A 62,420-nucleotide genomic window follows, 5' to 3' on the forward strand; every position below is an offset into this window, starting at 1 on the left:
GTGTCTTCTAATGGCCCCCAGCCCTGGTCAGAGCATGATTAAGAGTTTAAAGGAGGTCAGAGAGCGTGGGAAATCTGAGGGGCGGAATCTTCCCCTTGCAGGAGAGCATTCTGGACAGGATCATTCTGCATTGTGAGAGACCGTGTTGTGCCTTGTACGATGTTTAGCAGCGTCCTGTGGCCTCTACCGTCTAGATGTTAGGAGGTCCCCCCACCAAGCCGTGATGACCCCAGATATCTCCAGATGTTACCGAATATCTCCCGGGGAGGAAAACTGCCCCTGTTAAGAATCACTGAGATTATCAGGCAGGGTGGTCTGAGGTGCTTTAACACACCAGGTGGGTTAACGTGGGATCCTATTGTTTGCCTCATGGGATGGTGGGGAGGCTGGGGTCCAGGGCCACACAGCAGGTAGAGATGGGCCCGGACTCCAGGGCTCTTGTGCCTGTCGCCTCTCCACAGGTCCCTCAGAACAGGTGGGCAGAGCCCAGGGGACAACCAAGCTGGGGCTCAGGATGCCTGGAGTGTCCCCGCTTCCCCCATCGGGGTCTACTTCCCCGACCACTGCCACACTCCTGGCAGTGCCCGTCAGAGTCTGGGCTCACCTTTCCAGAAGCTCCAGGGTGGCCAAACCAAGCAGGCACCTGGTGCCAGGTGCCACTGACGTGGGCATCTAAGAATGCAGCCAGGGCTGGGGTTGTCAGTGTGGAGCTCGCCATGGCCCTGTGGGGGAGGGGGGCATCAGCGGAGTGGACTGTCAGCCCGCCCGCCGGGGCCATAAAGCTGCCACCAGAGGTGAAAGATGGGTCCCCCTGCCACTGGGATGCAGAGAGCCGTGGAGACGTGGTGACAGGGCTGATTTAGCGGGGGAGGAGGGAGGATGAGAGACAGTCAGAGATAAAGAGCCAGAAACAGAGGCAGAGAGACAGGGTGAAGAGAAGCAGAGAACAAGATGAGACAAAGACGGGAGAGAAGGACGTAAAGATGCAAAAAATGCAAGAAAACAGATCAGAGACGCACAGAGAGATGCAGTTAGAGACGCAGATCCAAAAATAGAGGGAAAGAGGAGAGTCAGAAACAGACACAAAGATGAGAGGGAGCTGCAGAGGAGGCCGGAGTCACAGAGAGGGAGGAAAGAGAGCTAGAGACTTGGACGCAGAGAAAGAGGCCGTGAGGGAGACACGTTCAGTCAGAGGAGACAGGACGGAGACATCCAGAGACGCTCAAGGGGCTGACCTCTGCCTCTTCTCTGTGACTCATGTCCTCTGGGCATGTGTGTGTATCTCTGCCCACGTGCACATTCACGTCTGTGCTCATGTGTCACACCTCCCGTGGGAGCCATCTGTGTCTGAGAGCCCGGCAGTGCTTGGGTGCGTTCATCTGCTAATTCACCACTGGCTGCCTGTGGGGTGCAGGGCAGTGGGTATCAGTGAACAAGGCCCCTCATGGAGATGCTTGCTTATTCATAGAAAAAGTATACACACAAATACCAGAGCTGTGCAGAGATGTGAAACGGAGTCATGTATTAGAGGACGACTCAGGGCTCCTCTGTATGTGGTGGTCAGGGAAGGTCACTGAGGAGGTGACTGGTGAGGTGAGACCTGGATGTCAAAGAGCCAGCCTGGCAAAGACCAGGGGCAAATCCTTCCAGAAGGATGACTTGGTACAAAACTCCGAGGAGAAAACCAACTTGGTGAATGCAAGACTGAGAAAGGAGGCTGGTGGGGCCACAGCTTCAGGGGGTGAGGTGGCTGGACAGGAAAGCAGAGGGCAGATCATGAAGGATTTGGTAAGGCCAGGGGAAAGATGTCGGGGCTCTTCTAGGTGAAATAAAAGCTGGAAGATTGAAGCCGGAGAGTGATGCCAACAGATACAGGTTTGGAAAGCTCTCTCTGGCTGCTGGGTGGGAAGTAGGGGGTTGCGAGGCTCCTGCAGTAGTCTAGGCGAAAGAGGTGGGTGGCTTGGGTGAGACTGGGGAGAAGTGGGTAGATGCGGGCTGTGTTTTGGGTGTAGAATCAACAAGATAGTGGGATCGCAGGGAGAAAGGAAGGAGCCAAGGATGACTCCTGGGTGGTTTGCCTGAGCATCTGAATGAATTATGGTGGTGTTTACCAGCATGAGGAAGACACGGAGAGGCGGCTCTGGGGGACCAGTGCAGGAGTCTGTTTCGGATGAGTGATGTGCCTGTGTGTGTGTGCGCCTGTGTGCACATCTGCTAGGGCCCAGGTGTGCACGTGTGCCTGTGTGGGTTCAGACTACCTCTTGCTTGGCCATGTGGGGGCTCCTGGGCCTGACCTGGGACCAGGCCCTGTCTTGATTCTTTGCTTCCCCCAGCCCCAGGTGCTGCCCCTGCCAGATGGGGATTCCCCAAGGGCCAGCAGGAACAATGGGGTGGGCAGGCCCTTGGCGCTGCTGACATCTGGGCACACAACCCCAGGCCCAGGAGGCCCGGGAGCCCCGCCCGGCAGCAGCAGGCAGGCTCCGGGGCAGCTGGTGGCGATTAGCAGCGTTGATTACCTCGTGGCGATGCCATCTGGGGTGAGGGCACTGAGCCCAGCCCCACGGGATACCCTGCTTGCTGGCATGCAGGGCTTTCTGGGGCTGAATGCATGTAAATGTGTCAGTGTCGCGGCCTGTGTGTGTGTGGATGCCCGCTGGTGAGTACATATCTGAGCAGGGGTTTCCGTGGGAGCCGAGTCTGTGTGGCTCCCTGCGTCTGTGTCTGCATGTGTCTGTGCTGCAGGTCTGCAGGTTTCCCTGTGTGCGTATATGAAGAATGATACCTGTGGGCACGGGTGTGTGTTTCTACATGTATGTATGTGCACACACATCTGCATGTGTTTCTTTGTGCATATCCAAGTACATGAAGTACTGTATGTGTGCATTCTGAAAATGATGCACCTGTGTTTGAGTACACCCAGGGATGTATTTCTGTGGCTTCATCTGTGCTCACACGTGTGTCTCTGTGTATCTGCTTATGTGGAGGAGTATTGTGTGTATGCACGTGTCTGTGTAAACCTGTCTACATTTGCACATAGAGTCTATACACACGGGCTGTGAGAGAACATATCTAACTCTCTGCTTCTGCATGGGTGCATATATGTGTCCGGAGCAGGGAGGGGCACAGGCTCATTTCTAGACTGTGTCTGTGATAGTGTATCCAGGCATAGGGTGTGCCCCAGGCTTGGCTATTCTTATGAGCACCCTTATGGAGCAATGGAAAGGGATCTGGACTCCCCCTTCTCAGGTCCCTTCTGCTCTGGGTCCAGCCATCCCCTCCTGCCTAGGAGGGTCTGGGGTATGAGTGGGGGAAGGATTGGGGGTGCCCAGAGTGGCACAGTGGTTAAGAGCATGTGCAATGGGTCCAGGCTAGCTGACGTGGGCCCCTGCCCCACCACCCACTAACTATGTGACCTTGGGCAAGTTGAGTCACTCCTATGCTCCGGGTTTCTCCATCTGTAAAATGGGGTTAAGCATAGAATTCTCTTTCTGGGGCTGTTGTGAGGGTGAAAGGAGCTAGCCGGTGTGAAATGCTAAGCACAGAGCCTGGCCTCTGTCTGGGTGTTGTCTATTCATTCCCAAGTGCCTGCCGCTGGGGCAGCACCCTGTGGAGACGGAGCCTGTACCTACCTACTCCTCAGGCCAAAGCTCCCAGAAAGCCCCACCCCCTCCACTTCCCGCCTGCTGAGCTCAGCGCTTCCCAGGCCCTGCCACTGTCATCTGGGCCGGCTCTGCACAGGGACCACAGTGGTGCGCCTCTGTGGCCACGGCTTGGGTTTCCGCTGACTCAGCGCCTCAGGCTCTGGAGGCGGGAAATCCCAGTCCTGCCCACCTCCCCCTCCCACCTCAGGTTACATGGGGCCACAGGGCTATGGCTCTACAATGTTGCTTTTCCAGGAAGCCCCCCAGCCCCAAATCAGGAGACTCCAGTTGCTCCCCCCACGGGCATTTTTATGCTCAAGGACTTCTTGAACCTACTTCTCAATAGGTCGTTATCCTTGGGGCCCAGAAATTTGCTACCTCCCTCAGGAGGGTCACCTTGATCATCCCCCTGCCTCTGCACAGAACTAGACACTTTACCTGCTTCCTCCTCCTCGGAAGTCCAACCTTCTCCTCATCCAACCTCAATTCCCCTTGCTTCCTTGCATTCTGAGCATAAAGCAAAACCCTCTCCATTGCTGGGCTGGCCCAGTGTCACCCCCTCACCCCATCCTCCATCCTCAGATCCTGCCAGCATTCACCATAATAATGATAAAATAGCGAATATTTATTGAGCTCCTCTTTTGTGCCCTTGGTAAGCACTTTTACAGACTAATTTGTTTTCTGCTCACAAAGTATATGCAGTCATTATCCCATTTTACAGATGAGAAAGTAAAGTCATCATTAAATAGTAAGTTCACAACTCGAGGATAGGGATTTGAGCCCTTCTAACCTCAAGGAGTTAGGAGGAATAAGGGGACCCGCTGGGTTCCACTTGTCTGGAATTGAGTCCTGAGAAGAAGGGGTTAATTTAGCACCCTCCCCAACTCCTGGAGGGAGCCCCCCTTCCCCCAGTTCAGACGGTCAGAGAACAGAGTCACAGGGAATGTCAAGCTCAGAAACTGGAAAAAGCTGACCAAGGAGTCTTGGGCAGCAGCCACGTCACGGGTGCCGCGGAACTGGGGAGGAGGGTCTTCATTCCCCCTCCCCCAGCCCCACCCCCACCCCCGTTTCTGGAGGCCCAGCCGGGGAAGGGGAAGGTGATGGCAAAAGGGAGGCCTTTCAAGCTCCAGGCCTGGCTCTTAAAGGGCCGGACTCCTCCCCACCCCACCCGCCTGCAGCCAGAGCCCCCTTGCAGGGCAGCTCCGGGCACGCAGGGTCCCGCCTAGCTCGCTCGCTCACCTGGCGGGCAAATGGGAGGGGCGGGCCTGGGACCGCAGCCAGGCCAGCGGGGCCGCGCGTCCCGCCGCCTCTGCCACCGCTGGAGCCCCTTCCCGGTCCTCCCTCCCTCCTCCAGCCTGGCGGGCGGGTCCAGCTGTGTTCCATTAGCAGCCCTGGCAAGTCCCCAGCCCCCTGGAGCCGCCCCCTATTCCCCCACCCGGAGTAGCCGGCAGTCCCTGGCAGTCGCGCGCGCGGGCGCGCGAGCGGGACAGTCTTCAGCCCCCAAAGCTCGGGACCCGGGAACTTGGGCTCCCCGAAGCCGGCCAGAAGTGATCCAGGACCTTCCAGCGGGCTGAGGAACCCAGGCCCTGATTTCTGGGGTTGGCTGCATTGGGCTGCCTGGATTACTCAGTGAGGTGGGGGCGAACCCCAGCCAAGGTAAGTGAGGGTGGAGGGGATTGCCTCCCGGCGCTGGGCTTGCTATGTGATCTGGGGCAAAAGGCGTTCCCCCTCTGGACTTCAGTCCTCTTCTTTCCAGCGGGATAAGCTCTACCTCCACGGCAGTTCTGACTCTCCCTGACCCCAAGTCTGTGCCTTCCTGTTGGGATGGGATCGTTTCCTCGCGGAAGCATCTCTCCTATCTCTGTAGTGCCCTGCTCTGGCTGGGGCTAGGTGAGTGGAGGCCAGAGGTCAGGAGCGGGAAGGGGACAGGGAGCACATGGACGTTCACGCCTCCACACGCACGCAGACGCCTCTCGCAGCTGGCAGTCCTTCCACTGACTGGCAGGAGGGGGAGGTCAGGAGAGGGTTGGAGGGATACCGGCAGAATGGGGGATGAGTAGGGTGGGGGAAACAGTGTCAGACTTTATTTTGGGGCTCCAAAATCACTGCAGATGGTGATTGCAGCCATGAAATTAAAAGACTCCTTGGAAGAAAAGTTATGACCAACCTAGATAGCATATTCAAAAGCAGAGACATTACTTTGCCGACTAAGGTCCGTCTAGTCAAGGCTATGGTTTTCCTGTGGTCATGTATGGATGTGAGAGTTGGACTGTGAAGAAGGCTGAGCGCTGAAGAATTGATGCTTCTGAACTGTGGTGTTGGAGAAGACTCTTGAGAGTCCCTTGGACTGCAAGGAGATCCAACCAGTCCATTCTGAAGGAGATCAACCCTGGGATTTCTTTGAAAGGACTGATGCTAAAGCTGAAACTCCAGTACTTTGGCCCCCTCATGTGAAGAGTTGACTCATTGGAAAAGACTCTGATGCTGGGAGGGATTGTGGGCAGGAGGAGAAGGGGACGACAGAGGATGAGATGGCTGGATGGCATCATGGACTCGATGGATGTGAGTCTGAGTGAACTCCGGGAGATGGTGATGGACAGGGAGGCCTGGTGTGCTGCGATTCATGGGGTCGCAAAGAGTCAGACACGACTGAGCGACTGAACTGAACTGAGGGTGGGGGAACAGTTCTGCCTCAAGAAGAGGGAGATTGGGGTCCTATTTCCAAATATATGGAGGCGAGGGGTCCTTCCTGCTCTCGTTCCCCATCTAGAACTGAGGGAGGGGGAAACAGAATTCCTTTACAGCTGGAGAGAATGAGGTCAGGCTTGCATAAGAACTTCCCAACAGGAGGGCCTGCAGGAAGGGTAGTCATCGCCTGCCCTTGTGCACGTGTATGCGTACAAGCTGGTGTATCTGGGTGGCCCCTGAACGCATGTCTCTGTGAGCCTGCCTGTGTGTAGGTAGGCTTGTGTGCACACAGTGCACAAATATGCCTGCGTGTATATATGCCTGTATATCTGTGTGTATCATGACTGTGTGCGCATGCGCGGGCTGCCTGTCTCAGGGGACGCCGGATGATGTATGGCTCGCCTGGCCGCTTGCTGAGCCCGCATTGATTTATCTGAGCCCATCCATCAGGGTTTAATAAAACTAAAAGACGAGCATCCATCAGCAGGGGAGATTGGCAACAAGGTCCTGAGCCCCGTGACCTGCTCTCCCTCCCACTGCACCCATGAGGGAAGCTTCCTTGGCCCCTGTGATGACTCTAGGAGACTCAGCTCAGTTGTCAGCCCCTTGTGGGTGCCAAAAAGGGCCGGCTGGCTGAGCTGGGTGCAGCTAGCCAGGTACCAGATTAGCATATACCTATACAGTGCACAGGTTGATAAAATATTGAAATACTTCCAACTGTCTTGGCAGATAGCATCTGCTTCAAACTTCCGCGCTATCCCCAGTGACCTGGCCTTTTAGGACCCTCTCGATCTCTCTTCAGTCCAGCAACTGTCCACTAGCACAGCCCGATGCTGCCTGGACCTGGTTTCACTGCTCTGGCCAGCATTCTGCGCTGGCTGCTGGATGTCCGTGCCATACCGGTGGTTAAATATTTTGAATATCACCACAGCCCAAATCCTAGCCCAAGGCCTGCGGTTGGGCCTCTGAGAGGGACTGATGCCTGGCCAGACCTCCTGCCACCCCAGGACCAGCACCTGGGCCCCACGGGCTGGCTGCTGCTTGCCCACGTGAGAAATTGTTCTCTGTGAGCTCTGGAATCCACCCTCCCCCTCCCTATGGTTTTCAGGTGCTGAGGCTGCAGTCGACGTCTCTGGACCGGGATGTGGGCATCTTGGGCCCCTGGCTTGTGGCTGCTCAGTCTCTGTGTCACCTACAGCCATGGGGCAGATGCAGGTGAGATGATGTGAGGATCGGAGTGCCATAGGCCTGCCACTGGCTCTCTGAGGTGTGGGGCCCTATGCAGGTATGTGCTCATGGACCTCAGTCACGTGGGCATTTATAGGAGAGTCCAGAGGCTGGGCTCAGGGTGGCCTGAGCTGTTTGCACACACGAGCCAGCATGAGGCGAGCTAGAGCAGGGGTTCCCGACCTCTAGGATCTAACACCTAATGATCTGAGGTGGAGGTGATGTAACAATAATAGAAATAAAGTGCACAGTAAATGTAACCATCCTGAAACCATCCCTCTAGGACCCCAGTCCTTGGAAAAATTGTCTTCCACGACACTGGTGCCTGGTGCCGAAAAAGTTGGGAGACCGCTGAGCTAGAGAGTGTGTGTATTTCTGTCTACATATCTGTGTGTCTCTGGGCCTCTCTGTTTGTACATCTCAGAGCTGCTCTGTGCTTCTGTACATACTCCTATGTCTCTGTGTGTGAGAAGAACCCCCTTCCCCAATACATAAACCCAACCTGTGCCCCAAGGGCTGGTGAGGCCAGCGTGGTGGGGAGGAGCCGGCAGAAAGCTCTCCTTGCAGACAGGCCAGGACTCTCCAGTCCTTTCCATGTGGAGGATCCATTCTCCAGCCCACGTGCTCCTCCTCCTCCCTGGCAATCTTGGATAAAGGGCCTGTCTCAAGGCCCAGACGCTGGATAAGACAGAAGGGTGTAGCTTTCCAGGGCCCAAAGCCAGAGGAAGTTGACCGGGCAGCTTGCCCTGCCCTGCTGGGTGCCCTCTGGCCGTGTAGTTGAGCAGAAATAGAACTCCTAGAACCCCCCAATCCAGCCAAAAGAGGCAGAAAAACCCAGGGACAGATGTGAGAGGGTGTATGTGGCAACCTGTGGGTTGTGTGTCTACATATGTGTTTTCGCATGTTCCCACGTATGCTTTACTCTCCTCTCCCTCACTGGGTCCCCTGGGGATTGGGGCAGAAAATTTCAACATCTGTAAGGAATTTGGGCCCATTGCCAAGGGGTGAGTCACCCCTTGCTGCTGCTGATACTAAAGACGGTGATAGTTTTTCTGGCCAAACCTGCGGCAGAAGGATTCCGTGAGGGGGGTTGGTCACTGAGCCTAGGGATCCAGGATTCCTTCTTCTAGCAAGGGATCCAAGGAGTCCAGTGTCCTGGCCTCTGGGAGCTATATCCATCGCCTGGTCCTAGCTACCCTATCTGCATTGATGAAAAAGCTCTCTCTTTTTAAAAATTCTAACCTCTGTCTCTTCTGTTGTAGTACCTCTCTCAAAACTTCTATTCAATCAGCCCTAGAGAAGAGGCAGGCCCATGGCTGCTTACCTGGTCCCTTTAAGGTTTTGGAGACCTGAATAAGCTATCCCCTTCTGCTGGAGCCTCTACCCCCTTCATATAGCCTGTCTGGAGCCCTAAAATTCTGGTGGTTCCCTTGAGCTTGTGGTCCACTCAGGCCCTCAGCCTTTCCGCACAGTTTCATAAGGTGGCTCTCCAGGTGAAAAGTCAGTCTGTTGACTCAGACTTGTGTCTGGCCTGCTTTGTTTTGGCTGCGGAGCGGAACCCCACCCATTGCTGAGAGCACGTGTACCGGCGGCACATGGCATTCCTGGTGGCACAGGCATCTGCAACTCACACATGTGCAGACCCGCGTGTGCATAGATGTATAACAGTGTGCACGGATCTGACATCTCCTTGCCCTTGAAGTGCTCCTTTGTCCCCCACTCAGGTGTGTGTCGTGGGATATGTGAGCTGTCTAGAATTTCTTTCATTCTCTAGAATGAAAGCAGCCTGGCCCCTGTCCTGGGGCTCTAGGAGATCTTGCTCAGCTATGAACTCACTTAGCAGCCTTAGGCCAGGCCTCAGTCTTCCCATCTGTGCCCTGACTCCCAGGGTGGGTAGGTAGGATTAGTTGCTAGGTCATGTCTGATTCTTGTGACCCCAGCAGGCTCTTCTGTCCATGGGATTTCCCAGGAAAGAATACTGGAGTAGGTTGCCATTTCCTTCTCCAGGGGATCTTCCTGACCTAGGGATCGAACCCGGGTCTCCTGCATTGCAGGCAGACTCTTTACCGACTGAGCCACCACCAGGGTCAGAAGGCAAAAGCTGAGAGGAGCCCAATGCAGAGCCTGGCTGAAGATCCAGAGTAGGGAACATGAACTGGCTCTGTCCTAGGTTCCCCAAGAGCTATGCCTCCACCTCAGCCTGAGCCCCTCCAGATGCCCTCACTGCCAATTCTTTTGCAGGGGAGCAGTGCCCACCTTCACAGCAAGAAGGACTCAAGTTGGAACACAGAAGTGACTTATCGACCAACGTGACTGGTGAGCACCCAGCTCAGCCTGTTGTCCCCCCTCCGCCATCTTCCTGGAGTGGCCTGTACCCCACTCACCTGCCCAGCTGAACTCGTCATCTGGTGTCTCCCCTAAAGGCTTCAACCTCATCCACCGACTCAGCCTCATGAAAACGTCTGCTATCAAGAAGATCCGAAATCCCAAGGGACCGCATATCCTGCGACTGGGAGCAATCTCAGTCACCCAGCCCACGCGGTAAAGGCCCCAGTGTGGCCACTGGGAATCAGTCTGAGCCACACTCCTCAGCAACTCTGGATGTGAAGCTAAGCTCAGGGGGACCGTGGGTCATTTATCTCACTCCTTGCCAGGAGTCAGCCTGGTCCCACTCCTGGGCCTGGCAGGGCAGGCAGCGAGGGGACTGGCAGGCCCACCCTCTGTCCTTTCCCCATCTCTGGCTAGCAGTAGGTGAGGATAGGTCTGCATCCCCTGGGCATGGTGAGGACCCCAGGATGGAGGAGGGAGCCTGAAAGAGTTGGGTGTGTTTGTGTGTGTGCGTGTGTGTATGTTCAAGCTTGATGCGTGTCAAGTTCAAGCTCCTATAAGTTTCTGAGTGTTCTGGCCTCTGCTTACCTCTCCAGCCTCATCTTCCAGAACGTTCCTCTTTCTTTCCTGATTCTCTAGTCATGCTCAATCTAGTCATCTCTTTTCAGTATCTCTTCCCTTCCCCCAGGCCTGGTCATGTTCCCCATGGCATCCTGGTTTCCTTGGAATCCTCGTGAAAGAGTGAAACAGTCATTCTGAGGATTCTTTGTTTATGGCCTTACCGCCCCCATCATCCCGTCAGACTTGCAGGCTGCCTGAGGACAGACCTCTTCTCTGTCTTTTCACCTGTTACCTGCAGCAACCAGACCACCCCTGACGCATAGTAGGCCCTTAAGAAATGTCTGTAGAATGAATGGGTGTGTATATGTATATGTGTGTCCATGGGATGTTGAATGCCTATCTATGTCTCATGTAGGTCCAACAGTGCTGAGGGCCCAGAGTGGGCAGTGGATGGTCTCTTACCTGAGCCTCAGGGTACCCTCCCTCTTCTACCCACAGACGTGTGTTCCCTCGGGGCCTCCCCAGTGAGTTTGCCCTGGTGCTGACACTACTGATGAAGAAACACACCCACCGGAACACGTGGTATTTGTTTCAAGTGACTGATGGAGACGGGTACCCGCAGGTGAGCCTGGTGCCCTGCTCGCTCCACCCGTGTTGCTCTTGGGTATCGAGCGGTACCAGTCCAGTCCAGCTTCTGTCCCAGCTTGTGATTCTGGAGCCTCCCTGCTCCACCCCAGTGCCCACCCTTGAGGCCACCTGCAGCACACCTATCCCATTCTTTTAGAAGGTATTTCTCTGTGACCCCAGCCAGCTTTCCTCGCTTTGTGGGCTGAGTTTCCCCTCTTGTGAAATGAGCAGGAGGACCCTTACCTTTGTCAGGCTGTGGCTCACGGGGCTCTGATTCTCTGTCCCTGCCTTTCCCCTGCTGCACACAGATTTCCCTGGAAGTCAACAGTCAAGAGCAGAGCCTGGAGTTGAGGGCCCGCGGCCAAGATGGTGACTTTGTGTCCTGCATCTTCTCAGTGCCCCAGCTCTTCGACCTGCATTGGCACAAGCTGGTGCTGAGCATGGCCGAACGAGTGGCCTCCGTGCACGTGGACTGCATGTCAGCCTCCTCCCAGCCTCTAGGGCCCTGGCGATCCATACAGCCTGTGGGCCATGTCTTTCTGGGCTTGGATGCTGAGCAGGGCAAACCTGTCTCGGTGAGTGCTATGTCAGGCTTGGACTCTGCTCCCACTTTCTGGGAGCCTGAGTGGGCTCCCCAGAACCTGTATCTCACCAGGGCTCAGAATCCCCTTATGCTTCCCTACTGACCTCCAGGTGCAGCCTGGCATTCAAGGCCTTTTGTGACTTAGGCCCTAAAATGTCTGCAGCATCACCTTCTGCTCTGTCTGTCCATGCACCTTGGCTCTGGTTGATCCCATGCCGGCCATCCTTCTCACCTAATACTTTCACACCTCTAGCCTTTGCCTATGCTGTTACCTCCACCTGGAGTGCTTGTCCTTGCATACCTACCTGCCGAATACCTACTGGTCCTCACAGCTTAGCCTGAATGGAATCTCCTCTTCCCCGCTTCCTCTGGCCAAAGCGAACGTTTCTCCCGCCTCTCCCTCTATCTTGGGTGTATGGTTTTGCTTTGTATTTTGTGACTATATTCTTGATGATCTCCCAGGCCAGACTGGAAAGCCTCTGAGGGCAAACCCTGGGATGGAGCCATCTCTGTGCCTCCCTGGGGGCCAGGACACAGAGCTGTTTGCTAAAATGAAGTGACACTTGTGTGTCCCCTGCAGTTTGACCTTCAGCAGGCACACATCTACTGTGACCCGGAGCTCGTGCTGGAGGAGGGCTGCTGTGAGATTTTACCAGGAGGGGTGAGTGGCCGGGACCCAGCCCAGCTGGGAGAGGCTGGGGCACTGCCCTGGGGCACAATGTGCTGGAGGAGAAGGGCTGGGAAGGGGATGCCTAGACATCTTAGGATGCTAAGGCATCCTAAGGGTTAAGGGGGGTCCACCTTCTGTACTGACCCCAGCCCTTCCCCCACACTTGACAGTGTCCCCCAGAGACCTCCAAGGCCCGCCGGGACACCCAGAACAATGAGCTCATCGAGATCAATCCACAGACTGAGGGCAAGGTCTACACCCGCTGCTTCTGCCTGGAGGAGCCCCAAAACAGCAAGGTGTGTAGCCAGGGTAGGCAGACATGGGCACAGGCTCGAGTGGTCCTGTCCCTCCCCCGATCTGACTAAAGCCTGCCCCCAGGGTCAGTTGGTCACATGCGCCGGCGCAGGGAGGTCACTGGAAGGCCTGCCTATTTGCTTCCTACCCCTACTGGATTCCAAGAGGCAGAGAGACAGCCCACTGTATGACCCTGTGCCTGCCTGCTTGCTGGCATTGAGAACTGTGCCTATCAAACTCTGACACTAAGCAGAACTTCACTGGTACCATCCCAGACCCTGGTGAGGGAAGGATCAGGCTGGCACCCAAAGGCATTTTCTCCAGGACACAGATACCTAGGATCAGAGGCCAGGCGCCACACTGCTTGTCTTGGGGCTCACTCATTCTTCTGGGCTCAACCTGGGCCAATGCCAGACTGGTTCCATGCCCAGCACCATGGCCAGCTGCCCTGCCTGCTCCCAGATTCTTTAGGGGGTGGCAGGGAAACCCAGTTCCTCTTCTAGCCCCACCCCTGGCCCTGCAGCCTCCCTGCCCACCAGGCATCTTGCCCAGCCTTTGGCTCCAGGAACACAGGATCCCATTGATTCATGGTCTTGTTTTCTCCGACATCACGTGGGTGGGGGGAAAGAAGGGGGGTGGACTGTGGGGGTGCCAGGGGTCTGAGCAGGCTCTCAATACCCTGGGAGCTGCCAGATATCAGGCTGAGGGGGTCCCTGGGGTCCATGCCCCTGCCTAGGGGTCCCCAGAACTGTCTCCTTCTCAAGACTTGGCCCTTATTCTTTCTGCTCAGGTGGATGCCCAGCTGTCGGGAAGAATCAGCCAGAAGCCAGAAAGAGGAGCAAAGGTAGAGACAGGCAGTGGGCGGAGGAGCCTACGGCGTCCTCAGTCTGCCCTCCGCGTCCTCTGTAAACCCCTTGAGTAAGAGATTCTCTCCGCCCACGCTTGTCCCACCTGCCCCCACTCTTGGACAGAGCTTAGGGTTTGAAGATGCCAGCTCTGAGAAGGAAAGATGAAGAGGGAGAGGCAGAAAAGTACCTGGCTCTCTGTAGGGCCCCTGCTCCTGGTGGTTCTTGGGTAGGGGTCTTGGAAGCCGCGCTTTGTCCCCTCCATTCCCCGCCCGCTCTCATGCCCCCTCCTCTTCCCAGGCCCACCAGGAGACAGCAGCCGATGAGGTAAGCCTCCCATCTAGACTGGAGAAAAGAGCTTGGTTGGAAGGGTGCCAGCCTGAGCCCTTTGGACAAGGCTTTGAGGCCCTGGAGGCTGGGCCTGGGATGGGATGACCACACAGCTCCCGGCATTTTGTCTGCCTGCTGCTTCTCCTTAGGAGGTGGCTGTTTAGCCCTGGACACTCCTGTTGAGTGGGCAGCAAATGGCCATGTGCGTCTTGGAGAGAGCCCAGGCCTTGCCCATGGGACCCCGGATTTGGGGGTCTCACTCTGCTCCAGTATGCTGTGTGATCCAGGGCCCACTGTTGTTCCTCTCTGGGCTTCAGTTTCCTCGTCTGAGAACTGGCTTGGCTCTGGGTTGGTGGGAGTTGGGGGACATGGCCTATTTGAAGGGATTTCGATCTTTATGCTCCTCAACTCCACCCAGACACCTGTGTACTTGGTGTGTGTATGGGGGCCAGTGGGGTGCAGGAGGCTGGCCCTAGGCTCTCAGACCTGGCCTCCAGGTCCATTCTTCCCTTTCAGTGCCCACCCTGTGTCCATGGTGCCCGGGAGAGCAACGTGAGTGGAGAGAGTGTGCTGGGTGGGGCGGGAGGAGGCTGGGAGTGGGCGCTGCCTAGAGGTTGGCTTGGCAGCGTCTTGATTCAGGACAAGGGGGTCTTTGTGCACTTTCACACTTTCTGCCCACCCATCCCCCAGAGCTGGGCCTGACCCTCACCCCCAGTCCCACCAGGCCAGGGCCTCATGGACGGAAGCCTTATGCTCTGCGATCCCGGCAACGCACTGGGCTCCAGGGTGGAAGGGGGGTGGGGTGGCAGCCTGCAGGGTCAGGGCCTCAGTACTGATCCCAGCACTCCCCACAGGGACTCACGCCTGCTTTGCTTGGAAGGCTTCCCATGTCATTCTAGAGACAGAGAAGGGGAAGGGCTGGCTCAGGGTGACACAGCCCAGCATGGCCCCCTAAGCCACATGTTGACTCGGGGCCTCCCCTCTAATCCCTCTCCAGGTGGTCCTGGCCCATTCTCCCTCTGGGGGGCCAAAAGAACAAGGGAAAGGGGCTCACTTGTGAGCCCAGCTGGTACCCAACTGTGCCTCTTCCGTGGGCAGTATGAGTCACCACTTTCCCACAGCCTGACATTCTGAGTTGACATTCTGCATTGATCCACAAAGGACACAACCCTCTCCCCTCAGCTCTAAGCCCCTGGCCTTTGGGGATGTCAGGAAGTACCCCTCTACTGCCCACCCCTTTTTTCATCCTGTCACCCACCAAATCCAGTAAGGCTGATCATCCCCAGACATGCAGGGGTTACCATGGCAACTGAGCAGCCATGTTATCCTAGCAACTAGGGGGTGGAGCTAGCCAAAGCCGGGCAGGTTAGAGAAGATAGGTCAAACCCCTCTAAGTTTGACAGCTTTAGTATATAAAATCAGCATGCTGGTTGGCCTGGGAGGCAGAGCAGGGGCTGGGATACAGGATGTTGGTTCAGCCACTCCTGTGTGACCCTGACTAAACTGCTTGCCCTCTCTGGGCCCCTGGTTTCCCCTTCCTCCCTAAGATGATTCTGTCCTCTCTCCTCTGTCCTTTCAGGTCACAACTGGTCCCTCTGGCCCCCAGGTGAGTCCCAGATGGAGAACAGGACACCCCTGCCCTCTTCAGTGGTGCTAGCCCATCTCATGGCGTGTGGCCTCCTGGTTGTGTGTTTATATCAGGGCTACCCAAGCCTACCTGGGCTTCCCAGGTGGCGCTAGTGGTAAAGGACCCACCTGCCAGCGCAGGAGATGGAAGAGATACATGTCGGGCAGATCCCCTGGAGGGAGGCATGGCGACCCACTCCAGCGTTCTTGCCTGGAGAATCCCATGGGCAGAGGAGCCTGGCGGGCTACAATCCTACAGGCTACAGCTCCCTACCGCTAGGTCTCACAGAGTTGGACATGACTGAAGTGATTTAGCGTGCATGCATGCACCCAAGTCTGCATAAGGGTGGGGCTGATTAGATGTATGTTTGCGTGTGTGTGTGTGTTTGTTAGAAAGAGTAAGGGGTGTGTGAATCTAAAGATGTAAAGAACTGCGTGCATCTAAGGGTCTATTGTGCGTCAGGTCCTGGGCTACCATTGGCAGTATGACCTTCTTAAACTGCCTCAGGCACAGGTACTGTCATTTTATTTCAGGGCCAGCTATGCCCACATGTGTGACTGGTGTGATTTTGTGTGTGTGTGACTGTGCATTTCTGAACACGTGTTTGCATGTGCAGGGGGTGAACCTGTATACCTGTGGGCCTGACAAGACCATAGAACTGTGTGATGGGCTAGGCAGCATGTGCAAATGTGAGATTGCACTCTTGGGTGTGCCCGTGAATAAATAATGTTATTCTTGGGGCCACCTCCGTGTGTGTGCTAAGTGGCACTGAGCAGTTTACCTGCAGGGTTACATTTCTTCTGCATTATAGCCCCTTAGCCCCTTGAGGTAAGTGCGGACATGAATCCCATTTTCTTGATGAAGAAACTGAGGTTCAAACAAGTCGCATGGCTTGCCCTAAGTCATATACTAATAAGGTGTGGAGGTAGGATTTGAACTTGGGCAGCCTGAGACTCATCGTTATGGGTGTCTGCCATTCCACATGTGTGTTTCCAAGCACGTGTGCCCCTAAGCCCCTGGGTGTGAGTTAGCATGCTTGGAAAGGGGTGTGGGGAAGAGATGCTTTCTGCGTGAGACTATAGATCTACCAAATATAGCCTTTTGGGGTGGGAGGGACAGGCGGATGGATGCGTATGGGATCCATATGCTGTGTGCGTGGTGGTGGGGGTTGGGGTAGGGCTGTGCTCATTTACACACCCATATGTGGTGGATGCATGGAAAAGATCAGACTGAGGAGAGCTTCTTCAAGGCTCTCATGTGCTTCTCTGGTCCCAGCCCTTGTCTTGGTCTCATCCACAGGGAGGGAAAGGTGAGCGGGGCCTGCCTGGTCCATCAGGACCCAAGGGAGAGAAGGGAGCCCGGGTAAGTGCTCCATCCATGCCCACAGCAGGATCTTCCCAGTGTGCCCTGGGGTTGGTCTGGAATGTGAGCCATCATCATCCCATCATCTTAGCTGGAAATCTGCAGCCTGGTCTAAATAGAGGAGGAGGGCCAGGGTCTTTCAAGGGGTTAGTGTGTAGAAACCTCTATTTTCTAGGGGCACCTGGGATGATGGGATTCCTGGGCCCTTCCTTCTCAAAATAGGTCTAGGGCAGCTCCCCTAGGAAGCTGATTCCTTGCTCCCCACTTCTAGGGCAGTGACTGTGTTAGACTCTCCCCGGATGCCCCGCTTCAGGTAAGACCTGGAGGAGAGGCCTGCTTTAGGGCCAATATGTGGTGACTCCTGGGGAAGGGGGCTGTGCCCTCCGAGCCCTGGGGGTGACCCTGGGCCCCTCTCAACACCTTATCTCCCTGCTCAGTGTGCAGAAGGCCCGAAGGGAGAGAAGGGGGAGTTGGGAGCCTTGGTGAGTATGCGACCAGGGCCAGGGCAGGGCAGTGGTGTCGTGCCAGTCTCCCCATCCTTTCCTCACCTCTCTTGTGTGTCCCCTTCTCATCTCAGGGACCCTCAGGACTCCCCGGCTCCACAGGCCAGAAGGTAATGGGCCTGGATTCTGAGGGGATGGGTACCGGGGAGGTCTGCGAACCCTACAGACAGGAAGAGGGAGGTGTCCAAAGTCATCCTAGAGGATGATGTCATTGGGCCCAGAGTGGGTGGCACCCCCCCAACACCCCCAGTAATCCTGCCTTGTCCACATTCCCACCAAAACCGGGAGGAAAAAAGCCACAGACTCCCTGAGTGAGTGGCCTGGCTAGTTGGGCAGTTCTTTCTGTTGTCTACCCTCCTGTGAAGCCATTTAATCTCTGGGGAGGCTGAGACTGGCTCTCGGGAGCAGATGAAGCTGTCCTGGTTCTTCCACCCCCTTCTCTCAGCCCCCGTCATTCTGCCTCTTCCTCCTTCAGGGCCAGAAAGGCGAGAAGGGAGACGGAGGCGTGAAGGGCTCGCCGGGAAAGCCAGGCCGAGATGTACGGTGCTGGGACCCTTCCCCCCACAACCCCCTCGTCCCTCAGCACGTGGTCTTGAAGTGCCGAACTGTAACCTTTGGAATCCAACCCACTGCCCTTGTTCAGACAGAATGGAGACACAGGGAGGGGAGGGCTGTGCCCCAGGAGGGGGCAGAAAAGGGCCTGACTGACTCCCAGCTTCCCAGGTGGCGCTAAGGGTAAAGAACCCGCCTGTCAATGCAAGAGATGCAAGAGATGTGGGTTCGATCCCTGGGTGGGGAAGATTCCCTGGAGGAGGGCGTGGCAACCCACTGCAGTATTCTTACCTGGAGAATCTCATGGTGGGCTGCAGTCCATGGGTCGCAAAGTCAGACACACCTGAAGCGACTCAGCGCAACATGACTCCCAGTCCAGGAGCCCGTGACCTCTAGGCCCTGAGCTGACATCTCATGGCCTTGGGCACTGGCTGGAGTCTGGCTTTGGAACAGGGCAGTGAGGGTGGGCATTTCCACATCCCAGTGGGGCTGCTGCCCTGGGAGGCGCCAGGCCTCAGCCATTCTCACAGCCTGCCCCCCGCCCCCCGCCCACAGGGCCGGCCAGGAGAGATCTGTGTCATAGGGCCCAAAGGGCAGAAGGTGAGCTGCGGCCCTCTGACGGGGAGGAGGGGGTGGGGGGCGCAGAGGCAGTGGTTCGCTCACACCCACCTTGTCTGTGCTAGGGAGACCCTGGCTTTGTTGGGCCTGAGGGGCTGGCAGGAGAGCCTGGGCCCCCAGGCCTCCCTGGGCCCCCTGGCATAGGACTTCCGGGGACCCCGGTGAGTACCCCTTGCTCCTCCAGCCGTTTTCCCCTCAGAGACCCTTCTCCCTCCCGGCCGGGGTGGGGAGGTGGGGCTGGGTCCCAGGGAGCCAGGCTGGGGGAAAGGGCCAGTGTGGACCTCACTGTAATGGGAGGCCCCTGGCTGACCCACCCTGTTTCTGCCCTCAGGGGGACCCAGGTGGCCCTCCAGGCCCCAAAGGAGACAAGGTAAGCATGGACAAGAGTGGGGGCCCATGTGGGAACCCCCTGCTTGGTGAAAGGAGAGAGGAAAATGGGGCCGGGGGGGGCCGGGGCAGCAGGAGGCAGGCAGCGGGCAGGTTGGGGAAGGGGCTGGGGGGCTGGGCCCCTCAGTGGGCAGTGTCCCCTGCCAGTGCTTGCTGCTGTGAAGGCCTTGGCCTCGGTTCACAGGCCTAAGTCTGGTTAATGACCGCAGTGGTCCAACTGGAGGACCCAAGCTCATGTGAGGACCTTGTGCCTCGAAGAGCAGAAGCCCTGGAAATGTCTGTCTGCTGCGGTTCCTCTGGGCTCACTCAGGTCACCTCCCAACCTGCTGCCCTGGGGCAGGGACACACAGAGGCCTCGTGATCCCCCTTCCTGTGCAAGCAGAAGGACTCGGGTTAGACACAGAGAAGGACAGGCAACAGGAAGGGAGTGTTTGTTGACAAAACTGACCAAGAGGAGACAAGAGATTTGGCAAGATTGTCCTGCCATCCAGAGGGGACTGGAGGGTGACGGGGTGGATGGGCTGAGGCCACAGCCAGCACCCTTCTCCTTAACCCTTCTTCTGACCGCAGGGCAGCTCCGGGGTGCCTGGAAAGGAAGGTCCTGGCGGGAAACCTGTGAGTGGCCCAGTGGGAGCACAGCTGCCCACCATGCCCAGACCTCCTCTACCCAGGCCCCCAGAGGGAGGGGGTTCTGTCCTCCAGCCCTCTCGGCCATGGCTAACACCTGCTGCTTCTCCAACAGGGCAAACCAGGGGTGCCCGGGCTGAAGGGAGAGAAGGTGAGTCCCAGGCCTGGTTGCGCTGGGGTCAGGTGGGAGGTCAAGCCTATCTCTGAAGGTGACAGTGAGCATCAAGGGTGCTAAACCTGAGACCTTCCTTGGGGGACCCCCACCCCTCCTTTGTTCCAATAGCATGCCTTTGACTACTAAATAAAGGGCCTGGCTTTGGAGTTACAGAGCCAAGTTCAAATCCCACCTTTGCCACATACATGAATGTGTCAAGTCAGTTAGCTTCTCTTTTTTGCCCAAGTTTCCACACCCCTAAATGGGACACAATGATTTCTTATGGCTTGTTGTGAGGAGGTAGTTTTTGATGTCCAGGAATTGTACTCTGAGTGAATGAGTCAGGTGAACAGAAAGCACCCTCTGCCCCCCTAGTGTTCCTGCTGCCCACTTTGCCCTGGCTCACCCCTTGTCTTCCCCAGGGTTTCAGCCCCACCCTGTCCGCTCATGGTCTTTCCCTTCTGCTAGGGTGACCCCTGTGAAGTGTGCCCAACACTGCCTGAAGGGTTCCAGAACTTTGTGGGGCTCCCTGGAAAGCCAGGACCCAAGGGAGAACCAGGTGATCCTGCACCAGCCAGGGTGAGTGCCTAGGGTGGTCTACAGGACTCCATCAAAAAGCCTGGGGGAATAATCATGGAGAGGAGTTGGGCAGAGGGGCTGGAAACTTCCCATGGCCATAGAGACCTCGTGAGCAGAGAGTCTAGGATCTTAGTTGCATGGGGGTAGGGACTGAACCATAGAGTTTAGGGCTGGGCTAGAAGGCTGCCCCAGGTCTCCTTAGCAACCAAAGAGGGTTCTTTAAGCCAAGGCTTAAGATGCCTTTTGGGCATGCTGGGGTGGAGCCAACCCTCATAGTGAGTGAGGCTGTGCCCTCCTCCTGGGATTGGATGCTGGTTGAGGGTGGAAGAAATGAGTGGGCAGGTGCGGTTAGGGTCCTGGCTTGGACTGTGTGCTCCACTCCCTCACAGATGCTTTTTTTCAGGAGGGTCTGGGAGCTGTGGGACAAAAAGGTGATCGGGTATGTACAGGCAGCTTCCAGTGGGGTAGGTTAGCCTGGCCTTCCTTCCTCTCTGTCTGTCACCTGGGTTGATGAGCCCCAACTCTGGGATGCTGACCTTGAACCCCCTGGGACTCCTGGCTGTTTGAAGGGTTTGTGGTATGTGACATGGCTGTCCTCATAGATGGCTGGGAAATTTGGGGTGCCCCAACATACCCAGTCTCTCAGCCCATAAACCTCTTCTCCCTGCAGGGAGACCCTGGCATCCAAGGCCTCAAAGGAGAGAAGGTGAGGGACCCCGTCCTCTGGCTGCACCCCTCTGATCACTGCGAGCCTTTCTGATCCCTTCTCTTCCTTCCCCAGGGGGAGTCCTGCTCGTCCTGCAGCTTTGCTGTAGCAGCCCAGCATCTCCAGCCTTCTGCAGGGGCCAAAGGAGACATGGGCCCTCCTGGCCTCGGTTTGCCAGGGCTTCCGGTAAGTCACTGCTTCTCCCAGCCAGGCCAAGGCAGCCCATCTTTGCCACACTGGGAGCCTCCCTGGCTCCTTAGGCCTAGTGTCCCAAGCAAGGCAGAGGCCAGGAGGGGGGCCCTGAGGTAGGGGCCCCAGGCCTGTAGCCCAGTGTCTCCCTTCACCCCTGCATCTCCCCAGGACTCCCTCTTAGAACCTCTGAGTGCCAATCTGTGTAACAGCTGTAGTTGTCCAAACACTGTGGGGTTGTGGGATTTGTAGTTCTGGGCTGGCCTTTCTCTTTCTGGGTGGACACTGGGACTCTTGGAATCTTGGAGGGATTGGGAGTCGGGGGCATGCAGTGACTGTGACTTGATTGTTTTTTTCAGGGGAAAGCTGGGGCCCCAGGGCCAACAGGGCTGAAAGGAGAGAAGGTGAGCTCTGGTTAGATATCAGGAAAACTGGGATCTTCTTGACAAGGAGGCAGGAGAGGGGGCCCCTGTGTGGGGCATAGGGACAACATGGACAAGAGACCAAACTGTAAATCCACAGAGAAATAAATTCATCAATGTTTTGCAGACTGGAGTCAAAGAATTTATTTCTGAGAGCCCACATGCTCTCCAAGAGAGTTCTTTTAGTATTGTATTTTTAATTTATTGATGATCCAAAACAATTGAATAACTTCATAAAATAACAATAACAGCCCTTCCTTACCACTTACTTTGTGCCAAGTAGCATTCTAAAGGCTTATAGATGTATTGACTTGTTTCCTCCTCCCAAAACCTCATGGAGTAGGTACTCCATTCTTTCCATTTTGTGGATGAGGAAACAGAGGTCCAAAAAGACCAAGTAAATTTGCCCAAAGTCACATGGGTGTTCGGGTGCAGACCTGGGATTTGAGCACAGGGAACCTGGCTCCAGCGTCTATAGGCTTGCTACTCGGCTGGGTCGCTCAGTTTCAGTGCCCTGTGAATGTATGTATTTGTGGTTGTGTTGGAGACAAATGACACCGTTGAACTGGTAAAGCAGCTACTCCAGTGAGGGGTTTGCTGGGTGCACGGGGGTTCAAGTGTGAGAAACCCTGGAATATACGTTCAGACTCCGCTCTACCAGGCAGATCATTTGTCAGATTTCTCAGATGGAGCTTTGCACCCTCCCCCTCACCTGTTTCTTCTTCCAGCCCTCCTGATCGCCATAAATGGCATATACCCAGTTCTTCAAGCCTCCTCAAACCCCAAACCCGTCTCCACCTCATCTCCTCCATCTGACAGGTCTCTCCCAATCCTCCCTCTCCCCCTGCTTGGCTCACCTCCACGGCTGCACATCGTCTTGGTCCCACCAGCCTCTTACTTGGATGGAGGTGGCAGCCCTGTAGCTCGCCTGCCTGCAGCCACTGCAGCTCTTCAACATGCTCACCCAGTAGCTATTGTGGCTTTGTTAAAACAAACACATGCTCAAGTTACACTGTTTCCCTGCTGAAAATCCTTCTGGGACTGGACATTGTCTCAGAGGCTGGTTGTGCCTCGCAAGACCCCGGACGCCCAGCCCTGCCCACCTTTGCAGCTCCATCTGGTTCTTCTCTCCCCATTTCCTGTGCTTTAGCTGTGCCGCCTCCTTCCTTTCTGGAATATGTCAAGAATGTTCCCACCTCTTAGATTTTGTCCTTGTGGCTCCCACTGTCTGAAACATTTTCCCCCTCTTGCTCCCCCTGCTCTTTCATTGACTGGGCCTTAGTCTCCTCTTTCTGACAACAATTGTTAGAATATAATAATAAACAGTTCTCTGACCATCCTATCTAAAACGGCCTGCCCTGCCTACTTTGTCTCACCACCCTGCTTACTTCCTTCAGAGCACTCCTGGCCATCCAGTTACAATTACTTAAATGTTATTGGTGTCCCCCACAAAGGTGTAAGCTCCACAGACGTTTTTGTCTGTGCTGTTCACTGCTACTGACCGGCACCTTGCCCAATGCACAACACGTCCAGGTGTCCAGCGAGTGACTGTTGGATAAACGAATTCCTGATCTTTGTGTGCTGGGCCAGGGCTGAGGGTGGGTCTGGGATTCTGCAGCCTGCGCCTGAGGACAGAAACAGGCTGGCCACAGTCTCCCCTGGGGACCTTGGCAGAAATCCCTTCGCTTTCTGGGTCTCAGTTTCCTAGCCAGGAAATGGGAGTGGGGATGGTTAGGGGTCCCCGGGGGCCTCTCTTGTGGCTTGGGGTTTTGGAATGACCTAACACTTGTGTGCCTCCCCATTTTGACGCTGTGTTCTCTGCTTTGCTCTCAGGGTAATTTCGGGGAGGTAGGGCCAGCTGGCAGTCCGGTAAGTGAGCTTTGGATGACAACAGCTCGAGGGAGCAGGACGAAGTGGGAGGTGGACAGACGTTAGGCCCCAGCATGGCCCAGGCAGATGCCGGGCATCACACGTGGCTTCTTATCACACAGGGGCCACCAGGGCCTGCGGGACCCACAGGCATCAAAGGGGAGAAGGTGAGTCCGAAGACCTTCCCCATGCAGTCAGGGCCAGCATCCCAAACACACTCCTCCTGTCCTACTTCAAACCCTCCCAGGCTGCCCACTGCCTGAGGGTAACATCGGATCCCTTACCATGATGTTCAGAACTCCTGAGGCTTGGCCCCACCTCCTTTTTTAATCTGGTTTTCCACAATGTCTCCTGAGAGACCTGTCCCCCCTGCCCAGTCCAGGTACTAGGTCAGGCCCGGCTACATTCCCAGCCCCAGATTCCAAGCCTGGGCTGGGGTCCCCCAACCCTGTATCCGTGCTCGGCAGGGGGAGCCTTGTGAGCCATGCAGAGCCCTGACCGAACATCAGGATGAAGACAGCCATGTGGTAGCCTTGCCAGGGCCCCGCGGAGAGAAGGGGGAGCCCGGGCCTCCAGGTTTCGGTCTGCCAGGAAAACAGGTGAGTTCTGGGGCCTGTGGAGGTGGGATACAGGCAGGGCTGCCTGGGTCTCTAGGCTCCTGGTGCAGTGGAGGGGTAGGTGGGAGCGTGGAGGGGCCAGTGCCTCTGTCCCCAGAGGGAGCGGGCCTGACGGACCTCTGCCCTTCGTCCTGGGACACAGCATGGCTGAGTGTGCAGAAAGACCACCAACCTGGCACCAGACAGACCTGGGTTCAAAGCCCGCCTCTGCCTTTTACGAGCCCTTTGATTTGAGCCAGTTACCTCCCTTCTCTGTGTCTCTGTTTCCTACAAATAGTGTTGCTGTAAAGTCTAGGAACAATGTGTGTGAAGCATTGGTGGCACGCAATAGGCATTCAAGAATGACAATTACGAAAGAAAAGAGTGACGGTTACCACTGGGGCGATTGTTGCTGTTACTGCTTCACTCATAGCAGTGAACGCTACCATAGAGCATATCATGGGCCATTCACAGCCTCATATATATCAACTTGTCTAATCTCACAAGGGCTCTGTGGGATAGAAGGCTGTGCCCTTTTTATCGTCCCCATTTGATAGATAAAGAAACTGAGGCACAGAGAGGTTAAGTAGCTTGCCAGGGTCACCCAGGCAGGAAGTCTGACTCAAGGCTCTTAATCTACACAAATTCACTAGAAGGAGAGCAGAGGTTTTGGTTTGTCTGTGTGTTGTCTTTTCCTCGGATCTAACACACTGCCGGATACGTAAGGGTGTCTAGTATGAGGGAACGGACGCTGGAAATGATTTCTTCTCAGGGCAAGGCCGGAGAGCGTGGACTGAAGGGGCAAAAGGTGAGAGGAAACTTGGTGGGCATGGGTGGGCACCACTTTCTCTCAGATGCCGTCCCCACCTCCTATTCCTGAATTGCACTGTGCCCGCTCTCCACTCCCTGTCCAGCCCCCAACCCCAGTGAAGGGCTCAAGGTCCCAAGAGGCCACCATGCCCTGAGCTGGGTCATCCCTGCCCTCCTTGAATCTTACTCCATACAGGGTGATGCTGGGAATCCTGGAGACCCTGGAACGCCAGGCACCACGGGGCGGCCAGGACTGTCGGGAGAGCCAGGGGTTCGGGGCCCGGTGGGGCCAAAAGGAGAAAAGGTCAGTCAGGCAGGCGGCAGGTTGCCCCATGAGCAGAAGGAGATCAGGCCGAGAGCTAATAAGGGGAAGGACTTTGGGGTCAGGCCATGACCCTCATGAGATGCTGCCGGCACCAGGGGGAGGCGCCCTGGCTCTTTTCCAATATTGATATCCCGGGCTGAGGAGGGGTGGGTGGAGGGGCGGAGCTCCCCGAAGGGCACAGGGACCCCCGTTTCCAGTGCCTCCTCTCTTGGCGGCGGGCCTGGCTCATGGGTTCCTGGCTGTGCCCATCTCTGACCAGGGTGATGGCTGCACCGCCTGCCCCGGCCTGCAGGGGGCGCTGACAGACAGAGCAGGGCTGCCTGGGAAGCCAGGCCCGAAAGGAGATCCTGGGCCAGAAGGCGTGGGCCGGCCTGGTAAACCGGTGAGTTCTGGCTACCTGCCTTCTCGTCCTTCCCTCCCTGGGCTTGCTTTCTCTCCCTCCTGCCGCCTTGTCCTGGTGGGAGCCCTGGCTCACCTGTGTCTTTTAGGGCCAGCCTGGTCTACCAGGAGTTCAAGGACCCCCAGGACTGAAGGGCATACAGGTGTGTGTGAGTGTGGGGGGCCTGGGCTGCAGCCCTGTCGGGGTGGGGAGAAACTGGGGGCAAGTGGGCCTGGAGCGGGGAAGGGAGATCAGCCACTGAGCAGGGGGAGGGGGAGGGGGAGGAGGTTCAGGAGGAGGGGCTGGGGAAGGGGTGAAGGATGAAGACGGAATCTCAAGCTCAAGCTTGTCCTTCTGCCTATTTAGGGAGAGCCCGGCCCTCCAGGAGTGGGAGTCCAGGGGCCCCAGGTGAGCCTCTAGCCTTCCCTTTGCCTGCTTGCCTCCCAGCACTTACTCTCAGTTCAGTTCAGTTGCTCAGTATTGTCCCACTCTTTGCGACCCCATGGACTGCAGCACACCAGGCTTCCCTGTCCATCACCAACTCCCGGAGCCTACTCAGACTCATGTCCCATTAAGTCAACGATGCCATCCAACCATCTCATCCTCTGTCGTCCCCTTCTCCTCCTGCCTTCAATCTTTCCCAGCATCAGGGTCTTTTCAAATGAGTCAGTTCTTTGCATCAGGTGGCCAAAATATTGGAGTTTCAGCTTTAGCATCAGTCCTTCCAATGAACACTTACTTAGCCAACTGCTTACTCCCATCTGCCCCTCCAAACCTCAGCCTCCTCCCTGCCCCCAGAGGCTCCAGGGCACAACCCTGGCCTGCTGTTGCTTCTCTCTGGGACTTTGGTTTGGACCCCCTGCCCCTCTTTGACCCTCCAAGTCTCCTTGTGGAACCCTCCTGAGTTTGGGCTGGCAGATACCCCACCCTAGACCAGGTCTGCCAGTGGGGCAGGTTGGCTTGAGCAGCTGTGATCCAGGCTGCCTTTTTCTGACTTGCAGGGGGATCCTGGAGCCCAGGGTTTGCCTGGCATTCAGGTACGTCTGCCTCGGGCCTTGGAGGAGCCTGGCAGGGGAAGGGGCCACCCAGGGATAGAGATAACTAAGTGTGCTTCCATCTGCAGGGGCTTCTGGGCCCTCGGGGACCACCTGGTCCTGCTGGAGAGAAGGGTGCCAAGGTGAGCCTCTGCGTCCTTGGGCTCTTGACTAGTAACGTTTCAGAATGTCCTGGCGGTGGGCACAGGGGACGTGGGAACTGAGGGATACTCATCAGATGGCTGCCCAAGGCCTGGTCTCACCTGCTGGATTGTCGCGAGCTTCAGACTTGGGCCCTGCAAACTTGGTACCCTCTCTTCCACAGGGATCTCCAGGAGTGAAAGGAGCCACTGGGCCTATGGGACCTCCTGGTGCCAGTGTCTCTGGGCCTCCGGTAAGGGCCCCTTCTGTATTCCACACTGGGGATGTTGCTGGGACTAAGGGCATTGCTGCCAGGAAGAGGGCACGGGGCTGACCTTGCCTGTGGGGGATGGGAGGCGAGAGGCCTCAGCTCAGCCCAGGGTGGGAGTAGGAAGACCACACTGTTTGGGGAGAGTCCCTGAAGAATGACAGTATTGACCACCACCAGTTTTTGAGCAGTGACCACGCTGAGGCCCATGCTAAAACAGATTAACTTAATCCTCACAACAGCCCTGTAAGGGAACAGCTATGATTATTCCCATTTCACAGATGAGGACAATGAAAGCCTGAGAGTGAGGAGACAGAGCCAGGACTTGAACCCAGTTCTGTCCGACTCAAAGCCCATATGTTCAGCCCCCCACCCCACTTCAAAACTTGGAGTCATTCTGGATGATCTAAAACAGAGCTGACCAGTAGAACTCTCTGCCCCACCTGAGCTACAGCCACCAGCCCCATGTCGCTCTTGAGTATTCAAAATATAGCTAGTGTGACTGAAGAATGAAATTTTACATTTAATTTAATTATTTTAAATTTAAGTAGCCACATGTGGCTGTTGGCTACCATGCTGGCCAGCACAGCTCCATCTAGACCAGCAACACTTTCCGTCTCATTACCCTCAAGGACCTCCCTTGATTACTGTCCCACCAATGATTCCCATATTCTGAAAGATGTATCTATTGAACAAATTGCACGGATTAGGTAATAATAAGTGCATTTCCTCATTTTTATTCATCAAAGACCTATATAACAGCTAGCTTCAGCTCCACATGAACCCACTAGAATTTTTCAAGACGATATAATTCTAGCCTGAATCAAAGAAATGCTACCCTGCAGCCAGCCGGTGCTGTGCCAGGTCGTGGGCAAATGTATAATTTTTCTTAAGCTTTTGGTAACGTTGAAAATAGCTCAGTGAACCATATCTTTTCTATCTTTATCGATCCCTAGAGAAAGTCCAGACCCAGTTTGGGAATCACTGATTCTCATGAGGGGGCTACGGCCTTGCCCAAGTCCCCACTGTCGGTCTGGGTCGTCATGGTCCCTGCCTGAGCCGAGGAGCACCCCCCGCCCGGCCCCCGGTAAAGGCATATGTGAAGGTGAAGGAGGCCCTGGTCCTCAGGGAGCTCCAAGTCCCATGTGGGAAGGTGGCCTGTCCGGCAGGAGGCAGCTGTCTGCATGTGCCCTGGCTGGTCTCTCCAGACCAGCTTCCCTCAAGCTGAATCCCAGCCGCAAGGCTCCACAGTCCCTAGCTGAGTGATCTTCAGCACATGACAGCCTCTCGGAGCCTTTAATTCCCTTTAATAAGAGCCCAAATCCCTATCTCCTCCTTAAGTCAACTGAGAGAACTTTTATGACGGAGAGACTGTGTCTCAGGCACCGAAGAGAGAGAGGATAGAGCAGGGACCTTGGGATAGAGCGCAGACCGGGGTGCAGCCGTCCTGTTGGGCCTATTAGAAAATCTCATTAAGCCTTAGTTTCCTCCCCTGTGGGCTTCCCTTGTGGCTCAGCTCGTAAAGAATTCACCTGCAATGTGGGAAACCTGGGCTTGACCCATGGGTTGGAAAGATCCCCTGGAGAAGGGAAAGGCTACCCACTCCAGTATTCTGGCCTGGACAATTCCATGGACTGTACAGTCCATGGGGTCGCAAAGAGTTGGACACGACTGAGTGACTTTCACTTCCTCTCCTGGAAGTGGAACAATACCATCCTACAGGGCTAGGAGCAGGGGGGTTCCGTCCACTGCCCTCTGACAGGCACTTGGCCCAGTGTCTGACACCCAGAAAGTGCTCGAGAAATGCCAGTCTTCCTCCTTCCTCCTCTCCTTGTCTCGTGGGCCTCAGTCTCCTCCTCTGGACATGGTCACTGAGATGTGGGTTCCAGGGAGCCTGGTGCTGCTTCCATTTGTCCCGTCACCCTCCCCTCCAAGCAGCCCAGCTGGCTGGCTGTTGTTCAGCCCCGCCCACTGACCTTGGGCTCTCTCCCTGCAGGGCCCTGATGGGCACCAAGGACAGACTGGACTTCCAGGAGCCAGAGGGATGCCGGTGAGTGCTGTGTCTCAGGGCAGCAGGAAGCCACCGCTGGCCTTGATTCTGCACCGCTATCTCCTCACCCACCTGTGTTTCTTCCCTGCAGGGTGAGAAGGGATCACAGGGAGAGAAGGTAAGTGCCAGGGACCTGTGACCAGTACCTCCAGGGAAATTAGCAGCCCCTAGAACCCTGCCACTCGGGGGATTCTCTGCACTTGGTCGTGACCCTGGACTGGAGGATGAGTGCTGAGGAGTCATCCTGGTCTTCTTGCCACCCACCAGCTCCCTGGTTCCAGGTTGCAGGGGGCCCCAAACACTTCCCACCTCACCTGGTTGCCAGCCCACGGCTCAACCAGGTTCCTAGGAGACCCAGAGAGCTCTAGGTCTCCCTACAGTGGGCAGCTGCATTTTCAGATGAGTGCCGAGTCACAGACAGGGGAAGGAACTGGGTTCAAAAGAACTAGTGAGAGGACAGGGATGTGAGGGACCAGGAGAGAAGGGCATGGAAGGTGGGCTGGGCCAAGGGGAATGAGCCCAAAAACCTGTGCAGTCGCAGACGGTGATGAAGCTGAAAAGGCAGTAATGGGAAGAGCTGTTGTTTGCTGAGTGCTTGGCACGTGGCAGGAACTCTGTATACATTCATCCAGTCCATCCTCATGACAGTCTATGCAGTGGGCATTATTATCCCCATTGTACAGATGAAGAGACTGAGGTTCAGAGAGGTTGAACAGATTACTCAAGGGCATAGTCATAAGAGGCAGATCCTGGATTTAAACCCTGCCCTCTCCATCTCTGGAGCCCGCCCTGCCTCCCAGCTGTCAGTTTCCAGAGGGTACTCCATCCTTGTCCCTCTGCCACTGACAAAGGCTCTTCTCTTTTCAGGGCGAGCCGGGGGAGTGCTCCTGCCCCTCCCGAGGGGACCCCATCTTCTCTGGCATGCCGGTAAGTGGTGCCAAGAGCCTTCCCCCCGAACCTGGGGGAGAGGCCTGGCTTTCTGCCCCGTGCCCATGATGCACGGGCCCCCGTGCCCTGGCCAGCTGCCTCCCCACGCAGCCCTGCGCTTGGTGTGGACGTTGCCTATAACCTCTCCCCTTCTTTTGCGACCCCCACTCCCACCCAGGGTGCTCCGGGACTTTGGATGGGCAGCTCCTGGCAGCCGGGCCCGCAGGTGTGTCGCTTGTCTCCTCTGCGTCTCCTCTTGTCCGCCAGCACCCCAAGGCTTGCCCGTCCTCACACCACTGCCCCAGCGATGGGGCAGAACTTTCTTCTGGGTCTGATGATTTCTTCTCTCCCTCAGGGTCCTCCGGGTGTTCCTGGACCACCAGGCCCTCCTGGAATGCCTGGGCTGCAGGTAAAGAGGGAGAGTGAAGGGAGGGCAGGGCGACAGGGCGCATGCTGTGTGCTTGACCCCGGGTGTGCCGCTCCCTGGCCCAAACACCTGTACGTGTCATTTCTCACTCCTTGTCTCCTGCTTTCCAGAGTGGTACCCAGGGCCTGCTGGTCCCTGAGGGCAGGCTGTGTGTACTCCCAGCTCCTTTCTGAGGCATGTCCCGTTGAGTGTAGCCCAGGCATCGCACTGACACCCGTGCCAGCTCGGGCCTTGGTCAGCTGGCGGGAACCCAGAATCTAGGTCGACTAACAATCCTTGACACTGGTACAGAGCTCACCGTTTTGGAGCAGCATTGACCATTCACTCATGCAACATATGTTTCTGTGCATCTAGCACTTTCCAGGCACTGCTTTAGGTGCCAGCAATACAGCAGTGGACAGAAAGAGATCTCTGCTCTCTGGGAGCTTGCATTGTAGTAGGAGAGACAGATGATAAGCCAGAGAAAGAAATAAAATATAGTATGTTAGAAAGTGATACGCCCTGATGAGAAAGCTAAAACAGGGAGTGAAGATAGGAAATGGGAGGAGCCCAGGGCAGATATTTGAGAAAAGTGTTGAAAAGAAGGGAATGCCTGAATCAAGACCTAAAGGAAAAAAAGAGAAAAATAAAAAGACTCAAAGGAAATGAAGAGTGAGCCTACAAAAGAGAATATTCGTGACGGACAGAGCAGTAGGTGCAAAGGCCCGGGGGTGGGGACATGCCTGCCATGCCTGGGGAGCAGGAAGGAGGCCACGGAGCAGGGAAGAGGAGCAGGCGGCATCGGGAGAGCCACGTGGCATTGTGATTAGAGTGTGCGTTCTGGAACCAAGCAGCTTGACTTTGAATCCCACGTCTGCTATGTGTTAGCTTTGTGATGCTGGGTATGTTACTTACCCTCTCTGTGTCTCAGTTCCTTCATCTGTTAAGGGGAAATAATTACCAAACCTACCTCATGGGGCTTTTGTGAGTATTGTTAAACAAGTTTAGTTCAGTTCAGTCGCTCAGTCGTGTCTGACTGTTTGTGACCCCATGAATTGCAGCACGCCAGGCCTCCCTGTCCGTCACCATCTCCCGGAGTTTACTCAAACTCACGTCCATCGAGTTGGTGATGCCATCCAGCCATCTCATCCTCTGTTGTCCCCTTCTCCTCCTGCCCCCAATCCCTTCCAGCATGAGGGTCTTTTCCAGTGAGTCAACTCTTCGCATGAGGTGGCCAAAATATTGGAGTTTCAGCCTCAGCATCAGTCCTTCCAATGAACACCCAGGACTGATCTCCTTTAGGATGGACTGGTTGGATCGCCTTGCAGTCCAAGGGACTCTCAAGAGTCTTCTCCAACACCACAGTTCAAAAGCATCAATTCTTTGGTGCTCAGCCTTCTTCACAGTCCAACTCTCACATCCATACATGACCACAGGAAAAACCATAGCCTTCACTAGACGGACCTTTGTTGGCAAAGTAATGTCTCTGCTTTTTAATATGCTATCTAGGTTGGTCATAACTTTTCTTCCAAGGAGTAAGCATCTTTTAATTTCATGGCTGCAGTCACCATCTGCAGTGATTTTGGAGCCCAAAAAAATAAAGTCTGACACTGTTTCCACGGTTTCCCATCTATTTCCCATGAAGTGATGGGACCGGATGCCATGATCTTAGTTTTCTGAAATGTTGAGGTTTAAGCCAACTTTTTCACTCTCCTTTTTCACTTTCATCAGGAGGGTTTTTAGTTCCTCCACTTTCTACCATAAGGGTGGTGTCATCTGCATATCTGAGGTTATTGATATTTCTTCCGGCAATCTTGATCCCAGCTCGTGCTTCTTCCAGCCCAGCGTTTCTCATGATGTAGTCTGCATATAAGTTAAATAAGCAGAGTGACAATATACAGCCTTGATGTACTCCTTTTCCTATTTGGAACCCGTCCATTGTTCCATGTCCAGTTCTAACAGTTGCTTCCTGACCTGCATATAGGTTTCTCAAGAGGCAGGTCAGGTGGTCTGGTATTCCCATCTCTTTCAGAATTTTCCACAGTTTATTGTGATCCACACAGTCAAAGGCTTTGGCATAGTCGATAAAGCAGAATTAGATGTTTTTCTGGAACTCTCTTGCTTTTTCAATGATCCAGCGGATGTTGGCAATTTGATCTCTGGTTCCTCTGCCTTTTCTAAAACCAGCTTGAACATCTGGAAGTTCAAGGTTCACATATTGCTGAAGCCTGGCTTGGAGAATTTTGAGCAATACTTTGCTAGCGTGTGAGATGCGTGCAATTGTGTGGTAGTTTGAGCATGCTTTGGCATTGCCTTTCTTTGGGATTGGGATGAAAACTGACCTTTTCCAGTCCTGTGGCCACTGCTGAGTTTTCCAAATTTGCTGGCATATTGAGTGCAGCACCCTCACAGCATCACCTTTCAGGATTTGAAACAGCTCAACTGGAATTCCATCACCTCCACTAGCTTTGTTCATAGTGATGCTTTCTAAGGCCCACTTGATTTCACATTCCAGGATGTCTGGCTCTAGGTGAGTGATCACACCATCGTGATTATCTTGGTCTTGAAGATCTTTTTTGTACAGTTCTTCCATGTATTCTTGCCACCTTTTCTTAATATCTTCTGCTTCTGTTAGGTCCATACCATTTCTGTCCTTTATTGAGCCCATCTTTGCATGACGTGTTCCCCTGGTATCTCTAACTTTCTTGAAGAGATCTCTAGTCTTTCCCATTCTGTTGTTTTCCTCTATTTCTTTGCACTGATCACTGAAGAAGGCTTTCTTATCTCTCCTTGCTATTCTTTGGAACTCTGCATTCAGATGCTTTTCTCCTTTGCTTTTCGCGTCTCTTCTTTTCACAGCTATTTGTAAGGCTTCCTCAGATAGCTCTTTTGCTTTTTTGCATTTCTTTTTCTTGGGGATGGTCTTGATCCCTGTCTCCTGTACAATGTCACGAACCTCCATCTATAGTTCATCAGGCACTCTGTCCATCAGATCTAGTCCCTTAAATCTATTTCTCACTTCCACTGTACAATCATAAGGGATTTGATTTAGGTCATACCTAAATGGTCTAGTGGTTTCTCCTACTTTCTTCAATTTAAGTCTGAATGTGGCAATAAGGGGTTCATGATCTGAGCCACAGTCCACTCCTGGTCTTGTTTTTGCTGACTGTATAGAGCTTCTCCATCTTTGACTGCAAAGAATATGATCAATCTGATTTCAGTGTTGACCATCTGGTGAAGTCCATGTGTAGAATCTTTTCTTGTGTTGTTGGAAGAGGGTGTTTGCTATGACCAGTGCGTTCTCTTGGCAAAACTCTATTAGCCTTTGCCCTGCTTCATTCTGTACTCCAAGGCCAAATTTGCCTGTTACTCCAGGTATTTCTTGACTTCCTACTTTTGCATTGCAGTCCCGTATAATGAAAAGGACATCTTTTTGGGGTGTTAGTTCTAAAAGGTCTTGTAGGTCTTCATAGAACCGTTCAACTTCAGCTTCTTCAGCGTTACTGGTTGGGGCACAGACTTGGATTGAATGGTTTGCCTTGGAAATGAACAAAGATCGTTCTGTTGTTTTTGAGATTGCATCCAAGTACTGCATTTCGGACTCTTATTGACCATGATGGCTACTCTATTTCTTCTGAGGGATTCCTGCCCACAGTAGTAGATATAATGGTCATCTGAGTTAAATTCACCCATTCCAGTCCATTTTAGTTTGCTGATTCCTAGAATGTCGACGTTCACTCCATCTCCTGTTTGACCGCTTCCAATTTGCTTTGATTCATGGACCTAACATTCCAGGTTCCTATGCAATATTGCTCTTTACAGCATCGGACCTTGTTTCTATCACGAGTCCCATCCACAACTGGGTATCATTTTTGCTTTGGCTCCATCCCTTCATTCTTTCTGGAGTTATTTCTCCACTGATCTCCAGTAGCATATTGGGCACCTACTGACCTGGGGAGTTCCTCTTTCAGTATCCTATCCCTTTGCCTTTTCAGACTGTTCATGGGGTTCTGAAGGCAAGAATACTGAAGTCGTTTGCCATTCCCTTCTCCACTGGACCACAATCTGTCAGACCTCTCCACCATGACCCATCCGTCTTGGGTGGCCCCACACGGCATGGCTTAGTTTCATTGAGTTAGACAAGGCTGTGGTCCATGTGATCAGATTGGCTAGTTTCAGTGCGTCTGCCCTCTGATGCCCTGTCGCAACACCTACCGTCTTACTTGGGTTTCTCTTACTTTAAACGTGGGGTATCTCTTTATGGCTGCTCCAGCAAAGCACAGCCGCTGCTCCTTACCTTGGACAAGGGGTATCTCCTCACGGCTGTATAGAACCTTGCCTGATATATAGTAAACACACAGAAGACATTAGCCATCATTATGACAACTACTGTTATGATTTTACATCCGTTCTCTTGCATTCATCTGGGCCTTACATCAACTCCAATAGAAGGGCAGCGTTATCCCCAAGTCACAGCTGAACACACTGAGGCTCTGGGAGGTGAAATATCTTGTCTAAAGTCATCGGCTAGGAATTGGCAGCACTGGACTGGGGCTTTCCCGAGCAGGGCACTTTTGTCTGACCTCCACTGCCCTGCAGGGTGGCTCCCCCAGGCTTGCATGCCAGGCCACACTTCCCAGAGACCCTAGGAGGCACAGACAGTGGCTTATGCAAGTCTGGCTCCCAGCTCTTGAACGAGTGAGTCTCACCTGAAAAAGCAAAGGAGAATCACATGGAAGATTTTTACAAACTACTCGCTCTGCCCTGATGATCTATTATACACCAGCTTCCACCCTGGCCTGAGAATTGGCTCTGGGGACCCCCTTTGCTGATGGGAGCCTCTGTCAAGATTCCAGTTCTCTGTCTCTTCAGAGCCAACTTTGGGTCCCCCACAGGCCAGCCTCACCTTTACCAAGTGTCCAGGCTTCCTGCCGCATGGCCAGGAAACAGGAATCAGTCTGCAGGGGGCTTGCGGTTTGCCAGGAGAAGCGTGAGAGTCATTTCAAAGTGACCCATTAACAAGCACACGCTGATGTCATGTGAACCTGGCCAAGACACGCTGGGGGAACGAGGCAGAAAGAATGACTGCCACCAAGTCTGGGCCCAGGCACCAGAGTCCCCGTCTGGCACCAGTGCTGGAGACCCAGCTGAGGATGCTGCCAGTGGGCACCTGCCCCATGCTAGGCCGGGGCAGGTCCCCATGCCTGTGGTCTCCTGCAGTCCTTCCAAGGAAGAGAGAGCCCAGCAGTAACTCTCTTCAGGCACAGGAACAGGCTCAGAGATACACAGCATCCCAACTCCAGTAATGACATCCATTCCTACAGACATTAAGAAATGTGCGGTTCTGTAGCTAGTGGACAGTGCGTAGGTAGCTCTTCAGTCTACAGTAGAACCAAGTGGGAGGTGGGGTGCTGGGAGGGCAGGACAAGAAATTCAGTCTCAGACTTGAACGAACACATGGGCAATGAAGAAGGGAGCAAGGGTGACTGATACTTTACGGGCATGATTAGAATGAACATGGTCAGGTGCTATTCTAAATACTTTACCTTCTTAACTCACTGAGGGCTCGGAATGAGCAGGGCTGGGTGACGGCACGTGGGGTGCAGGAGGGGCCGGGGGAGACTGGCTCTAGGTCCATCTCAGGCCTGGTGGAGCCTGGCCTGAAGTCAGGTGGGCTGCCAGGGAGGATGCCAGGTTCTATTGCTGGGCACTGAGCCTTAAAGGGAGGCCGGCTATCAGAGTAGACCAAGGGAACCCCGTTGGGGGGAGCAGCAGTGCATTCACGCGGCACACAGTTGATGCATGCCTCCTCCAGGGCACTGGGGATTCAAAACTGAACACACGCCTAGCCTTCATGGAGTATTTAATATGCAAACGTGCATTGTGTGTCTGTAAGGGGAACAGAGTCTGGGTGGCAAACATTTAACATGAGCATCGCAGGTGCCAGGCTCTGTACGAAGCTCCTTATAGCCATGATCTCCCTTACGCCGTCCCGTAAACTACAGAAAAGGAAACGGAGGCAGAGATTTTTTTTTCCCCTCCCAAGCAACCTGCCAAAAGCTGTGCAGGTGGTCAGTTAGGATCTGCACCTGGATGGGTCTGACTCCTGGCCTCCACCCTGTGTGTGCATGAGCGTTCTGGGAGGTGCTTTTTGAGGAATGATGCTGAAATAGTCGTTAAGAGGGGAGTTGAAGTCAATGGTCCTCAGTCTGTGTCTCGCCTCTGTGCCTTGCTCATCCTGTGACCTTTAGCAAGTTACTTGCCTCCCCGAGTTCTTCGTCTTGTTTTTACGCTGGAGATAACACCCAACACACCGAAACAATTGTGGTGACTAAATGAGAAAATACAGTGAGAAAATATAGGAAAAGTACTTAGCACAGAAAGAAACCATAGTTATCTACTACAGAGAAGACCCTCTGCCCCTAACGTGCAGGGGAAGAACTCTTGGACTGTTTTATTGGGGGGTGGGTGTTGCCCCTCTGGGCCTACCTCAACTACCCCTACAAACCGTCTGGAGACTTTCGAGCTAAGAATAGACATCAGCTTTGTGCCAGCCCAGGCTCTCATCTCTGCAGGATAAAGGGAAGGGGCAGTGATGGTGAGGATGAATCAGAGGGACCTGCAGGCTAGAGAGAGGTGTCCACTCACCCGTGTCTCTTCTTGGCTGCAGGGGGTGCCCGGGCACAACGGTTTGCCAGGACAGCCCGGGCTGACTGCAGAACTGGTAGGTACTGGCCAGATCTCACCACCCACCACCTCCCCTACTCTTCTCAGGGCTGAATTTGCCATGCTAGCACCCTTAGTCTCAGTGCGGGTCCCTCTTCCCTCTCTCTTCCGAGGCTGGGAGAAGACTGGATCCCACATGGCTTCCCAAGGCTTCACGTGGTGCCCTAAGTCCCCATGCTCCTTCTGAGACCTCGTGTCTGTCTCTTGCAGGGATCCTTGCCCATTGAACAGCACCTCCTGAAGGTAAGAGCGTCAGAGGAAGAGCATGGGAACTGGCAAGGCTTCCCCTAAGGGGATCATCGTAGTCAGCGCTCAGCTGCACGGCGCTGCTCACAGAGCGCTGCAGATGGAGCTGTTTGTGGGGACCAGGCATGCCACACATCTGTATAAGGGGGCCTAACACAGTGCCGGCTCAGAACAGACCCCCCAGTCGGTGTTTGCTGAACGAGTGTTTGAAGGAATCCTGCAAAGGCACCCACATGGCCACGGGTGCTCTTGTCAATTGCACCTGTGAGACCTGCCCGCAGCTGCCGCTGGTGAGGTCACACTGGGGCGGAGCAGGGAGGGGAAAAGTGCCCTCTTCCAGCTGCCTCGCAGGGGCCTGCGAGGGTTATGCGCTACGGTTAAGACTGGGTGAGGGCCTGGAAGAAGCCTCCGCTGTCCCCTGGTCAATTCAGAAAGAATCCAGGAAGGAGCAGGGTTGGAGAGGCAATTCTAGTGGTGCAAGAACCAGGAGCTGGGGCCTGGTGGGAGGGCTGGCCTGAGCCAGGGCTGTCAGCAGCATTAAGTCCACACCCCTGGGCTGTGGTCTGGTCTGACCTCCCACGCTGGGCACCACGGGTGACACAGCCTTTCATTGCTCAATCACCTCTGAAGACCAGATCAGGACTCTTCCTCCTCCAGCTCAGCAGCCCTAGGGGTCCCTCCCAGGCCCTGGCCTCCGGAGCACCCCTGTCCTGGTCACCCCCTTCTAGCACTGGCTGGTAAGTGCTCTGGACCTCCCATGAGTCCAGCGGTTCTGCTCAGAACAGAGCATGGGGTGCTCCACCCTGCTGTGGACAGCAATCGTTGTCAGAAGCAGCTTGAGGTTGGGCTAACCTGGCGACAGTTATAGGTTGGATCACGGTGAGGCTGTGGCAGCGAACCCCTGCTCTTCCACCCTAGGCCTCTGGCAAGCCGAGGTTCCCCAAGGTCTGCCCCCGCGCAAGTGATGGTATGACTCCAAAGGTAGCATTCTCTGTGTAACATGTCATTTGACAGCTTCATGATCAAGTGCTCCACGGAGGGCCCCCAACAGGAACCGAGTGTGGTCTGGAGAAGGGGTCCGATGGCGCCCCAGGGGGTGCTGACTCTCACAGGCCCCCACAGCCCAGGGAAAGCCTGAGTCTGTGGACAGAGCGCTCGTTACACCCTCAGATCAAACTCCAATCCAGGGTCCCACTTAACTTATCTAAAGTGAAGTCTCTTTGAGCCTTGGCTTTCTCATCTCCAGAGGTCTTGTAAGATGACCTGCCTCACTGCACTGTCTGGGAACGCGGTCATGTGCAGAGGCTTGTCACCACGCCTGGTGTCACGAGTGCTGAGTCAATGACAGCCATTATCACTGAGCTGCACAGCGAACAGTGGCGATGGAGCGGCAGCTCCTCTAGAGGCCCACGGACGCCCCCCCACCCCACCAGGCCGTGGGTAGACGCCCGGCTCCCGAGTCCTCTGAAACTGTAGTCTAGTTTTCTCTAGTAGGTTTCATTTTGAGGGGGAGCGAGGACTCATAGCCTCCATCAAACTCTCAGAGAGGTCTGTGACCCCAAGAGGTTAAAGCCTCCAGGAAAGAGGAGGACCTTTCTCATCACAGGAAGACTTCAGGCCTGCACACTGGGGAGCCCGTGACAGCCGGGACCTGCCGTCCCATCCCCAAGGCTGCGAAGGGCCAGCAGCTGTTTCCTTGGCTCCCTTGGGCAGAGGAGCTGCTGTGTGGAGCTGGCCTTTTCAGGCTGAATCCTGGTGGCATGTCCTCACAGTGGGCGCAGGTTGCAGGAACAGCCGGGACAGATGGTCCTCCCTCCGGCGGGCCCCTCCGCCTCCTCCCACACGGCTCTCTGCAAAGTGGCATTGGCTTGGCCCCACTCGAGCTTCTTCCTGGAGGAAACTCAAAGCCAGTGTTGGGACCGGGTTCCCCAAGGAGGCAGCCAAGCTGCCGCAGGGATGTGGCTGGGGAGGAAGAGAACGGTGGCTGAGGAGGTCTTAAGAGTGCGGATGGGGGCCTAGTCTGCAGGGCACCCCGGGCTGGGTTCGGAGCAGGGATTCCCCCCATCCGGCCCATCCTGGCCCTTCTCCGGCTCTGGCCCCACCGCCTTCCCCTTCTCCTCATCAGAGCATCTGCAGGGACTGTATCCAGGGCAAGATGGCCCACGAGGTGGCCCTCCTGGAAAGCGGAGAGAAGGGAGACCAGGGCATCCCCGGCGTGCCAGGCCTCGACAGCTGTGCCCAGGTAGGAGGCAGGGGCGGGGGGTGGGGGGCTCGGGGTGGCCCTGGTGGGGGGCGAGCTCCCCAGCTGACCCCCGACGCTGACTGGGCCTCTGGCTGTCGTCCGCAGTGCTTCATGGAGCGGGAGCGCCCGAGAGCCGAGGAGGCCCGGGTGAGTGGGCCTCCGTCTTCTCCTCGCCTCCTGCCCCGTGTCCCACGGGGCTGCTCACACTCACTGTCCATCCCACTCCAGGGGGACAACCACGAGGGAGACCCGGGCTGTGCAGGGAGCCCTGGGCTGCCGGGTCCTCCGGGACTGCCTGGCCAGAGAGGAGAAGAGGTAAGAGCCTGGGCTGGGCCCTGAGGCGGCTGGTGTCTGCACCTCAATGAGCCTCGGTTCCTGAGGGCAGTCTCATCCTGCCAGTGGTCTCCTTGGACCTTCTGGTGGCTCCTCGTCTCCCCCTGGGAGTCCCTCAGGGGGCACTGAGGCGTCAGGCCACCCCGCACCCCTCACTGCACTGGCTTCATCTGCCCGCCTGGCGCCCGGGGCCTCTGCGCAGTGCTGGGCCCCCGGCCACTCTTCCTCCCTCGGCCTGCAGCTCTTTCTTCTCCAGGGCCCGCGCCCTCACCCCTTCAGGCCCCTCCCTTTTTTTTTTTTTTTTTCCAAAGATCACCTTCTCAGTGAGATATTCCCTGTTGTTCAATCACTAAGTCACGTCTAACTCTTTGCTGGACCATGGCACGCCAGGCTTCCCGGTCCCTCCCCATCTCCCAGAGACCTTCCCTGACCATCCTCTAGAAGGGAGACCCCACACACCCCATATCCCTCGAGCCCCAGGCCCTCTCCCTGCCCCGTGCGCCTCGCCCTCTGGCGTCCTGTGTTCCCTTCCCTCGGGAGCACACTACAGGTATCTGCTGAGCACCGCCTGCGTGCCAGCCCCTGTTCTATTCTTTCCTGTCCACCTCTTCCCAGAACGTAACCGCCACAAGGCAGGGATTTTAACGTCCCGATTACTGTTGTGTCTTCAGCACCTGGGTTGGTGCTCAGTACGTAACAGTTGCTCGATAAATGTTAGTTGGATGATTGAACGGACCGAATGAAAGCTTTACCATGCAGCGCTGACAGCAGCTGCCTCTTGACTCTGTGGCAGGCTTGCAGAGGGGGCTGTGGAGAGCCCCGGCGCTGCAAGCTCTGAGCCTCTTCATTTATTTCCGTGGCTTCCTTCGCAGGGTCCACCCGGTATGAGGGGCTCCCCGGGTCCTCCAGGCCCTATTGTGAGTATCCGTGGTCTTCTGGGCTGCTTGAGAGGCTCTCAAAGGAGACGTAAAACCCAGACACCATTCTGCTGCCTTGTCCCAGGAAGCTGGGCAGGACAGAAAGGGGAACGTCTTCTGCCTTTCCCCTCGTCACAGCATCTGCGGGGACTGTGGTCTCCCACCTCCGAATCCCCCAGAGCCGGCCTGCTCCACCATGATCTGCCTGTGGAGGAGGCCTCGGGGCATATCTGTGTTTCCCACTCCCCACCACCCCCCATCCCTGCTATGTTTTGCACGACGGCTCATGGTCTGGATTGCCAGGAAAGCGTGTGGCAACCTGCAGGCAGGGGCCGGAAGCTAAGGTGGAGCCGCCCTCCATGGCTCTGTAGGGCCAGTCTCTAGGACAAGCCTGCAGAGGCCAGCCTAGGAGCGTCTCCCCTGGTGTTGACATGGCAGGGACGTAGAAGTGACTAGGAAAACCTGGAAGAACCGATAATGCTTCCTTTGGAGGAAAAAAAAAATTGGCCGGTGGGAGCCATCTTAGAACCAGGGAGCCCCGACCTGGGGGCCCGTGGAGGTCAGGTAACAGGCACCATGGGCTTCCACTCTGGCACTGGGGTTCACCTGGACGTGGGAAGATGTGGGCCAGTGGTCTGACTCCGGGGGCTGTTGCGCGTCTCCGCCGTCAGCAGAGCCATTCATTCTTCCTGGAGCCGAGGCGAGGAGCAGGTGGCTTCTGGGCCAAGACTCGGGACGAGTCTCTTTTCTAGCTGCCTTGATAATACCCCCATGACTTCCTTTCCCCGTGAGCCCTCAGCCCCAGATCGTGACCCAGGGTTACTGTGCTTGTGAGATGTGACCTGCCTGTTTCTCCCACCAGGGCCCCCCAGGTTTTCCTGGTGCTGTTGGCTCCCCCGGATTGCCTGTAAGAACCTAGCGCTGCTCGACCTCCCCTCCCCTGCCAGCCAGGTCTCTGTGGCTTTTGCTCGTCTCCCTTCCTGCCGTGCCCTGGCCTCCCTCCTCCTTGTGTGTGTGTGTGTGTGTGTGTGTGTGTCATCGTCGTCATACCCTGCAGGCTCGGTAGCTAACGACACAGGTTCCCTGAGGTCCCAGCAGCTTGGACAGCCTCCCAGTCTTTGGTTCTCTTTCCATTTTTCCCTTCTCCCTCTTCTGCTTTCTCTCTCTTTCTCTCATCGTCTGTCTTCTCCCCCCTTCCGTTTCCCTTTTTTCTCTCCCACAATCACACATCACTCCCCCCTAAATCCTCCGGAGCTATTTTACCTTCTTATTTTAAGCTGGTGCCTCTAGGGGCCTCTTTATCCCCTCCCTTCTCACTCTGCCTCCTGCTTCTCCCACCTTTGGTGTTGACTGAAGATTTGCTGAAAGTAGTTCTTGGGGCCCTGCCAGGCGCCTGGCACAGAGCCCGGCAGAGATGCCAAAGCTTTAGGGCTTCACACTGCAGGCTGGCACGGGTTCGCTGCCCTGCTGCTTGGCGGGGCTGGTCCAGAGGCGCCCCGGGGGTTTCAAGGCGGCCACGCTTGCAACCTTTCCCATCATCCTAGAGGAAGCTTCCTCCTCTTCCCTTCTTCTTCTTTGGCTCTCGGCTAAGTCTGCTCTGAAGCTGGGCATGTGATGCCAGCAGTAGGGTTTCTGGGTGTCACGGGGCCCTGCCCCTCCTGCCCAGTGTCTTGGCCACCTCCTTCTGCCCGGTGTCGTTAATTGCTCTGCCTTCGTCATCATCACAAGTACGTTTAAGTCATTCTCATCCTCACTGTTGCTCCCTCCTGGGTCATGGAAACTAACCTCCTGTTTTGTCGGACTTCATGTTCCCGGGGTCGGCTCCTCTCCTCCCAGGGCTGGTGATGGTGGCTCAGGGAGCAGGGCCCCTCCTTGTCCCAGCTCCATCTGTCCCCACGTCCTCATCCTGGCCGGACCTTGTCTGTTTCTGCTTGCTTGGGTGGAGGGGCCATCTGTCCGTCTAGCCATCTGTCTTATGTCGTGGAAAGGTTTGGGCGCCGCGTCTCTGGAAGGCATGAGGGAGAAGGGGCAGACACGGCCCCTTAACGGTGTGTGTTGCATCTATGAAGTCCAGGTTGAGGATGAGGGATGGGGACTCTACTTTGCAACGGATATCCCCAAAGAGACAGGGACTGCTCAGGAGGGAGCCTTCCTGAGTCCTCCCCCAGCATCCCTAAAGGAAGTTGATTTTTGCCTGGGGTGGGGGGGGGGGGGGCTTGGACAGGTAAGTGTTGGGCATCGGGTAAAACATCTCGGTGGGGAGCACTCTAGGGACACCTCTGCTGACAGTCGCCCCCTGGAGGGAGCACGTGTATTGCCCTCCTAAAGGTGCACCCCAGACACTGGTCACAGTAGGGCCCACCGGTGACCGTCACCCGCCTGGGCGGGGCTATCTCTCTGGTGGCCCGTCGTGGGGGTCCCCGCTCCTGAGAGGCACCCATATGTGGGAATTTATACCTCTGACAGTGTTGCCCTTCTGGGTCCACCCCCTATGGTCACTTTGCTGGGGACACTCTGGGGGCCATCAGCAGCCACCCCCCCCCACCTTTGCCTAGAATGGGAACAGAGGGCTGCGGGGCCGTGGGGAGGAGGCAGGGGCTGGGTGGGGACTTCCCTCCCCTGCAGTTTCTCATGATTTTTCTCTCCAAGGGTCTTCAAGGAGAGCGAGGCCTCAGGGGCCTGACGGGAGAGAAGGGGGAGCCGGTAAGAGGGGGTGGCAGGGGGGGTGGTGATACATGAAGATCCCTGGGGAGACGGGTTGGGCCCCTGGGACGGCTGTCAAGTAGAAGACGGGAGGTGAAACTCTTTGCCCCTCAGCCCTGATCCCCTCAGCACTGGGATCTTCACAACCCCTCAGGATCCAAGGAAGCCAATCTCCTGGTGCCCTCACTCCTGTTAGGGGCAGACACCCCCATCCCCGGGGGCTTCCTCTCTCCCTCTTCCTGCAGCGTTTAGCCTGCCCCTTCCACTCCCCAGCCCTGGTCCTCATCATCCCCTGCCTGGGGGTCTTCTCCTTCAGCTTGAACCCCCAGGGTCCAGGCCTCTGATGGTGGTCTCCACTGAGGGAAGCTGGCCTAAGGGACACGGCCTGAGGTGGTGGCTGTTCCGGGGGGTGGACTAGTGGCTGTCCCCGGGGTGGACTGGGCCTGCTGAGGGGCAGCTGCAGGCCGGCTGGCCTTGGCCGCCCTCTTACCCAGGGAAGGTGACAGAAATGTTGAAGGGCTGGCCCATTACGTCTCCCTTTCTTTGCAGGGTCCTCCAGGGCAACCTGGTTACCCAGGCGCCATGGGCCCCCCAGGACTGCCTGTGAGTAAGCAGGCCTAGGTCGGGGGCAGGGCGGGGTGGGGCGGGGGTTGGGGTTGGGGTTGGGGTGAGAGGGGTGTGGGTGCCCAGGGGTGGTGGTCAGAACAGGGCCAGGCTTGAGCAGCCTCAGTGGGCTTCCTCCTTTATAAACATCTCAGCTAGTGTTTTCTGCCAGGCTGTCCGTTCAGAGACCAACCTCCGCTCCCCTCCCCTGGCCATATAAGCCCCCTTGGGAGTGAGACTTGGCCCACCTCTCTGCTTTGGGGGGAGCCCACAGCAGTCGCTATATATCAGGGGCCAGCGGCTCAGAGCACCTGGAGCCTCCCAGACGGGAGAGGACTGAAGGCTGTCTGGTGGGGAGGGGGAGGGAAAGATGGGGAGACCCCAGGGAGGCTGAGTTCGGTAGACATGACTACCCCCTCCCCTTTCCACCGAATGGTGGTGGGAGACCGGAGCCGCGCTCCCTGCTCCGAGAGCACCCCACCCCACTGGTTCCCAGCCTCTTCCTAGGAGCCATCTGCGCCCAAGTGCCAGTCTGGGTGCCAGCTGCAGTCTCCACCCCTCTCATCGCGCCGCGCCAGGCGGCCGCGGGGCTAATTCCCTCTCTCTTTGCTGCCTGTCAGGGCATCAAGGGGGAGCGAGGCTACGCGGGTTCCCCGGGAGAGAAGGGAGAATCGGTGAGTGTCTGAGTGCTGCTCTCCGGCGTAGGGACGGGAGGAAGGGCTTCAAATGGCTGGTCCCTGCCCACCTCCTCCTCCTCCGCTGCTGCCGCCTGGAGAGCTTCCCAGCCGCCCCATGAACGCGAGATGTGACCCCTGCTTCCCAACCCCCTGAATCCTCCAGCTGCGTCTCGAGCAGTCGGCGCTGCCGGCTGGTTGCTGTGGGGGCGGCAGCTGCGAGGAGGAGGATCGCGCCAGGTTTAGTGGAGATGGCTGGAGGGGCTGCCTGGAAGAGGGGACCTCCTCCCACCCCCTCGCCTACAGGCTGGAGAGCCAGCCCGACATCTGGACCCCGCTGCCTCCAGGCCTGTCTCAGGCCACCCAGAGCCAATGGTGGCGCAGCCAGTGTCCCAGACCCACCCTGAGCTCAGGTCATCAGTGGGAGCCTCCGCAGTGACAGGGCTCACCCGGGGTCCTCATTCATCTAGTTAGTGAATGACGGTGGAGGCTGGACTTGAACCCAACCCTGTTTGTTTCCAGCCTCCCCAAACCTTTGTCTTCCCTTCCCCATCACTCATGCCGCCCACCCACAGCCGCTGGTGAGGCCAGGTAGGATGCCGTAAACCCCAGCTGTGCCTTTATTCAATAACACATCTTTCTCTGGGGCCCTTCTAGGTGCCAGGCTCTGTTCTGAAGATGCCTTGATGGATAAAATAGGCAGTTGGGCCCCTGGCCCTCAGGAAACTAAGTCCCAGTGGGACAAGCAGATAACAGATGAATAAACAGATACATATAAATTAGGAGAGATGGGACTGGTGGAAAAAATCAAGCTGGAGCCATGAATAAGATGTGTAGACAGAGGGTTAGGGAGGCCTCTCTAAGGGGGTGGCATTGGAGCTGAGGCTTGAATGGAGCTTCAGGGTCGAGGGTGGGGAAGGACATATGGTTGTCCATGCTGGGGAATCCCAGAGGGAGAGGCCTCGGGTTGGGGCACCCCTGGAACAGATTGGCACCATCGATGGTTTGATAAGGTTTCAAGAGACCTGGAAAGGATAAGGGATGACAGACATTCTAGGTAGAGGGGGCAGTCAGCGGTATGAATGTATAATATTCAGGGAATGGCAGTCTGACCAAGCCAGGCAGAAGATAAGAAAAGGAGAAGGAAGTGAAGCAGGAATCAGAAGTTGGTATCAGATCACAGGATGCCTCAAAACTCAGCGTTCAGTTGGCAGAGGGGAGCCATGGAGGGTGTTGGAGCAAGAGGGGGTTATAATCAGAGCTGTGTTGAAGAAGAGGAGCTGGCTCTTAGAGTGAACTCAGAAGTGGCAGAACTAGTTAAGAGGCTGGTTCAGTAGCTCAGGCAAGGGAAGGGGCGGCCAAACAGACCAGGGAGAGGAGCCCTGCAGCTTGGAAGCGCCTCCGCCACATCCCTGCCTCTGCTCTGCGCCCATCCCCTGCCTCAAGCCCGGATCTCCCCCCTCCCCCAGCCAGAGGGGCTGATTCTGCTCCTTTGTGCCACCAGGGCCCACCAGGATCTGAAGGCCTCCCAGGTCCCCCAGGCCCAGCGGTGAGTGAGGAAGGGGGCAGGGGGCTGTGGACATGAGAGTCCCTGATCCTGCCCTGGAGTCTGGGGACAGGACGGTTGCCGGAGAAGGTTGCATTGTTCTCTGTGGTGACAGGGTCCCCGAGGAGAGCGAGGACCCCAAGGAAGCTCGGGTGAGAAAGGAGACCAGGTGAGTGGTGACAGGGACCTAGCTGGTTGTTCTGACCACTGTGAAGGGCTTGGGGGAGGCAGGGAAGGGGGCCTCTCCCTGGTGGTCACTCTTATGTATGGGAGTGGGGACCAGCTGTAGCCTCCCAGCCTCCACCATCCTTGAGCTGTAACCTCTCACCTCCTGCCCAGAGCCTCACCTGCCGGCCTTTGGGGGCAGAGTGGAGGACAAGGCCCCATGACTCGAAGCAGCCTCACCGTGTCACTCTTTCCACCTGGGCAGCCAGGCTGGAGAGAGACGGTGGTGCAGCACACTGCCCGTTGCTTTCTTCCCCTAGGGATTCCAAGGGCAGCCCGGCTTTCCAGGCCCCCCGGTGAGTGCAGACACAAAGCCAGCTCTGTCGCGGTGCTCCCAGTCTGGCAGGGGCAGGCCTGGTGAGGCCAGGCCGCATGAGGGTGGGCCTGGGGAGGGGAGGGAGGAAGGCCCGGAAGGAGGAACGGCCTGGGTGGTCAGGCCTGATTCCAGGAACAGAGACCTGGAGAGCAAGGCCTCCTGGGTGGGCCTCAGCAGCCCGGAAGTCAAAAAAACACATCACATTAACACAACGCGAAGGACATCCAAGAGGAAGAAGGAAGCGGAGCTCTTTTCCAGCCCTGAGTTCATCCCTGCCTGCTCCTTTGTTGGTTTAGGGTCCCCCTGGATTCCCAGGCAAAGCTGGAGCACCTGGCCCACCCGGCCCCCCAGCGGAGAAGGTGAGCAGGACCCCCAAGTTGGCCACACTCAGAGATCTGAGCCATGCAGCTCCTAGCCCGTCTGCCCCCTCCCACCCCCCCACCCCTAGTATCAGGCCTTCAGAAAGTCAAGGACTAACTCGTTTACAGCAGGGATGGGCAAAGAGACTCGAGAATGGGCCCAGCAACTTCTATAGGGCAACAGAGCTGGAGCAGACCGTCTGCTGGGTCCAGGATGCCTGCTGGCCTCTGTGCCACCAATCTCTGCACCTCTCCCAGTGGGAGAGGGTGGCTGGGGAAAAGGCAGAGGGGTGTGGTGAGAGGTGGCCCAGTAGAATGTGACAGGGTGGCCCGGGCCAGCTTGCAGCTCCTCCAGGGCAGGGCAAGGAGTTGAGAGAAGCACATCCAAGACTGGGAACCCCCCGCCCAGCAGTGAGAGGAGCTCTGGGCATTTGCCTTCTGGGTCTGACAACAGAAGGAAAGGGGAATGGGGCTCCTGGGGAGCCAGGCTCAGGGTGTCCCCAAGGGCCAAAGAGGGCAGGCATGGCCTGTGACCTGGTGACAAGGAGGGGAAGGAGCAGCAGTCGGGGAGCCCCCGCACCGGCCATCCCTGGGTGTGGCTTTGGGACTAGCTCTGCTTTTGGTTTTGGTCTTTAGGGCTCCCCTCGTAGCTAAGCGGGTAAAGAACCTGCCTGCAATGCAGGAGACCTGGGTTTCATCCCTGGGTCGGGAAGGTCCTCTGGAGAAGGAAATGGCAACCCACTCCAGTATTCTTGCCATGGAGAATCCCACGGACAGAAGAGTCTGGCAGGCTACAGACCATGGGGTTGCAAGAATCGGACACAACTTAGCATCTAAACCACCTCTGCTTTGGTCTGGAGGCTGACGTCCCTGACTCAGCCCGCCCTCTGGGCTTCTCCAGATGTGACAGGCGGGTAGTGTCAGGAGGTGTCAGGAGGCCCGTAATCGTAATGGACCTGCGAGATTGGGGTGGGAGGATCACGGCCCAGAGGGAGGGGCAGGAGGTCTGTAGCCTCGTGGGGAGCCTCTTTCCTCTGAAAGCGGGAAAGGACTCCTAGAAGGGGCCACCTTGGCCTAGGTTCTCACTGTTCAGGTGAAGAAATGAGGCCTAGAGAATGCTGGAAGGCCCTGGCATGCTGGCGGCATTCCAGGACACACAGCAAGATAGCAAAAGAGCTAAGATTTGTCCCCCGATACCCAGCCCCACACCCTTGCTGCCTCCCCGATCAGCCATGGTTGAGGCAGTGGCGGGTGCCACCTCCCTTCACCTGGGTGGCGGCCCCTGCCAGAGTCTTCTGTGCTGGCTCTGTATCCAGGGCTGCCTGCTCTCCTTAGGCCAGTCATTGCTGACTCGCCAACCTCTGGCCAGCGGTTCTCCAGCTTGACTCCCTGCGGGGCCGCCATTTCCTGGGGTTGTGCTGACCCCTCCTGGTAGCTGGTGGCATTGCAGTACCACCCGAAGCTCTCTCCCCCTGACCCCTCCCATGAGGTCTCTGGCGGGAGCCCTTCCCCTTGGCGAGCCCCACAACCACTGACTGCTCCAGGGCAGCCAGCCTCTTCCCCATGGGGAAATGCTGCCACCTCCCCTACTTCGCTGCCTGCCTCGCCCTCCCTTCCCCGATAAACATTCTAATTCACTCGTTCGCTCCCACCTTTTCCCCTGCTCTGAACTGTCAGTGGCGCCCCAGTGCCTGTAGCGGTGTTTTTCGGGCTTTATTTTGTAGTCCCCAAGGCTTTTCCCTCATAGCTCAGTTGATAAAGAATCTGCCTGCAATGCAGGAAGCCTGCATTCGATTCCTGGGTGGGAAAGATCCCCCGGAGAAGGAAACGGCAGCCCTCTCCAGTATTTTTGCCTGGAGAGTCTCATGGACAGAGGAGCCCGGCAGGCTGCAGTCCATGGGGGGGCCACAAGAATTGGACATGACTTAGCGACTAAACCACCATCACAGGGCTTTTTGCCACACAGAATCTCATGTGAATGCTCAGTCTATAAAGCAGACTTGCCCGGCAGTCCAATGGTTAAGACTTTGCCTTCCGACGCAGGGGGTGTGGGTTCGATTCCTGGTGGCAGAGCTAAGATCCTACATGCCTTGGGCCCCCCAAAAAAACACACAAAAATAAAGCAGAAGCAACATTGTAACAAATTCAATAAAGACTTTAAAAATGGTCCATATTAAAAAAAATCTTAATAAACAAATATGCAAGTGGAGCTGCTCTGGCTAAGCAAGGGGTAGGGGTCTGGAGTCCCACCCCTGGGTCTCCACTCTGTGCCCCCAGCTCCTCCAGAGTCCTCCAGGAGCCCCCAGACTCTGAGAGGTAGTTTGAAAGCCACTAGTCCATTTGATAAAGTCTAGTATAGGGTTCAGGATCCTCTCCCAGTCTAACTCTTCCAGCCTCCCCCACCCCGCACCATACAGGCTCCCCAGACACCCTGGCTAGACCAGGCATGTCTCCCCCTCCAAACCTCTATCCTTCTCTGAAGTCCCCAGTGGCACATCCTTTCCGCCCTCTCCATCTGCCCAAATCCCAGCCGCCCTTCAGAGCCCAGTGCCTGCGGACTCCTCTGTGACACTTTCCCTGACCGCACCCCCCCTCATCCCCCACCATACTCCCAGCAGAGTGAGCTGCACTCTGTTCTGAATGCCCAGGGCCCCTGACTCACAGAGCACAGGGACTGTTGCACTGCCCTTGGTTGTTGTGGGTCTGTGACTCTCACTGGACTGTGAGCTCCTTGGGGACAGGAGCCACCCTTGTTCCATCTGGGGGACCAGAGGCCCAGCCTGCATTACCGAGCACCTGCCAGGCCAGTCCCCGGTCAGCCGTGGGGAAGGTGCTGGGCTGAGCAGGCTCTGTCCCTTCCTCGTGGAGCAGGGCAGAAAGGGGATGCTCTGCAGATGAAGACAGATCTTCTTGGGCAAGTGGTATGTGGGATATCAGTTAGACCAGAACTGAACTGGGATTTGAAGCCAGCTGTCCTGACTTCCAGTAGCCACCAGCCCCTGTGGCCCAGGGTCCCTTCTCCTGCTGGTGTGTCCAGGGGAGGGAGAGGGACAAGGTCCTGCTGACTTTGCTGGGGGGCTCGTTTCCAGGGCAGTGAAGGGATTCGAGGCCCATCAGGTCTGCCTGGTCCCCCTGGACCACCAGGATCTCCCGGGATTCAGGTAAGTGTGTCATAGCCTGACCGATGGGGTGTGTGGGTGTGTGTGTGTGTGTTAGGGGTGGGAGTGGGATGAGCGGTGGATGGGGTGGAGAGGGAGGCAGGGCTGGTCAGGCTCCCGCCTCCGAGGGCTGCAGCACAACATGCAGACGCGCCTTTTCCCCGTGTCCAGGGCCCCGCCGGTCTGGATGGTCTGGATGGGAAGGACGGCAAACCTGGCATGAGGGTGAGACGTGGGCCCAGGAGGGCACCCCCTTCCTTCTCCTTCCTTCCCCAAGAGCCAACGCCAAGGGAACCCTGATGAAGGGAGTTGAATCGCATCCCCCACACGGCTTTTAGGAGGTGCCCCCCTTCCCTCAGTCTGCCTCTCAGCACACCCCACTTCTCTAAAGGTCCAGAGCCCCCCGGTTTCTCCATTCTCCCGGTCGGCCTTAACCAGGTTGGATGTGCTAGCAGGCAGCAAAGGCAGTAAATTTATACCCAGAAGCTCAATCAACTAAGAAACCAGGCTGGGCATCAGAACAGGCTGCAGACGTGGAAGGACCTGGGCAGCCCTGGCTCCTTGTGCCTGGTTTTACTGGGGTGTCTGAAAAGGAGGGGGCCATGGCGAAGGGCAGAACATCAAGGTCAACTGCTTTCTGTGCCCAAAAGAAGGAAAACAGGTTCAGAGAGGGGCCAGGATTCAACTCAGGGTGCACAGCCAAGTCGGAGGCCAAGCCCCATGTGACAAATCCTCCACCCTGGGAGAGCTGGGGGAGGGGCTGAGAAAAGGGGGAGACAGTGGTGAACGAGTGGGTGCAAGCTGGACAAAGCTCCTGTCTCCGTGCCCCCGGTCTCTTTCCCTAGGGGGACCCCGGTCCTGCTGGCCCTCCTGGACTTATGGGACCCCCGGTAAGCTGAGCTGCAGGGAGGGGCTGGGAATTGGGAGGTTCCAAGGCTGGGCAGGTGCCTTGGTGGGCGGGGCAGCTTGCATCCACATCCCCTGGGGACTGAGTTACGACTTTGGGTGGGTTTGACTTGTTTGACCCTGGGGGAGAAGAGTGAGAAGTGGCCTCTGCTTGAGGCGAGGGACGTGGCAGCTCCTGCTTTTACTTCCAGGGCTTCAAGGGAAAACCCGGCCATCCTGGCCTCCCAGGACCAAAGGTAAGGACCTGGTGACTTCCGCCCACCAGGTTTTCTAGGCTCTTCTCAAGGCTTGACCCCAGGCAGATGGATCAGCCTAGCTGGAGTGGACAGGCTGCCTGACCCTTGACTGAGACGCCATTCCAGCATCCAGGCCTTCTGAGTCCACTGGTGCCTGGCAGACCGGGTCAGGGCTTTGCCATCTGCCAGCTTAAGGGCATCAGGGGGCCACTGGCATGTGGCAGGACCCCTCTGATGTGGAGTCCATTGGGGTGGCAGAGCCAAGTGGCGATCTGGTGAGCCCCAGCTGCCCGTCTCTCCTCCAGGGTGACTGTGGAAAGCCAGGCCCCCCGGGCAGCAGTGGCCGGCCCGGAGCAGAGGTAAGGGCCTGGGGTCTACGCGTGCTGCCTTTAGACAGCCCTGGGTTCTGCTGAGTCCTGAATGCTGCCCCTTCCTCCCTCCTCCCTGGCAAGGTGGCCACCTCCTCTGCTTGGGCTTCTAGGGGAGGTTTTCCCAACTCTGCACATCTTGACCTTCCCCTCTTAAGGCTTATAACTGGCTCCTCCCTCTATGGGCTGCTGGGTCACTAACCTAAAAAGGCCTGGTCTCTGCTTCCCCCTCCAGCCGTACTCACGGGTAGGGCTGGTCCCCTAGGGCTTAGACCTAGAGGCCAGGGCTCAGCGAGGTTCCTCTGGCCGTCAGTGTGTCCCATCTGCTCTGCTCAGCCCTCTCCTGCCTAACAGCCTGCGTGTGTGCGTCTGTGTCTGCATCATCTCTCCCTCTCTCTGGCCCCTGCAGGGTGAGCCTGGTGCCATGGGACCCCAGGGAAGACCCGGCCCCCCTGGCCATGTTGTGAGTTGACCTGTTTTAGTCTCCGTCTCTCGAAGGGTTCGGACTGCATTGGGCTGGGTGGCGGGGGTGGTAGGCAAGCTGATGATGACCTGAAAGAACTGGCTGCAGGGAGCAGCATCAGCCATGCAGAGCCAGAGGGGATCTGGGCTCACCCCATCCAGCAGTTCCCCGGCTCTGTGCCATTTTCGTATTTTCTGGGCACATTCGAGTTTGCTTATCAAACAAAGATCATTCGGTTATTCAACAAATAATTATTGAGCACCTGCTTCATGCCAGGCACTGTTCCAAGCCCTGGGCTACGGCGACGAGTGAGGTAGAGAGGTCCCCCGATCCCAGAACTTCCACAACATGTTGATGAGTGCGGAGAGACCAGGCGGCGATGTGATGTCCTGGGGAGGGCGGGGAGGCGACTTCCCTGGAGAAGTGGTCTCTGAGCAGGGGCCCAAATAACACGCAGGAGCTGGCTATCGAGCCGACTGGGGGAGGAGTGTCCAGGCAAGGGTGTAGCTGCTGCAGAGAGCCTGAGACAGGCAGGGCACGGGGGGGTGGAGTGTGAGGAGGGCGTGAGTGGGGATGGGAAGGCTGAGCTGGGAGAGGTTGTGGCGCAGATGGTGGAGGACCTCAGGGCAGGAGGGGGAGGACATGCAAGCGGAAGGAGAGATGTCAGAGGACGGAGGGTAGTGGTGGAGCGGGTGGCAGTGGGCCCATCCCGCAAGTGTTTGGGGGTAGAGGGCTTGCTAATGACCCAGATGGCAAAGGGGCAGGAGGCGGCAGGCACGGGATTGAGGATGACTCCTGTTTGGCTCAGGCAGCCGGGTGAGTGGGTGGTGTGTTTACTGACAAAGGGTGACTTGGAGAGGAGGTTTATGAAATAATGGCTTTCCCTTCTTGACGCATCTGTAACGCAGATGACTGCCAATGGGTGCCTTTGATCAGTGTGACGGCTCTGAGCTGGTGGGGTTCCAGAGAGAAGGGAATACACTGAAGGCTTTTGGAAATGTTAAAAATAGATCAGGACCCCACAACAAGAACTCCTGGGGCCTCATCACTGTTTTTATGGCTCTCAAGGGGTCCAGAGACCTTGCATTGGGGACCCCAGGTCTAACCCTCTCTGCCCTGGCTCCACATCAGAGATGAAAGAAAGAATCACACACTCTGAATTGTGGAGACTCACTGGGGGGCTGGGGTGTGCAGGGCTCCTCTTCCCACCTCCATCCATCCAGCTCAGCCCCCTGCTGAGGGCTGGCCACTCCTGCCCTGGGAGGCTTCAGATGAGTAGAACACAGCCTGTGCCTCCAGAACTTTCCATCTGTGAGTACAGAGGGAGGTGCTCTGAGAGAGACCTATGTGCCCCCCTCGGTTCAGAGGAAGTGTCGCTCTGACCAGGGAGGTGGCGTGTGAACTGGGCCTCCAGGGCAGGATGTGGAGAGATGGGGCAGGTGGGAGCCCTCCTATGCAGTTGAGGTTCGTCACCCCCAAGTGATGGGTGAGCGGCAGGGGACCAGGGAGCTTGGGGCTTATCTGCAAGGATGTTGGGGTTGGAGCTGAGCCCCTGTCCTTCACCTGCCTCCTCACAGAGACAAGCTCCTCGTCTCTGCTCCCCCCAACAGAACAGAAGGAAGGCGGCAGGGTGGGGGTCCTCAGAAGACATCCAGGCCCAGGTTCCATGTACTTCACTCCCTTGCGCTTGGCTCTGGCTTCCAGATCATCCCCTCTGTGCAGGCCCCAGTTGTACCACTTGGCAAGCAGCAGGTGTGAGCATCTTGTGTGCCCAGGGATCCCCAGGCACAGATCAAATGCAAGAGTAGAGGGAAGAAAGGCTCAGGGAAGAGGATGGAGCTTCCATAACCAAGTTCAGGGCTTGTTCCTGCAGTTGGTCCCTCACCACCTCCCGGGGCCTTGTTGCCCGAGCCTCTTTCCAACCCACTGACTTCGTCTCCCTTTAGGGGCCGCCGGGGCCTCCAGGCCAGCCAGGCCCAGCTGGGATCTCTGCGGTGGTGAGTGCCATGCTCCTCCTCGCGTCCCTCCCTCCCCGGTGTTTGTCCCTGCGTGTCCCCATCCCCCCTCCTTCCCTCTTGTAAGCCTCTCCTGCCTCCAGTCAATCTCCCTAACTGGCTTGGGGTGAAGACCTTCGGAGAGGCCCGGAGGCTACCCCGGGGTCCTTCCCCAAGTTCAGGCAGCGCCACCTCCCCCTCTGAGGCCTTGGAATTGGGGGCTAGAGTCCCTCGAGTTCAGTGTCTGCCTCTGGCTGTGTGGGGTTCACTCTTCCCTCCCTTCATCTCCATCTTTTTCTCTAGGGCCCAAAAGGAGACCGTGGAGCCACTGGAGAAAGGGGCCTTTTAGGTCTTCCAGGCCAACCTGGCCCCCCTGGACACCCTGGTCCCCCGGTAAGACCCCACCTCTCAGGGCTCAGCCCCGGGGGAAAGGGCCAGTGGACTTTGTCAGTTGCACATGGCCCTGCACCTCAGGGGTCTCTGGGGAGGGAGGGGTATTCAGAACCACAATGGCAGCTTGGAGCTTGTGCCCAAGGATTGCATCCTATTTGGAATAAAGGACAAGCTGTACAAGCCAGCACTGGACCAGCCATGCAGCAGATGGCTGTCTCTGACCTAGCACTCACGTGCACATCCCTCCTTGAGGTGTCGGACGGGGAAACTGCTCCCTGTTCCACACCTGTCCCCTCCCCAGGGGAGCTTGTTGGTCGCAGAGAAAACCTATCAACGTCAGGCACCCAAACGCAGTGTTACTGCTGGAGCTCTCTCAGCAACTCTGAAACCACGCCTTAGTGTCAGTTAGCGTGTATACCCAGAGCTGTGATACGCGGATCCCTGACGCTGGGCTGAATGGTGACCTACATGCCTGACATGTTGTCATTCAGTCTGTACTGCAACCCTATTAGCTGCAACCCTATTTAGTAGGTCTGATTGTCCCTGTTTTACAGATGAAGGAACCAAGGCTTAGCAAGGCTGAGTAGGGTGCCCAGAGTCACACAGCTATTAAGTATTAAGAGGCTGCCTGACTCCATAACTTGGGTCCGGAGCCACTCTGCGATACTCCCTCTTTCAGAGGTTCCAGACAGGTGGACCACATCAGGCGGAACTGACTGCCAGGCTCAGGGATGAAAAATCTCCCAGGGGACTGAGGCAGGGACCCAGGTCTCCTAGCCTGCAGGCTGGGGTGCTTTCTACCCAAGCGGACTTCCTTCTGGGGAGGCAAGAGCAATGCCCCTGGGGCTAATGCCCTAGAACGGAGTGGATGACTCCAGCCAATCTGCCAAGAGGCTCGAGTCTTGCCGCCCACTCCTCTGATTCTTGCCATGGGCCCTGGGCAGGCAGGTCCCATCAGTCCTCCGTCCCTCCTGCCTATAGGCTAAGAACCTCCAGAGTCCCCTGACGAATCCGCCAGCTGCCATGCAGCATAGATTGCTCTTCCCCCGTGTTTCACTAGAAGTGAGCAGGTCTCAGGGGGCAGCCTCTCCTGTCTTGGGGAAGGAGTGGACACTGAGGCTGCCCTGGCCAAACTCTGGGACTTCATCAAGGTCAGAGGTTCACAGGTTCACAACCTTCATTCAGCAAACACTGAACATACACTCAGAGCCAGGAAATGTGCGAGATGCCAGGATCTCAAGCAAAAAGCAGGGCAGGTGCAGTCTGCTCTTCCCTCCCAGAGCTCAGTTGGGGGGTGGCCGGGGCCAGGCTGGAGCATGGCATGGGGTCGGAGTGTCCGCAGCCTGTGCCTAGAGTATCCGGGGGAGGTGGGGAGGACTGTGGCTCCCAGGTGGAATGGGGGCTGGCCACGCCTAGTGGGCGAGGTGAGGCATGAAATGCCAAGCTGGGTTGGGGCTCATCACAAGCTCCGTTGCTCTCTGCTCCCCAGGGTGAACCCGGCATGGATGGCGCAGCTGGCAAAGAGGTACCATTGTGCTGGGCTTCTAATTTTCTCTCGGGGATGCTTCTTTTAGCTCCTGGCTTTGCCCTGACCCCTCTTCATTCACTCGGTAGATGCTCCCTGTATGTACAGACTGTCTCTGGACGGGTATACAGGCAACTGGTGCCCTTGTTATCACAGGAGAGGAACTGGGGACCAGGAAGAAGGATGAGAGTGAGCCTTGCTTTTCACTCTTCTTTTTTCTTTAAACCATATACCTGGTCCAAAAAAAGCCAACGATAATAATAAAGTCCAAATAAACATCTCCTGGGGACCAGCTCTTGCCAGGCACTCCCTTTCATTCTGACTTCTCACCTCTGTCTGTGACAAGGAACCCATCTAACACAATCATATGAGGCCACATCCTGGAAACATAATTCTCCCTTCCCGCTGTCCACGCTCTTGGCAGGGAGGTTCTCATCCTTTCTCGCACAGAACCCAGTAGGACACGGTTTGGGGGCCTAATGCTTTGGAAGGTCCTTTCATGACACCTGTTTCCCCTGGATGGTTTGGAGATGCTGCCCAGACTTCACCCCTGACTTCTGCTTTCTTCTAGGGACCCCCTGGAAAACAGGGACTCTATGGACCCCCAGGTCCAAAGGTGAGTTGGGCACTGGCTGGGTTTGGGAGGAGCAGCTCATGAGTTGATGGAGCCCAGCCCGAAGCTCTGACTTTAGCCATGGAGAGGAGACACAGCAAGGCTAGTGGGCAGGGAAGAGAAGTGGGCAGAACTGGGAGCAACCTCGTCTCTGAAGACTTCTCACGTGGGACTGTTCCAAGATTCTTAGCTATGGTGGGAAGAATGGAACCCTCGTGTCCATTCACTCCTGATCGATTCATGCATTCTTTCTGCGAGCATCCGCTTGGCTTTACTCACCTGCCAGGCCCTCTGTCCTAGCCTTGGGCCCGGTGCCCACTTAGTCCAGTCACACTTACACTGGAGCCTGTTGGGTTTAGATGCAGTGCTATGGAATCAGAGGGAGGGAGTGATCCACTCAGCCTGGGGCGCCAGAGAGGCCGCACAGGGAACAGGGACCTTATAGCCGAGTGGGAGGACACTGGAGAGAGGGAAGGCATTCCAGACAGGAGGGACTAAGACACATGGCTGAGTCAGAACTACAACCAGCAAGGTGTGGCTGGAAGCACATGGGCAGGAAAACGAGGCTGGAGAAGACATAGTTGGGACCCCATCGTGATGGCGTGGAATGCCTGGCCGAGGAATTGAACCTTTATGCTGAGGGCAATTGGGAGACATGGAAATTTCTCAGCAGGGAAGTAAGAACATGAAAACCATCCTTTAAAAGGACTGCTTTGTGGGCAGAGCAGACACGGGGCAGCCTGTCAAGATGCTGTGGTCCAGAGGGAGATGCTGGGGGCGGGGTGCGGCACTGAGGCCAGGGGCAGACCACTTAGACCCCGTGAGAGAAACTTGACAGCACTTGGCAATGCTGGACTGTGTGACTTCCTGTCCTCCTAGGGTGACCCGGGACCTTCAGGACAGAAGGGCCAGGCAGGAGAGAAGGGAAGAGCTGGCATGCCTGGCGGGCCCGGCAAGAGTGGCTCCATGGGACCCGTGGGGCCGCCGGGCCCTGCAGGAGAGAGAGGCCACCCTGGATCTCCAGGGCCTGCGGGGAGCCCCGGACTGCCCGGGGTGCCTGGCTCCATGGTAAGGAGGAGGCTGGCCACCAGGGGCGCTGGTCCCACAGAGCAGGTGTGTGAGGTAGAGCGCACACCGTTTTAGAAGCTCCTATTGCTGCTCTACAGAAGAAGAACGTGACTCCCATATGGGTGGTTCTTAACTGTGTGGGAGAGTGGAGAGGGTGGAGACCCTTTCCCTGGGAAGACGCACAAAATGTTTTCTTCCTCTTTAGGGGGGTTAGGACATTGGCTTCAGTGTCTATGGGAGGCGTCTGGGACCTTTGTTCCCCAGCAAGACCCCATCCTTTATTCCCATGAAATCTATTCCCAGGAGAGATGAGCCCCAGACTTGAAAGTGTGATTGAGGCAGGTTTCTTCTCTTTCCTCAGGGAGACATGGTGAATTATGATGAAATCAAGAGGTTCATCAGACAAGAGATCATTAAAATGTTTGATGGTAATTGGCAGCTGAACTGGCTGGCAGTGGGTGCTGTTTACCCTTCCCAGCTGCTTCTCCACCCCACCCCAGCCTCCTTTCCCTTAAAGTATCCACCCTACTACTTACCTCACTCCCCCACTTACGGGCATCTGTTCAATTAGACTTCAGCCTTTCCTCTCACCTGCTCTGTTCAGAGACAAAATGATTCCCTCCTGCCCCCCGCCCCAAGCCCCCACTGAAGCAGAGGAGACAGACAAGAAAATTGATATCAAATGAGTCTGCAGAGAGTGAGCTCTAAATAGAGGGGCACGCAGCAGCCTTAAGATGGCTGGCATGGTTTCATTTTCAGCTTTTTTTCCTGTCGATCTGTTCATCCAACATCAATAAGCCAGGGACTGGGGAAAACATGGGCCCTTCTAGAAGGGGGCTAGGCATCTTGCTTGGGAAGCAGATCTTGAATGCCAAGCAAGGAGCCTGGACTTTAGTCTGAAGCTGGTGATGGATTAATGAAGGCTGCTGGAGAAGAGAGATGCTGGAATCAGACCTGAGCTTCAGGAAGATCACTGTGGGGAGCAATGTGGGGGAGACCCACCTATGTGTTCCTTGCTCTGACGTCCCTCTGAAGAAAGGCTGTCTTGGACTCTCCGCTGGCAGCCTGTCGTTCTGAATCCCCAGGGTGCCCTGTGACCTGTCCCTGCCCTTTCTTACAGAGAGGATGGCTTACTACACCTCCAGGATGCGGTTTCCCATGGAGATGGTAGCAGCTCCAGGACGACCAGGGCCCCCAGGGAAGGACGGTCCCCCAGGCCGGCCAGGCTCCCCGGGGTCACCGGGACTCCCCGGTCAGATTGGCAGAGAAGGACGGCAGGGCTTGCCTGGGATGAGAGGTAGGTCTGCCCTCCGGTTACACGCCTAGTTCTCGGGGGCACACAGAAGCATTGCACGAGGTCCGTTGTGAATATAGCATTTGCGCGTATATGTGTGTTTCAAATAATCTGACCCAGGTAGATCATTTTTCTACTCCAGGATGGGACGTCTTATTTCTTTTGTTTCAGGATTGCCTGGTACTAAAGGTGAAAAGGGAGACATTGGTGTTGGCATCGCAGGAGAAATTGGTCTCCCCGGCCCCCCAGGTAGGAAAAATCAGTCTTGGAGACTGTGAATCCGGAACAGCTGAGAGCTCCTTTCTTGATGTTCTTTCCATAACATAGTTGTGTAGCGTCTCAAATAACCATAGTCCTATCAACCAACATCTATAGTAATGACACTGAGTATGAGACTCTACTAGGGCATGGGTGTGTATGTGTGTGTGTGTTGGTGGGGCAGGAGTGTTAAGGATTAGGTGGGAGATCCCGTGCCTGTTCTCAAGTCCTAACCTGGCCGAGCATGACAGAGTGGAAGAGAGTCGGATGTGGTGGGGCCAGGGAATGCAAGCTTAGGTCCCGCTCATCATCTTACTGGCTAGATTACCTCGACGAGCCTAAGAGAGAAGTGACTGAAGTTTGATAGCCTGGTTCTGAGGTGTAGCTTCACCACATGGCAGGTGTGTGACCTCTCTGAGCCTGTGTCCTCATCTCCAAAATGAGATCATAGCTTCTTTCTCATGGAATCGTTGCGACGATTCAATGAATAATGTGGAGAAAGCACTTGGCTTCTGCTTGGCAGATAGAAACTCTGAATAAAATTAGCCAGTGGTATTATTGTCACTGTTCAGTTAATGTCAGGATCAGATCAAGTCTTCATGAAAATATGGTGTGGCTGGAGAAATAGTCATCAGATGTAAGGTATTCCTATTATTTACCATGACTGATATTTCTTCTTTTCTTATGACCTGGGTTTCCTGATCCCCCTTCTCTGACTCCTTCCTGCCTTAGGTCCCCAGGGTCCTCCAGGCTATGGCAAGATGGGCGCGACTGGGCCGATGGGCCAGCAAGGCATTCCTGGCATCCCTGGTCCCCCAGGCCCCATGGGCCCGCCGGGCAAGACCGGCCACTGTAACCCCTCTGACTGCTTTGGGGCCATGCCGATGGAGCAACAGTACCCGCCCATGAAAAACATGAAGGGGCCTTTCGGCTGAAATCACCATTTCCATCAGATGAAGAACTCCACTGGGAACAAATGGCTCAAACTTTATAGGACTCTGGACGGGTTGTGAATGTTTGGGATTTTTTAATTGCTATTAATATTTTTTTATCAATAAATAAAGAAATAAAACTATCTGCAATCTCAGTGCCGCTGGGGTTTCTCTGGGGCTGCAGCTGTCATCTCTGTCATCTTCTTCTTATTATTTGGTCCCGGGATCAAAAGGGGGCATCTCCTTCATTGCCTGTGGTCAACCAGTAAAGCTGTGGAATGCTGCTGTAGAGAGGGTCCCCAGCTCAGCTCTCCTCTCTGATACTTCTGAGTCATCCTTTGGTCCTTTGAACCACGTGTTCTCTCCTTCATGGCACACTTCTCCAAGTCAGAGAGAGGGCATTGCTCAACCCCTTCTCATGAATGAACCAAAAGCAGTTTGAAGACCTCTTTCCAGCTCATAAAGGCCACTCCCTATTTTCTTCCCTAAAAGAGATGGGTGTCTGGCACCCCCACCCACCCTTTGGGGTGTGACCCAAAGCCCCATCCAGGATGCACATTGAGAAATGCCACTTGATGCTGAGGTACATTCATCTATCTGCCTGACAGCTCTTCCAAGCAAGCACACTCTCTTCTTGCCGCTCCAGTAATTCCATGATTAGAAAAGTCTGTGCAAACAGGAGGAAAAGATAAGGTGGCAGCCCCTGGCCCAGGGAAGCAGGGAGTGCTTCTCCAGGAAATGACATGGAAATTCCTTCCTGTACCGATGGAGGGCCTTCTCACCCGCCCTCCTGGACTGCACATGGCATCTTTTGTTATTCTTTGTTAATCTAGCATGTGGAGTGGTTTTTTTGTACATCTTTAGCCCTAGGCCTTCAGAAAGAGGTTATATCAGTGCAAAGGGATCACGGGCAAGCCACAATAAGATCTGAGTTCATAGGCCTCCAAGTCCACTGGGACTTTGGTGATCCATCTGCTGCCTCCTTCTCCATTTGTAAAAAGGCTCAGAAGAAGAACAAAAAAAGAGAGATGAATATTATAGAAACATTCTATCTCAGACTTCTTCCTTTTCTGCTTTTCAGATCTCTTGATCCTGATGGGATGCCTACCTTGTGAGAAAGCAATAGGGCACATCCATGGGGACTTCCAGAGAAAGCCTTTTTACTGGCTCCAGCTTTCTGGACGGTTTATTCAAGTTGGATAAACTTCAAAGGGATCACAGAGCAGGCTGAGAAATGTACCCGAAGTCCAGATGCTTATCCAAACTGCCTGAAGCTTTCAAACTGGCTGTCAAATCTCTCCAGAGCTGGCATTTCCGGCACGGTTTTGAAAATGCTCTTCCCCTGTTGAGCCCCAAATGCCAAGAGCTTTTCAGAACCTTTGACCTATTTTTTTTCCTGCCAGGAGCAGAAAGGTGTGCCAGTGATGAGAGAAATGAAATAAGGCAAACTCTTGAGGCTGCCAAGTGTCTCACATGATACTTTTAGATAAAGGAGGAGCCAGTTCTTATTTGATCTCTCACCAGCAATTCTCAGTTAACCCTGATTCCAACATAAAACATGAAAAAGCAAACTCATCCTCTTCGAATGGAAGTAGCAGCCAGCTTTTGACAGTGGATGAGGACAGATGTTAAAGTGCTCCCATCAGAAGGCCAGCTTCTTTTCAACCCAATCTGTGAAGCACTAACTGATGACGGCCTTCACAATAAGAAGCACGTTGGCACGAGTAGAAAGAAAGAGAAGCAAGGACCAGCTGTTAAACTGAGCAGGTTGGCTTTGAAGGCCAGAGGGGGGAACCCGCTATGAGGAAACATCAAACCCATCCCCTCTGAGGACCACCAGGGAATCGATCCTTACAGAGTAAATGATGCTTTCTTCTCTTTTCTCCTCGAGTCAAATTCATTCTACTCTTCAGGGGATCCTACAACAGGCTAGGTTTAAGCTTTCATGATTTGAGTGCTTGTCTCCCTGGAGTTGGAAATTGCTGTATTTTCTTGGA

General features: G+C 55.9%; 1 protein-coding gene across 7 annotated transcripts; it reads left to right on the forward strand.

Annotated features, from left to right (window-relative positions):
- The first annotated feature begins 5,078 nt into the window (after positions 1 to 5,078).
- COL16A1 (collagen type XVI alpha 1 chain) lies at positions 5,079 to 60,578 on the forward strand. Of its 7 annotated transcripts, XM_042245015.2 has the most exons (73): positions 5,079 to 5,297; positions 5,398 to 5,531; positions 7,438 to 7,544; positions 9,798 to 9,872; positions 9,980 to 10,097; positions 10,944 to 11,067; positions 11,381 to 11,647; positions 12,236 to 12,316; positions 12,496 to 12,621; positions 13,410 to 13,463; positions 13,765 to 13,791; positions 14,311 to 14,346; positions 15,374 to 15,400; positions 16,721 to 16,783; positions 17,055 to 17,096; positions 17,221 to 17,265; positions 17,361 to 17,396; positions 17,762 to 17,824; positions 18,394 to 18,438; positions 18,522 to 18,617; positions 18,788 to 18,826; positions 19,414 to 19,458; positions 19,586 to 19,621; positions 20,093 to 20,203; positions 20,607 to 20,642; positions 20,874 to 20,909; positions 20,985 to 21,095; positions 21,458 to 21,502; positions 23,354 to 23,389; positions 23,512 to 23,556; positions 23,857 to 23,988; positions 24,758 to 24,793; positions 24,992 to 25,099; positions 25,380 to 25,502; positions 25,609 to 25,662; positions 25,866 to 25,907; positions 26,501 to 26,536; positions 26,623 to 26,676; positions 26,859 to 26,927; positions 28,939 to 28,992; positions 29,084 to 29,110; positions 29,860 to 29,919; positions 30,098 to 30,145; positions 30,275 to 30,328; positions 36,996 to 37,049; positions 37,262 to 37,294; positions 39,423 to 39,539; positions 39,645 to 39,686; positions 39,768 to 39,854; positions 40,745 to 40,789; positions 41,652 to 41,696; positions 43,439 to 43,492; positions 44,042 to 44,095; positions 44,716 to 44,769; positions 46,274 to 46,318; positions 46,431 to 46,484; positions 46,801 to 46,836; positions 47,153 to 47,215; positions 50,305 to 50,376; positions 50,545 to 50,598; positions 51,219 to 51,263; positions 51,471 to 51,515; positions 51,821 to 51,874; positions 52,293 to 52,346; positions 54,293 to 54,343; positions 54,644 to 54,733; positions 56,223 to 56,258; positions 56,830 to 56,874; positions 57,751 to 57,939; positions 58,301 to 58,367; positions 59,060 to 59,236; positions 59,405 to 59,482; positions 60,224 to 60,578. In XM_042245015.2, the coding sequence occupies exons 3-73, from the start codon at positions 7,472 to 7,474 to the stop codon at positions 60,424 to 60,426; spliced, it is 4,878 nt and encodes a 1,625-aa protein (XP_042100949.1). In that variant the 5' UTR covers positions 5,079 to 5,297; positions 5,398 to 5,531; positions 7,438 to 7,471; the 3' UTR covers positions 60,427 to 60,578. The 7 variants fall into 7 exon arrangements, with proteins under 7 accessions (XP_042100949.1, XP_027821173.2, XP_027821175.2 ...); XM_027965372.3 differs by lacking the exon at positions 5,398 to 5,531; XM_027965374.3 differs by lacking the exons at positions 5,398 to 5,531; positions 41,652 to 41,696.
- The last annotated feature ends 1,842 nt before the right edge of the window (positions 60,579 to 62,420 follow it).

Source organism: Ovis aries, chromosome 2, assembly GCF_016772045.2.
Source record: "Ovis aries strain OAR_USU_Benz2616 breed Rambouillet chromosome 2, ARS-UI_Ramb_v3.0, whole genome shotgun sequence".
Lineage (NCBI taxonomy): Eukaryota > Metazoa > Chordata > Mammalia > Artiodactyla > Bovidae > Ovis > Ovis aries.

What these genes read in the sequence shown, in the direction of transcription:
- COL16A1 (XM_042245015.2), top strand. Translation starts at nt 7,472, where the DNA reads ATGTGGGCATCTTGGGCCCCTGGCTTGTGGCTGCTCAGTCTCTGTGTC. An exon ending in AGGGAGAGAAGGGAGCCCGG is followed by an intron (nt 16,784 to 17,054) that starts GTAAGTGCTCCA and finishes CCCCACTTCTAG; the next exon opens with GGCAGTGACTGTGTTAGACT. An exon ending in AGGGTTTGCCTGGCATTCAG is followed by an intron (nt 26,537 to 26,622) that starts GTACGTCTGCCT and finishes TTCCATCTGCAG; the next exon opens with GGGCTTCTGGGCCCTCGGGG.